Genomic DNA, 68,828 nt, shown 5'->3' on the forward strand with positions numbered 1-68,828 from the left:
GCCCGTGGCCGCTTCGGGCAGCGGGAGTGCCGCATCCACGGTCTGCAGGGTCACCCCTTGCTGCTTCCCCAGGCGCAGAGCAGGTTGTGTCTGCACCACGGGCCTGGCTGCCTCCTTGTCCTTATCATGGCCACGGCTTCTAGCTGTGAAAGGCTCAAACAAACACCCCTTCCTTCGGGGGAAGGTCCTCTGTGTGCAGAAGGGTTTGGCTCTTTGGGAGAAGAGGGTGGAGTCAAGGAAAGGTGTCCTGGAGAACTGGGTCCCTCTGGAAGGAGCCATGTAGCCTGGCGGAGGTCGTGCAAGGCATCTTCAGGGTCTCAAAGAGCGTGTTTGGTCTTGCTCTTGCGTCGCTACAGGCACGTGGGGAGGGTTATTCGAGTATTGGGTGTGAAACGCGTCCGTCTCCTGTGTGCGCACAGGCCACGCAGCTGCTCGTATGGCTGGGCCCAAGCACATGCAGTGACTGGGGCTGTGCGTGTGAGCGCGTGCGTGAGTGCACGTGCGTGTGCACAATTGCCAAGAGCATCCTCAGCTCCTGACGTGGGCCAGGGTCAGGCAGGGTGGAAGGGGTGACGTTTTGAGCTAGATCTGGGCTCTGTCAAGGGAGCAGGCATTGCTCAGTTGCTGAGTGACTGTGTCTGCCCCCACAGGATGGGGTAAAGGATGCACCGAGCTCTTCTTTCCCTCTTCTTTCATGCAGGTGCCAAAAATCCTGAACACCCTTTACACCTACATGCAGCAGAGCACCCACAGGCCCTTCCTGCTCCACGCGGTGTTTCTCCTCACCAGATTTCACCAGGAACCCACGATCAGCAGTCTCCTCCAGAAAGGTCTGCCCATGGACAGGTACGTGCACCATGCACTTCCCCTCGCTGCAGTCAAACGGAGACCCCAGCACTTGCTTGCGCTGGGGGGATCCTGTTAAGCAGCAGGTCCTTTCTTTTTCTGCCTGAACAGTTTTGAGCGTTGCAAGGCTGTGTGCTTGTGTCTCTGCCGTGAGTGGGGCGTTGTAAGCCCCATTGCAGATGAGGCGGTTGGAGGTCACTGCAGGCCTGCAGGGATACGGTCTCAGGGGTGAACGTCTGTTCCCTTGCAGGGACACGGTGGAGCTGTGGAGGAGCCTGGGGAGAAGCACCCTTGGGATTCAGGTCCTGAGGTGCTTAGTGGAGAAACTAAACAGAGCAGGAAACAACGTCCTGGGGACTGACTCCTCTGCTTGTGAGCGGTGCAACTGTCAGACCGCTCTGGAGGTTCTGATGGTACGTTCAACAGCAGACACGTTTCTGCAGCTTTGCCTCTGCTTTGAAACTCGTACTTGGGCACAAGGAAGTCAGGTGCCCTTTGGGGAAGCTCGTGGAGACTCCCAGGGTACTGTGCTGGGCCGGCCTCAAGGAGAGTGGGGAGCCAGGACAGTTTTGTGCTCATGAGCCACGAGGCTGTTGCAGAAGTGACAACTGCAAGCAGTAACCCCCCTGCCCCAGGCAGGCTGGTGGTTAAAGGCCTTTCCTGAAGAGGTGTGTCTTGGTCACGTTTCTCTGCAGATCACCCATGCCATCTCCCAGGTGGTGCTTGCCCTGAGGAGCACAGAAGAGCTCAAGCAACTGCTTCCCCACATCCTTCCCAGCCTCCTGAGGTGGGCCAGTGAAATGCTGAGCAAGGAGAGGCTGCTTTGCCCTGTGAGCAGCTGGAGAAGGATGTTCCTTGAGGGTCAGGTCCTTGAGGAGAAGCCCTGCAGGTAAGGAGGTGAAGGGGCAGATGGAGGAGCTGGCTTCAGTTCCCCTTGCCAAGGCGTGTGCCTTTGTGGGGCTGAGGGAGTGCTTCGCCTGCCCCGCTTCCTAGGTGTGGAAACCAGTCGTCGTGGTTGGTTTTCCTTCTGTTCCTTCACGGAGAACCTCCGGCTCCCAGGCGGGATTTGGTTTGGTGTGGTTTCTTTGGGTTTGCTTATCTTGTGTTTTGTTTCTTCTGCCAGGATCTTCCTTTCCGCTACAGAGTTGGTGCTAGGCAAATGCATGGCGCAGAAATGGATGCAGCTGCTCGTGAATAAGTCAGTGTGGGCTTGCCTGGAAGACCCCCTGCATCACTCTGAGGGGGTGTATCTCCTGAGCAGGTAGGAGCCCCAGGGAGGCACCTGGCCACCTCCTGCGGGGCTGTGCCCAGGGAAATGGCTGCCGGGAGCCTTCCAGCATGCCTGGGAAGTCGTCCTGAGCTAAAGAATAGTGTCAGCATCAGCGTAAGTGAATTCTGGAGACCCAGCCTGAGGCCTTCCTGGGTAACTGTGTGTCCCTCACTTGCGTCCCCTGTGCAGCGTCCTGCTCCGCGCTGGGCTCATCTCCCCCTGTCTGGTGAGGAACCTCTTGCCGTGGTTGGACTTCTACTCAGTTAGGCTGCGCATGCAAGCTACAGCTTGCCTTGCTGAGGTAAGTCAGGGAGTGGGGAAGGAAGTGTTCAGAGGGGTTTTACTGCAATACTGCTGCTTGGGTTGTCCGGCTCACTAGCCTCACTAGTGTGAGTGGCAGAGGAGCGAGCTTCTGCCATGCAAACGAACATCTCTCTTCAAACCCAGCTGGAAGAGGCAGAGCGTGATCTGAGAGCCATGAGAGAAATGGCAGAAAGAAGTTAACAGCTGGAGCAAGAACGTGAGGAGACAAAGTTAGCACTCTGGAAGGAAGAAGAGGAAGGCGAGTGTTTGCAGAGGGCTCAGACGTATGCAAGGAACCGAAGATGATGTCCTGTCTTCTTAGATCTGCTGGTTAAATCTTTTCTTAATGTGCTCGCTGCATAGTCTCACTCTCTACCCTGCGTGTACATGAACTGAAAGGCCTCTGTGCCAGCTACTGGGGGGCTGGCGTGGGTGGACTGGGTGCCAGCTACTGGAGTCAGCCAGGGGGTGTAGGCACCCCTGGCATGTGGTGCCAGCTCCTGGCGTGGGGTCCCAGTGCAGCTACTGGACCGAGTGGGGGTCTCGGCCAGCAGGCAGCGGGGTGGGAACGGTGTGTGTCCTGAAAGCCACCCACTTGGGGGGAGCAGCATGATTGAGGCGAGTGAGAGGCTCTGCGAGTCTGCATCTTCCCCAAACCTGGTGTGCACGAGATGTGCACGTGCACTCACCAGCAAACTTCAGGCTGGACCAGCTGGTGACCAGAGGGGCCTCGGGTCTGGGCTGGGGTCTCAGGCGGGCGCAGGGTCCGTGCCGGCACCTGGGGAGACACGCAAGCGTGGGGCGCCTGTGGAACAAACGTGTGAGTGCTGCCTGTTTGCAGGGAGCACCGAGATGGACCAGCCAGCGAGTGGGGGACCCGTGGGGTGGGTCAGAGGGCTGGGATCCGGGCAGGGGTACGTGGGGGGACGGAGAGGGCTCAGGGGATCCATGAACACGCGTGTGCTTGTGAACGTAGAAAGAGTCGTGGGTGTGCCTGCACCGGTGACCTCCTGTCTCTGCCAGCCCAAGAGGAGGAGTGGACGTGGCTGTCTCTGTGCTTCATCCGAGTCCTGCACATGGGTGCTGTTGATGCAGCACCTCATCTGCGGCAGCCTGCGCGACTGGCAGTGCCGGTGTCCTCCGCGTGTGTGTCTGTCTGTGTGCACCTCTGGGATGCGTGCTCAGCTTCGCTACTAGTTACACCTGCAAGTGTAAAAGTGGCAGCTGCATTCCTCAGCCTGGGCAGACTCCAGATCCCCAGGCACCAGGCTGGGCTCCAGCAGCCAGGCAGGACCGTAGTGGGTGGCACTGGTCTGTACTGGGCTCCAGCAGCATGGCAGGAGGGGTCCTGGTCTGGAGCGGCTGGAATTGGTGGCACCGGAGCACGACGGCTTCCAAGCAAGCAGTCGTCTTCCTTGGTTTTGGCTCAGAAACTGGCTGCAGATATGGGTTGTTTTGCTACAGGGTTCATGAGCCCAGCTTTGCCTCATCCCTCCCCTTCTTCGGCTTCCCTGGCCGTGGTTCCCCCTCCTTCTGCCAGGCTGGAGAGCGAAGAGGGTGGTTGCTCAAGAGGCACACCTGCCTGACCCACCATCGCCACCTTTATTCCGCGGGCCCCAGGCGCATCTGAGCACAGCTCTGGAAAGCAAAGGCATAAGGAATGACACATGTTGGGGGTCAGCTGAGCTTTAGAAGCCATGACTCTGCCTGATGGTGCAGCAGGACACACTACATGCCAAGAATGTGCAGCAAAATGGCTCCTGTGAAGTACAACGGCAAAAACCCAACTGAGGAGGGACATTGCTTCAATCTGTCAGCCCTCTGCTGCCATGTGCTCTGCAACCCCTGCTGCTCAGGTGGCTTCCAAGCCAACCAGCTCACCTGGGCTGTTTGCGGCCATCGGGCGCCTTTGCTGTCAGGCGGGTCTCGGTGCCGCTCTGCAATCAGCTGTCACCTCCCTCCACGGCGCTCTCCTGCACACGGTAGGACTCCCTCCACTTGGTCACCTTATGGACAAAGATCAAAAGGGAGGGATGGGGTTTGCTTTGCCCCCATGCCCAAGGCGCCGCCAGAGAGACCCACCACCCCCAAGTCAGCTGTGTCATGTGGACACCACGTACGAGCTGTAGGTGTGGGTCAGGATGGCTGTGGGGAGCGGGCAAGACATTCTGCGGTGCCCCCGGCACTAGCAGAAGGCAGAGCTGGGGCTTCGCTGGGAAAAACCAGGCAGGGGTGACCCTGACACCCTGCACGTGTTCCCAGCCCTTGGATCGATCTGACAGCTTCTCCTTCTGCCCATTGGTGCCACAGGATCCAGAAAGCAGCCCTGCCAGCCCTGGTGTAGTCCTGAGCCACCTCTCAATAGCTGAGTCTTTAACCAGCAGGCCTAAAAAGAGGGAATAACTGTCCAGAATTAAGCTGTGCTCAAGGCTTTGCAGCCAGTATGGCTTTTTGAGCAGCCTGGTGGTGCTGCTCCTGGGGAGTGCGCAAGAAAAGGGCGGCTGCCTGTACCTGCAGGCAGGTGGTGGACTGTGCGCAGCAGGAGCGAGCGAGCGATGGGTCGTGCGGCTGTTGAATGGGTCTGGCCTTTAAACGTGTCCAACCTGGTATGCCTGGCTCCTTTTTCCTTGCAGGTTCTATTTAGAGCTCAGGTAGTATTTTTTTTTAACACCACAATCAATCGGCAATGTTAGGCTGCAGGATTAGGCCCAGGGCAGGGCTTTTGTAGGCAGCACATTTCTTGAGGCTCCCGGTAACGCACTTTCTGGGGAGTGCTCAAGAAATGGGGACAACTGATAGTAACAGCTATTTTTGGTCTCTCCCGGTCGCTCTCTGTCGAGCTCCCTGACCCCCTTTTTTAATCCCTCCCTCTCTGTCTTTACTTATTTATTTTTTTCTTTCTTTCTTTCTCTGTCCAGCTCCCTGACCTGATTGTTTAGTCCCTCCCTCTCAGCCCTGTACCTGTTGCTGGTTTTGTCTTCTCCACACCCTTGTCAGCGTTTCCTAACCCCTCCCTGCCTGCGCTAGAGCCCCTGGCTATTTCTCTCCCTCTCCACGCCTCTTTCCCCCGCTCCCTGGCCTCTCTTTTTCCTATCACCCTCTGCTGCGCCCTGGCCTTATTTCCCCTGCCTGTCCCGCCGCCTGTCCCCCTCTCCTGCCCGTCTCCCCTCCTCAGCCGGCCGGGCCTCCAGCTCTCTCTTGCTGTCCCTGGGCCTGCTCCGCACCGGGGACTTTCTCCTCTCTGGCCCCAGCCCTGCTCCCCGTGCTCACCCTCCTGCGCCCCTCTCCCTCCCTCCCCACCAGCACCGGCCCTGGGCAGCCCCGGGGAGGCGGCCGTGGGGCCTGCGGGGGGGCGGCTGGCTCGGGCTGGGGGGGCGGTGCCCGCGCAGGGTCGGGCGGCGGGAAGGCGCGCCCCGGGGCATGCTGGGAGCTGTAGGCCTGGGGCAGGGGCTGCCGGGCGGCCATGTTGCCCCGGCCCCAGCCCCTGCCCCGAGGCCTGTCCCGCAGCCCCAGGCCGCCCCCGGGCCTGTCCTGGCAGCAGCCAGCTGGGCCTGGGCCCCGCTCCGGCCTCCCTGAGCTGTGCCTCGGGGCGGCCTCGTGGGGTGCGAGCTGTGAGGCACCCGTGGGTTCCCTGAGGTGGAAGGCAGTCGAGGGAGCGGGGCTGCAGCAGAGGGAGGGCGAGACAGACAGAGAGAGACATACAGAAGTGCCTGAGCTGTGCCATGTGCCTGGCAGTGCAGAGAGCAGGAACTGTGGTGAGTCCTGGGCCCCTGGGGTCATGTCACCCCTCTTCCGCATCCCAGTCCCTCCTGACAGCCCCTTCCCTTTCCCTCTGTGGGTTTTGTGGTGGGATGCGTAGGTACATATGTATTTATGTATGTGTATATATGTCTATGTCTAATATAATATACAAATATTATAATATAAAAATATTTATTAATAACTAAATAAGTCTATTATTCATAAAATAAGATGGTATTATTTCATACTAAACAGTACCCTTTTGTCTATGGGAGCCACCCCCAGCTGTGCTCATCCACCCGTGGGGTGGGCAGGGGCTGCGTTAACCCCCCCACCCTGCTTCCTGCCGAGCAAATGCCCACAGGCAGAGAGAGGAGCTGCAAAGCCAACACCCAACTTTTTTAATGAATTAAGCGAGACACAGGAATCTGGGGGCAGGCTGTGGTTGAGCAGCTGGGTGCAGGGCTCCGCATCTCCTCTGCACATGGATGATGTGGGGGACGGTGCTGGACTGGTGGCTTATGGGCAGCCGTACTTGCCGGCTATCTGCGCATCGAACTCCCTCTGCACACAAACCTGCAGCTGGCCCAGTGTCACCTGCAGGGCCGCTCCCGCTCCTCCTGGGCCAGCTTCTTCACCTGCTCCCGCTGGGGCCACTGCTCCGGTGTGACGGGCACCGACTGCTCCTGCTCCTCCAGTGGGGTGGGCGCAGAAAGCCAGAAACACAAACAATACAAGCCTCACCACCTGCCGACTGATGCTGCCCATCTCTGAGCCGCTATTGCTGCCTCTCTCCCCCGGCCAGCTCCTCCCAGTTAACACTCTGGGCATGATGTTAGGTGAAAAGGAATATCCCTTTGGCCAGTTTGAATCTGCTCTCTTGGCTGTGCCCCCTCCCCTCCCGGCTTCCCGTGCACCCGGCAACAACTAAAGCATCAGTGTGTTATCAACGTTGTTTTCATACTGAGCCCAAAGCACAGCACTGTGCCAGCTGCAGTGAAGAAAATTAACTCTACCCCAGATAAAACCATTACAGCGGAGCTGGCGAGGAGGCCCCGAGCGCAGCCCACGCCTCTCCCTGCTGCCCCTGGCAGCCCTGCGGCACCGAGCCGTTTCCCTTAAGCTGCCCCGCTGTCCCCTTCCACTCTCCTCCATTTGCAGGATGCTGGAGAGAACCCCCAGCCACCCCAGGGTGGCCTGGGAGGAGGTGGGGGCTCCCCAGGAGAGCAACTTTTTCCGTCCACCAATATCCCCAGGTCCTTTGTCTCAGGGCTTCTCTCCATCCGTTCATGTCTCAGTTTTTATTGATAGTGGGGATACTGGGGATTGCCCTGATCCAGGTGCAGGACCTTGCACTTGGCCTTGTTGAACTTTGTGAGGTTCACGTGGGCCCCCTCCCCAAGCCAGTCTGGGCTTACGCATGCCCAGACCCCAGCAGACCCCAGAGCAGGGCTCCCTGTGAAGCCTTGCATGGGATACAGCCAGGGCTGGTAAGGGGCCATGTGCTGGCAGGAGTGCCAAGGCAGGAGGGCTGTGGGATGATGGGGAATCAAGGTCTGTCATGGGGACCGTGCCGGGGGAGTTTTCCCCACCCATCAGTCACAGGCATCACTCTGGGCACCCAAGAGACACCTGTGGAAGGATTTGCCAGGTGGACAGCTGTGGTAGGTTGACCTTGGATGGCCACCAGGTGCCCACCAAGCTGCTCTATCACTCCCCCTCCTCAGCACGTGATGAAAGGGTCAAGGCTACCAAGATGATCAGGGGCTGGAGCATCTCCCTTATGAGGAAAGGCTGAGAGACCGGGGTTTGTTCAGCCTGGAGAAGAGAAGGCTGAGGGGGGATCTCATCAATGCTTATGAATATCTGAAGGGTGGGTGTCAAGAGGATGGGGTTGGACTCTTTTCAGTGGTGCCCAACGACAGGACAAGGGGCCACGGGCACAAGCTGGAACACGGGAGGTTCCACCTGAACATGAGGACAAACCCCTGCCCTGTGTGGGTGCCAGAGCAGGGGCCCAGGCTGCCCAGAGAGGCTGTGGAGCCCCTTCCCTGGAGACATTCACACCCCGCCTGGACGCGGTCCTGTGCCCCCTGCTCTGGGAGTGCCTGCTCGAGCAGGGGGTGGGACGGGATGATCGCCAGAGGTCCCTTCCAGCCCCCGCCATTCTGGGATTCTGTGGGCTGAGCTAAGGACAGGGAGATCAGTCAGCAATTACCTTCATGGGCAAAGCAGACTCGTCATGGAGAAATGAATTTATTGACTTTGACAATCAAATCAAAGTAGGATAATGAGACATAAGAAGAAACATAAAAACATCTTAGCCCCAACCCTCCCTTCTACCCAAACTCAACTTCACTCACAATTTCCCCACCTCCTACCCCTGAGCAGCGCAGGGGTACAGGGAATGGGGGTTGCAGCCAATTCATCACATGGCCTCTCTGCCGCTCCTTCCTCCTCACTCTCTTCCCCCGCTCCAGCACGGGGTCTCTCCCATGGGCGACAGTCCTCCATGAACTTCTCCAACTTGGGCCCTTCCCACAGACTGCCGTTCTTCACGTACTGCTCTAGCATGGGTCCCTTCCACGGGGTGCAGTCCTTCAGGAACAGACTGCTCCAGCGTGGGTCCTCGACGGGGTCACATGTCCTTCCAGAAAAGTTACTTCAGTGTGGGCTGCTCTCCATGGGTCCACAGGTGCTGCCAGAGCCTGCTCCAGCGTGGGCTTTCCATGGGATCACAGCCCCTTTTGGGTGCATCCACCTGCTCCAGCGTGGGGTCCTCCAGGGGCTGCAGGTGTATACCTGCGCCACCGTTACCTCCACGGCGGGGGGACAGCCGGCCTCACCATGGTCTTCACCGCAGGCTGCAGAGCCTAGGGCAACTCCTCCCCCTCCTTCTTCACTAATATTGGTGTCTGCTGAGTTGTTTCTCTCACATAGCCTCAATCCTCTCTCCCAGCTGCTGTTGCACAGCAGTTTCTACCCCTTCTATGTATGTTATCCCAGAGGCACTACCACCATTGCTGATGGGCTCAGTCTTGGGCAGCGACAGATCCATCTTGGAGCTGGCTGCTATTGGCTCTGCTGGACAAGGGCCCAGCTTCTGTCATCTCCTCACAGAAGCCACCCGTGTAGCCCCCACTGCTACCAAAACCTTGCCACGCTGGAGCTGGTGAGCAAAAGCCATGCACGCAAGTAAAACAAAGCCAGGAATCCATTCATTGCTTTCCATCACGCGGTAGGTGTTCAGCCATCTCCAGGAAAGCAGGGCTCCATCATGCGTAACGGTGACTTGGGAAGACAAACGCCACCGCTCTGAACATCCCCCCCTTCCTCCTTCTTCCCCCAGCTTTATAGACTGAGCATGATGTCATACGGTGTGGAATATCTCTTGGGTCAGTATGGGTCAGCTGTCCCAGCTTTGCCCCCTCCCAACCCCTTGTGCGCCCCAAGCCCACTCGCAGAAAAGGTCTTGACTCTGGGTAAGCCCTGCTCAGCAATACGAAAACATCCCTCGGTTATCAACACAGTTTTCAGCACAAATCCAAACTATGCCCTATCCTAGCTACTATGAGGATAGGGCATACTTATTATTAACTCTATTAACTCTACCCCAGCCAAAACCAGCACACCACGGTGCCCCGTTGCTGACGCTGGGAGCGCTCCTGCTCCGCCTGACAGCAGCAGCCAGTCAGGCACCGTCGGTACAGTCAGGGCAACAGGTTTCTTGTCCTGCTGCAGGCTGCACGGAGCGGGTACAGGGCTGCTGGACTGGGACCGCCAGACATCCCTGGCTCATTCTCAGCTGCACCTCCTAGTCCCTCTTTTCCCCTTTTATCCTGATGCTCTACTTGACAATCTTTTGGCTGGCATGTTTCCCCTCTGTGGTCTCACCAATTTCACCCCAGGCCAACTAGTCTGCCAACTAGTCTGCCACCTCCAACAGTCTCCCACTCTCTAAAGCGGTGAGTTGCACCTCGAGCCAGGGTTGCTGAAGACAGTGGTGAATGAAAGCTTCTGTAATCAGCGAGACAGCAGACACCATCAAAACATGTCCATCCTCGCCACTGCCCACCTTAGAAATCTCGAGACATCTCTAAAGGCACAAATAAGGAGCAGCTTAGAAGCTGTCCAGGTCAGTTGGCGTTGGTTTGGATCCCGGAGAGATCCATGTGTTCGGAGCAGGCTTTTCAGAATGACTCCTCAAGTCCTCTGTCTCTTAGGCTGCAGGTGAGGGCATTGATTAAAGATGTTTAGGCAGTGCAGAAGACAGAGATTATCTCTTCTGGGTTTCCTATTCTGACAGCATCTGGTAAGCGATCCACACTGTAAGAGTCCCATCGACAGCTGCAGCCCCAAACACCGATCGGAGCAGAGGAGCCGATGTAAACATCTTTTGCTTCCTGGTGCTGAGAGAGATTTTCGGAGTCGAGGAAAGGATGTAGTTGTGAGATGCCAGGAAGTGGAGAGCCGTGAAGGGGGCACGACACAGAGGGGGAGAAGCAGGGGTCTCTCAGGGAAGTCCATGCCGGGGTGTGTGAATGCAGGGCCCTGGGACGAGCCGGAGGGCACAGGAAGGTTCTGAGGGGACGTAAGGTCAGACTGGGGACCAGGGGGCACCCTGAGAGAACCCACAGGCCAATGCTGAGCTGGATCCCGACGCCCTGCTGTCGGCGCCCCGCCCCTCCCGGCCCGGGCAGCGGGTCACAATGGGGCCCTTTGTCACCCCCCTCTGACACCCCACGGCACCATATATAGCCAGCGTGGCTGCGGCCCTGCAGTGTCTGACAAGACAGCGACGGGACAGGGCAGGAGCGCGGAGCTGGCGAGGAGACCCCGAGCGCAGCCCACGCCTTTCCCTGCTGCCCCTGGCAGCCCTGCGGCACCGAGCCGTTTCCCTTAAGCTGCCCCGCTGTCCCCTTCCACTCTCCTCCATTTGCAGGATGCTGGAGAGATCCCCCAGCCGCCTCAGGGTGGCCTGGGAGGAGGTGGGGGCTCCCCAGGAGAGCAGCTCTGCATCAGAGCCCTACGAGGTGTGCATGGTCCAGTCGCTGCACAGCGGTGAGTGAGGGGCCCCCCCGGACTGGCAGGGTCGGGGCCAGCGAGCACAACCAGCTCGATGCTGGGATCCCGCTTCCTTGGCACGTTGGCAGCAGGGGTCCCATGGGCAGGGGGCACATGGTGCCTGAGTGCCAGGGCTGCTCGGGGCTGGGATCTGGCCCCAGTGCAGCCCCCCTCCTCAGCCGTGCCAAGCTTCAAGCCTGTTTCCCCCATTGGCAAGCTCATTGGCAAAGATGCTGTGTCCTACTGACTCCTCGGTGTTTCTCCTCCACGTAGGCGAGACACTGCCAGAGGATAATCCCGAGGATCCAGAGCTCCAACTGGGATGGGATTCTGAGAGCACCTGGTTGCTTTCATCGCTCGACAGCAGCGACATGAGCACGGTAATGAGCTCCCCCCTTGCTTGGACTCTTGCCCGTGCCATTGGCAGGAGGTTTGTGTGAGCAAAGGGAACCAGAATCAGTGGGGCTGGCACACTGCTGACCCCCGGCATGGACTATCCGAGGGCAGCACTGCAGCCCTCCTGGCCACCAGTGAGCCCTGGTTCTCTGCAGGGCCAACACACGGCAGCCATGACCCCAGCCCTCCTCCGTCACCCTGGGGCCCCTCAGCTCTCATCCTTTCCCCTGCAGAGAATGCAATCCCTGCTTCCAGCTGTCCTGCGCCACTGCTGCCAGCACTGCCGGGCATCTCTTGCCAGAGCTGCTCGCGGTGCTCAGCCAAGCAAGACCATCCAGGCGCTCGGCGTGACGTGTCTTCCCTCCCTTCCTTCCTCCCTCCCATAGTTGTTTGGAGAATACCTCCAGCCTTCTCAGAAGACAGAGGTTCTCCTCGTGGCCATTGAGGCCTTGACAGCAGACGACAGCTATGACAGGGAGCTGGGCAGCGAAGTCCTGGACACGGCTGTGAGAGACCCTGCCTCCTGGCTGACGGATGTAAGTGCCCTGTGGCTGGCCTGCCCTGCCCATGAGCCCTGTCAGGCCTTGCTCTTCCCTTCTTCCCTAACCCAGCTCTCTCGCGCACCTGAAGCCCCTTCAAGGCAGCAGAGAGGGATGGGGAAGGCAGCAGTTTCACTGGCAGCTTGCAAAATGGCTGCACTCCACTGGTAGCACCACCCTGACCTGTGTCCCCACCAGGTGCCAAAGATCATGAGGTACATCCACAAAAACGTGGAGTGCATCCGCAGGGAGCCAGCCCGGCACAGCCTGCACTCACTCCTTCTCCTGCTGACCAAGTGGTGCCCCAGGGATGTGGTCAGGAGCCTGCTGATGATCTCTCCAACATGTGACAGGTACTGGCCCCGACAGCCTGGAGGGCTTGTTCCCTGTGGGGAGAGGGGCCCAGAGACCCTCTGGCTGCCAGACCCAGGGAAAACGGCAGGACATCCGCAAGGAGCAGGGCCCTCCATCCCACCACCCTTCCCAGCCCCAGTGGGTCAGCCAGGCCCGCAGCAGCCAAAGCTGGCCAAGCCAGAGCCCCGCCACCACGCTCCTCCCTGCCCCACGGGGAACACCACCTCAGCCCCCTCCTGCGGGCACGGGCAGGGCCCCGGGCACCCCACGCGAGGGGGGTGGGCAGAGCCAGGGCTGCAGCGCAGCCTGGGGCTGGAGAGGCTGGCCCGGGCACGGTGCAGTGGCTGAGGCAGCCTTGCTGACCGAGCACTCTGGGTCTGCAGCGCTGCCCTGGCCATGTGGGAGGTGATGGCCTCCGTGCCTTGGGCTTTGTGGAATGTCTTGACGGAGCTGCTCAGCGTGCTCCAGGACCAGCGGCTGCGCAAGGTGTTCAGCTGTGCTGCAGAGGACGCCTTCTTCTGCCCCTTGGCTGTGAGTGGCTTCAAGTCTGGGGAGAGGAGACACTTGCCGCCGCCCGCGTGTCCTGCCTGGGTGGAGGCGGAGGGAGCCCCGTGGGCTCTGCTCGTCTCTCACTGCTGCCTTCGTTCTAGCTGCTGGTCCGCGCTGACATCGAAACAGGGGAGTTTGCTGCCCTGTACAAAGCCCAGAGGTACCTGAGGCATGCAAGCCTGGCGATGCTCCCGCTGGCGCTCAGGGGCCTCATCACGCTCTCGGAGACTCCGGAGACGGTGAGCAGGGTATAGTCGAGCAGAGCCATGTTGGCAGCGGGTAACGCGGTGGCCTGGCCTTGGCTGGGAGTCACAACGTGGGGTGAGGGCTACAGAGTCACCCTCCCTGCTATGGAGGGGGCTGGTGGGTGCCTGGGGAGCCGTCCTGGCACAGAGGGTTACCAATCCACCTGCCCCTTCTGGATGGTCGGAAACGGGGGTGGCTGAGCAGGTGACACTGCTCTCCTGCCCTCGCTGCCCTTCCTCGGGCTCTCCCCACATCCCCATCAGTGGCCACTGCCTGCCAGGAGGCTGCTGCAGCGACTCCTGTGCCACCTGCTGGGAAGCCGGATGGGAGCCTGGTGCTCACCGACCGCTGCATGCATGCCAGGGTGGTCTTTCGCTGCTTCAGAATAAGGAAACTGTGTCCTTCATACAGGCAAGAAAAATACAGGTCCTGCTGCCAGACGTGATGGAGACCCTGCAGGATGCCAACACTCACGTCAGGGTGAAGGCCCTGGTGTTCGTCAGGAACATGATGGGTCACATGAAGAGGGAGGAGGCCAGCCTGATGGCTCCGCAGCTGGTGGAGAAGCTCCAGCCCCTCTTTGATGATGTAAGGCTGCCGCGGGAGCCTGAGCCCTACAGAGGGGCACTCTGCAAAGAGTGCTGCCCCTCAGCCCAGCCCCGTGGGCAGCACTTGGCCAGGGCTCCCCTCCCCTCTTCACTCCTGTTGCCTGCCCTTTCAGGGCTCTGGGGCCATTGAGCCGCTGCTGCAGATCTGGCCCACAGCCCCTGTGTTCAGGATCCGGCCTCAGAGCGTCTCCCCTCACATCAGCCACGCTGACGCCCTTGCTCACCACGGGCAAGGAGCGGCTGTTGCTGAAGTCCCCCGTCCTCCTCCCTACCAGGAGTGCAGCCAGGTGCGTGAGCTCTCCATCAGCCTCTTCAAGGACGTGATGAAGAGTGTGGTGGGGAGAAACAAGAAGATGATGAAGAAGAAAGTGCAGAGGGTCCTGCTCCCGCTCTTCTTCCATATGAGCGACCAGATCAGGAGCGTGGCCAAGGTGCAGTGACCAGCAACCAGTGTTGAGGGGAGGGGTGTGCTGACACCACGGGGGTGGCCTGGGCATAAGGGGCAAGGGCTGCTCGATGTCAGAGTCTGGGAAAGCGTGTCACCTCAGGGTCCCACTGCTCCCCTCCTTCCCTGCCCTGCTCCCACCACTGCCTTCCTCCTGCCCCCCTGCTGCCTGCTGCAGAGGTGGATGGGGAGCTGGGGTCCCCCCACACCCGCTCTCCCCATTCAGCCCTCCTCCAGCACAGCCTGCAGACCCAGTACGAGCTGGGCCAGAGAACCTGGCACAGGCATTTCCCCGACCTGCCCTGCCTGCTCCAGCAAGGCTCAGTAGCAGCCCATGGCCACCAAACACACGAGTCCCTACAGGCTTCCCAGCTGTCCCTGCAGGTGTGGGAGGCCTGGGCTTTGAGCCCCAACCCCTGTCCCCCAGGGCTGCGCCCAAGAGACCCCCAGCTGTTTGGGCCAGGGCACGTCCCAGCTCCCTGAGAGCAGGAGCGCTGCAGAAACAAAGCCCTGCTCACGTAGGTGCCCTCACCTAGGGCTGGTGAACTTGGCCTCTGCAGAGAGGTGCAGCACTCCCAAGGGGTGGGGAGAGCCAGCTTGTTCCCCAGCCTGGGGCAGGGAGAGCAGTGGGAAGGAAGATGCAGCCAGAAGGGGCCTGGCACTGCATCGCGGGATCAAAGCTCTGCCTGTCCGGAGCCTGGGCGTGAAGGAGCTGGGGCAGCCCCAGCTGGGCAGCCAAGCGTCCTGCTGGAGGATGCCCATGGGAGGTGCTGCTGGCTCCGTCCTGCCCCAGGGGCTCTGGGACTCCAGCCCTCGCTGCCTACAGCCGTAGGCCCACTCCTCCCTTGCCCTTCAGTCTGCCCCATCCCTGGCAGGAGCTCGGCAGCTCTTGAGGATCTCTGTTCTGCTGGCCGGCAGCGTGAGATACCTGAGGCCGTGCCCGCCCCGTGTCCCTGCCCTCAGCACTGAACCCGGTTCAGTCTCTGTCCCCCACTGCCTCTTCCCGTAAGGGGCTGGGAAGGGCTCGGAGCCTGGCCAAGTGGAGGAGGATGCCAGGTCTCGTCCCTGAGCTGTGGTGCCATCTCCCAGCCTCTGCTTCTCTGCAGGCCTCTAGGGACACCCTCCTCACCTGTGCAGAGTTCCTGGCGTGGAGGAAGCTCAGCGACCTGGCCAAGACATATCAGAGAGACCTGATTGGAAAGTGCTTGGTGAGGACAAGCCCCAAGCCCCAGGGCCGGGCTGGATGAGGGCCGCCCCTCGTACCCCTGGGGAGGGCTATGCAGCTGTGCCTCATCTCCCCTGCTCCAGCCCGGAGCCCACAGCCTGCAGCTGCATTTGCCTTCCCTGCCCTCAAGCTCAGAGGCCCCAAGGGCTCCTCTCCAGGCCCCTCTCCCCTCCCTGCCTCCAGGGTGCCAAACAAGACCCAGGCCCGTGCAAGCCCTGGCAGTGGGACAGAGCATTCTCATCAACCCCTACTGCCCTGTGCCTGTGGCACTCTCGGAACCTCAGTCCCACAGGGCTGCTGGCTGAGAGGGAAGGAGGGCACTGGGAGGAGGGACTGGTCTAGATTGCTGGGGAGGGTCTGTATCAGCCCCGTGCCCTTCTGCTCTCTCCAGCTGGAGCACAACAGGCACAGGGTAGAAGAATATGTGCGTCAGAGCCTGCTGTACCTGAATGACCCTCAGGCCACCTTGCGAGAGGCAGCCGTGAGGTTCATCGGTGAGCCACAGCCCCCGGGGACCCTCTTCTGGCAGCCTGTCCCCTGTCCCCTCCACTGCACCGGCAGCAAGGGGCAGCCCCGTGGCTGCCAGAGCCCCGGCTGCCCTGTGCAGGGCCCACCACGCACGTGGGCTGCTGGGAGCCTTGCTCAGTCCCACCACCCTCGGGTAGCGTCCTTCCCTGGGGCCGGCGCTGCTGAGGGGGAGGAGGGTGTGTGGCTGAGCTGGCAGGGCCGGGGCCGTGCTGCTGGGAGCGTGCTGGGGAGCAGAGGTCTGACAGGAGCTCTGTGCCTAGGGCTTGCTGCACGGCGCCTGAGGAACTGGAGCAAAGACAGCCTGTATGAGATCTGCAACGGTGAGTAGGGGCAGTGCTGTGCTGGCACGGGCTGGAGGGCAGGGCACAGAGCCTGGGCAGGGTGCTGCCGTGCCTGGCCCTGCTCCAGGGAAATGCTTCAGGGGCAGAGGAGCATGCCTGGGGCACATGGGGCATTCCTGAGAGCAGCTTGCAGCTGTTCTGTTTGTCTCACCTGCTCCTCCTGGCCAGGGAAATAGAGATGGGTGGGGCTGGCATGGTCTGGAGGGGGGTCCTGGGAGTCTCTGCAGGCAGTGGGTGTTCACATCTGCTCTGCTCCCTTCTCTTGCAGCCCTCCTGCCCTTGGGGGGAGATCCTGAACAGTCGGTCAGGTCCCTGGCAGCTCAGACAATCTTTGTCCTGACAAAAGAGATGCCAGCATCAGGGTGGAGCCTGCGGTCACTGTGCTGCTGGCTCTGCTGAGCCCCGGAGACATTAAACTCTATGGAAAATGGCTGTAGTCGTCTTTTTTGTTGTTGGTTTTTTTGTTTTTTGTTTTTTTAATCTAGTAAAGCTGGAACAAGAAGCCCAGTCCCATGGTGTCCTTGCCATGGGGAGCACCCTGAGCGTGCCGAGCAGACAGTGTCATTCCTGGCCTCTGCCGCTGCCCGCAGGACGGCACACCCAGACCCAGGGTGTCCTTGCAACAAAGCCCCAGCTGCCCCGCTGCACCACAGCACCCGGAGGGGAGGAGGAGAGAGGCTTTAGCCCAACCTGCCCCTGCTGAGACATCTCAGGGCACAAAGCACAGGAAAAGGCACCCAGCTGTGCCAAGCTGGCGAGTCATCACGTGTCCCGGCAAAGTCCCCTCTTGTGCTGGGGAGCTGTGCTGCTTTTGGCTGGGATAGAGTTAAATCACAACAGTCCTTTCTCCACCCCTTCTTCCATACCATTACTGCCAGGCTCAGGTCCCGCACTACCCAATACAACCTCGTGAACCACCACCCCCGTTCCCATCCTTTGACCAAACACACAGATAGCATTCCCTCAGTCTACGGACCAGCGCTGTGAAACGCCCATGAAATGTCCACACAACGTCCATTGAGTTCGTTGGGTCCGCGACTGTGGGCTCCATCTGTTGTGGTGGTCCCTCAGGGCAGGAGAGGTGGTCTGTTGCCAGGAGTTATTGGGCACCAAGGCCAGCTCCGGTCAGAACCAAGAGGTTGCCCTCGTTTTCAGGCTCCGGAGCGCCATTTGCAACACCGAGCCCATCCTTGCAGTGCCCAAAGCCACCTCTGTGGGGCTGAAACCCTCATTTTCAGGGTCACAACCTGTCTGTTACGACCCAGAGCCTTTCCTCAGGGCCCACAGTTTCACCCGGAGGGTCTAAACCCTGAGGGCGGAGCCAGTCGCCCACAACACCCACCCAGAGGGGAGTCAGCTGGCCCAGGACAGCCAATCGCCTTTGAGGAGGCGGGGCCAGGCAAGTGATTGACGTGTGACCAGCCACGAGGTCCCTTCCAGCCTGAAGGGTGCTGTCCTCCCTCCCTCTCCCTGCTGCCGGCGTTGGGGTGAGCAGTAAGGGTCACCCCGACCACGGAAGTGATTCACATCAGGGCAGGGCTGCTGGACAGGTACCCTGAAAGAGCCCTGATCTCATCCTTTGCTCACCTCGGGCTTCCATTTTTCTTTTCCACCCCACCTCAACTTCTAGTCTTTTACCACCCCTAGCCTCTCCAAAAAGAACCGCCCACCCTGTTCACCCTGTCCACACTGGCCGTGTTTTTCTTTTCTTTTACCCTCCTTTGGGGTTTCTGAGATGGTTGCTGTGGTATTTTCTACCTCGGGCAGCGATTCCTGTAAAAGTGTGCCCCATTTCAGAGAAGAGTGTACCCCGTGACTGAGAAGAGCCAGGGGCTGCTGATGGATGAGGAACCAACAGGAAAACACCTGGGCAATGCCTTAAAGGAATTTGGGTGTGGTCCTCTGAAAAGGTGGCATGGCCAATAACCCAACTGGGTTACAGGGTCCCTACTACAAATGAGACACAGCAACTCATCTCGAATACGATCATCACCAGAGAAGGAGGAGGAGGACAAGGAGGAGGAAGAAGAGGAGAAAGACGACTCCTCTGGTAAAAAGAGGGACCTTTCCTTCTTTTCTCTCGCATAAGCTTCCCTGGAGCAGGGTGTGGGGGAAGGAAAAAGACACTAGTTAAAGATGGGTCAAGGAAAACTTTCCCAAGCTTTGGATTTTATCAGAGGAAGAGAACAGATGGAATTCTTCTCGCTCCACATTAGCCTTTAGTTTAAACTACTTTTCTACAGCCACAACACTAGAAGAGGGAGGGGCAACAATTCACCTTCTGCAGAACTCTCCCATTCGTTTGATCAACCCAGAAATTAGCTCAGACTAGAAAAAATAGGTTTTCTGACAGCTAGAAATCAATTGAAATGAATCCCACCTCTCCTTTGCCAGCGGGTAAATGTAAATTGCGGGCTCAGGACCAAGTTAGTCTCCAAGTAGCTACATTTTAGAAATGGAAGTAGTCTACGTTACAGCTTCTACAGAAGGAGATCCGTGACAGAGAAACAGAAGTGCTACCTAGTGCATTTTAAAACAGCCACGCTTGTCAGCACACAGTAGTATTTTCTTAGCTTATAGCAACAGGAAAACTTCAGGCTGTTCCACACATGGCATTTGGATAAAAGTCAGAGGGGGAGGAAATCTCAGTCCAACAGCCAGCTGTTAAAATGTTGCAAGGAGCCTTTGCAATATCAAACAGAACCAAAACCAGCTTTCAAAGAGAATGACTCCGCTGTAACCACCGCTGAAATGTTTTGTAGAAATACAGGTTCTTAGCACACCACACGATTAACCAGCTCCCAGGGGCATGAACAGGAGGACCCCCCTACTGTAATATTAGAAAGTATCCCACATTTTAAGGTGAAGGTACAATGGCAATGCTTCCTCCCCCGTAACTGCAGGTGCTGGCCAGGTCGGTTGCGTTGCCACTCAGACATTTCCCCAAGGTTCCTCTCGTTCACTTTTTGGTCAGTCCCATTGATTCCATACTTACGCATTAAGAGCTGGCATTGCATATTTTCCACTGCTTGTCAGCATAGCACCCTTGTGTTGGGACCTTTCACCCCCACCATGAAACTCCACGGAATTCCTGTGCTCTTTCCGTTCTGGGAACAGGCTCAAAATTTTTGTCCTGTTAAGGACAGAAACGCACATACATCTCATCTTAAGACCCACACTTAAAATGACATTTCCACGATTACTTTAAGCAGAAAAAGCCTGTCATCTTCTCCTTTTCAACTAACTCTCCTTTTCTCCTCTCAGCGCACTCAAGCTCACAAGGAGAGGCATTCATGTCCAAAAAGGAATCTGAACCAATCGGGGACAGAATTACGGATGTCAGATTTAGACCTACATACAAAAGGCTTTCAATTTTAGGTTGATTGTAGCCCATTCCATGGGAATCAGCAGCTGTATTCTTCACAGGCACAGACCCTGAGCTCATGAATCTCTAGGTTAAGTTATCCGAACAGCTTATCAAGTGATCAGCTCCAATGAGCCAGGGTTAGAGTAATGCCTCACACCATTCGAGTGAAGGAAAAGCAGCTATACCAAACATCAAGACGAAAAGTAAACACACCACATAGTAATTTTGATACTGCAAGGGCCGTTTTAAAATGTGTAGTTACACGCAGTATTCGACCCAAGTGGCAAATCACGATCTAGGCCATTACCAGTCCAGTATTTCCTTCTGTTATTTACATTTTAGTAGCAGAACGACAGTGTTTTCAAACCTGACGAAAAATGCTGCCCCTTTTCCAAATGTAAATTCAAAGTCGTGCTATACTAAAGAAAGGCTTCACCTTTGGGAAACTAAAGCAGCATCCAACCCCGAGGTCACCCAGATCCAAAAATGGGGGATTTGACCCACAAAGGCACTGGGCTCTAACCCTGTGCCAAAATTTGTACACTGGGTTTTAGGGATTTTCATTTGCAGGCAAACTAGTCAACTGCTTCATCAGAGAAAGTGGAAAGAGCAAATGCAGAAATTCAGAACACCACTTTGTGTAGCAACGATAATATTTACCTTCACGGCAGTCCACTGAAGACATTTCTGTACTGAGAGGGGCCCAAACAACATCACTTCCATTATATGGTTTCAGGAACAAACACTCAAGTATTTACGGACATGAAAAGGAGTCATTGAGCTGCACAGAACTGTCCTCAAAACATAGGGCGTCTGCTGGGTTTGGTATTTGTTCGAACCCGCAGATCAAAAGGAAGAAACTGTACCGAGTTCAGTAACAATGCTTTCTCAGTGGGTTTTGGTAACAATTTAAAAAACCATTAGGCAAAGCAAAAGTATTTAAAAACAGAAGCTAAGTGATACAAGGTGAAAATGGTAAAAAGCACACTCCAAACCATTCTTATTGCAAAGAACAGAAGCACACAACAAGCTACACAAACATGCACATTACTGGCTGTAGACAGGCAGATGTAGAGCATGGCACCATGTTCGGTTGAGCAAACCTTGAACCTACATCATCTAAAAGCGATCTGTACAACACACAGCCTTTCAGGAAATATCCTTGCATATTCAGGATGAAATACAACGCATGACTGGGCACCAATACCAATAGTCACATTAGAACTGCGCAAATGATGGCATTACTAGTTTTTACTATGCCGAATCAAACATATTGTCTTTACAACACAGTCTATGGTTTTCTTGAAAACATATTAAGTTAATGTTTGGAAAATTGTCACAAGGCTCCATTGTTCAGAATTAAGTCCAGTGTGCAGAAAAACCTGTGAGACTGTGTTTTTACGTACTGCTTTTGATGTTCCACTCACTGGCTCGGTTTGACTTCTAGAAGAATAAAGAAAGGTGATCAGAACTTCAAGCAGAGCACTTGTACCCAACATCAAGCAGTGCAAACAAGTTATAAAGCCTGAACATCAAAACATGATGTTCTGATAGCCTAGGGAACGTGGAAATTCATTCGTACACATAAACTCTTCTCTCTTGGTAGAGTCAGTGCAACTAAAAAAGCCCCCCAAAATCCCTTTTCTACTTTGTCACAAGTTACCCTCCCACATACAGGACCCAGAACACAACAGTGCAAGAGGAAACCCTCAGGTGTTTTGTCTCTGCTGCAGAAGGATCAAAACTATGAAGCCTGCACTACAGTTTTGTGTTCTTAAATAATCAACCATCAAAACACGAAGGCACCTTTAGCCAGACTGTATAGCCCCAGTGTTACAGATCGGTACCAGATACGGTACTTCAATTTCTAAGGAAGAACGGTGATAGTCTAGACACTTCAAAGTCTATTTAAGTGGAAAAAAAAATCAGTGATCTGACAAACAAATAACAACAATGTCAGCAGCATCGTCTTTAGAACAGTGTTTCTTTGTGGAAGCCCAAGCCCTGTGTTCAGAAAGCTACCATACTTAGCCATCAAAGTGCCAAAATACTAAATCTGTTACATATGCTATATTGCCTGAAAATAGGAGTGGAAATGTCACCTGAAAGGAGTTCCTAGGATTCGGTGCGATTCGGGAGCCCTCGGACAAAACCCAGAAAGGTCTTAATTGCCAGATTTTGCTTTAAGATAACCTGGAAAATGCTACAGTGCTGTAGGAAATGGTTATTACATTTGAAATCTTGCTGAGATTTCACACACTCATTGATCTGTAGCTGCATGCTACTCATCACAAATCAGACATGCAACCACTGATAGCGTTAACAAACAATTCATACCTCATCCAAAGTGTCCCATGAGCAGAGGGCAATTCAAAGGCTGCTGTGGAATTTATGTGCAAAGAGAAGGGCTCGTGCTGCCTGCCACTGCTGGAACACCAGCAGGCTCGCAATTACAGCCACGCACCTCCTGAAGGTGAGGAAGGACAAGGACGTACTTTAGATCACCACGCAAGGGTTTCTTCAACCAGTTACCTTGAAGAACACACCACAAGGGCAGTAACACGTTTGTGAAGGTCTCTCCACCACTACAGCCTCCATTCCTCACTCCCACACCTGAACCACCCTGACAGCAGTTTCTGCAATGTTTCCAGCTGAAGGAATAGAAAGCTCATCTGTCTCGTTCATTTTCCATGTTAGAACAGCAGTGCCATTCTTTCCGTGTCCCTGCATACAGGTACTAGTTTGATCTTTGATGACAGCAGCCTCTCTCCTCTCATTTCAGGGCAGCATTACAATACCAGGAGACGGTGCCGCCCAACCAGAAACGGAGGGTGCATCGCCCAGACAGCACTACGCATACGTAGCTCAATTAACCCCCAAAACAAGGAACACAGAATACAGAATAAAAACCCGGAGCACAGATACCAGCTTAGGGTAGAAATGATATCTTAGAAAGAGAACTGGTAGCATTTGCTAACGTGCTAAGGTGCTTACTGAGTTTCAGGTTTGAAATGATTAACTATTCCTTCATCGTACTCACACAGAAGGCAATACACCTGAGGATATTGTTCGTTTGCTCTCGCCTGAAACGGACTTTGTCTTTAGGAAACTTGTTGGAGTCTCTTGTGAATGAAACTTCTTGTCTGCATGGCTCACCAGCTGGCAACCCTTGGTCTTTCCTCTATAGCTAGTATGCAAAAACCCCAGATCTGGGGTGGAAGAACACCTGCTGTTTCCTGCCCCCTCTCCCCCAAAGGCAAGAAATAGTCAAACACTGACAATCAGACTCTTCTGGGGTGGGAGCAAATTATAAGTTTACACTACAGTGCGTATCTGTCTTTAGTCTAAAAGCAAACACATATAATAAGGAATCTCTCCATGTGCAGGAAACAGGATGTACAACTCGGCTCCCAGAACAATCAACCCCAAGAACAAACCCTACAGAAACATCTTAGAAATTACCATTGTCGGAGTTTGAACCCCATGTCCCAGCAGGGCTAAAAATGCCCGTCTACTTGGGGGCAGATCCATTAAAATCGACCTCATGACAACATTCACACTGGGGGACCCCGAATGTGGTCTTGCACGTGGTTCTTAGACCGTTCAAGCGTTCAGGTCCAATGCGATTTGACCAGTCACTACTTAACACGCACGCGCGCCGCTCTTTCTCAAAGCAACTCTAATTCTGTGGTGTCGTCATCCGTCTGCTTCTTTCTTGATCTAGACGTCACCAGAGTCAGGCTTGCTGCAGTTCCTCACCTCTGATGGCAGGTGAGGGGAGGGTTTCACAGAGGAGTCACACAGGCTGGGATGCTGGCGTGATCTGGGTAGTAATGCTATACTTTGCGTCCCAGCCTCTCAGCATCCCTGGCAGAACCATCCCACAGCGTTTCATCACGCCTGCTCCCTGCCAGGGGCTTTCTTGGCTCGGGGCAGGTCCCTCTTTCCCTGCCCTCTGGCACCCAGACCCAATTCACAGCTCGGCACTGCACGCCCTGCTCCCGGCGCCCCCAGGCCACCCGTCCTGCTGCTCGCTGCTCTAAGGATGCTCTGCTTGAAAGGACTAAAACCCTGACAATCCCTGACTCGGACCTTATTGTAAGCATCCTTGTTCGCTTGTGGTTTCCTCTCCTGCAAAGGTAGTTTTAGGCATTTGAAGAATGCAACTTAGTGCCTGATAGGATTAAAAAGATCTTGAATAAGCTCATAAATTCATTGATAACATAGACTCGGGACATCAGTGCCGAGATAAGCACTCCAGGAACTAGTTTAAATCAGCCCCTTGTGATAGTCCACGGCCAAAGGACCGGTGAGCTAATTCAATGACTATATATGGGCAAAGGAAACCCAAAGTTCAACCAGCGGACAGGTGAGGAAGACCATCGGAGACCACTGGAGGACCCCCAAAGACCACTAAAGAAGACAACTATGCACGCAGATTGAACTTTTACGTATGTTAATGAATCCTCGGGAACCCTACGACTATGTATGACTTTATAGCATGCCCTTCCCACGCTTTCTCAGGAGCGGGTGAAGAAGCCACTGGCCACCATGGCCTTAAGGGGTGGAAGCCCGGCTGCCTGTGCAAGCCCAGCCGACCCGCCAGCAGGTGAGCCGGCGCTGGATTAGCCCTTGGCGGGGGGGGATGTCCATATTCCCCATGGCCAGAAAGAAAGAGTGCGAAAGGGGCGCTGCAAGAGGGGACGGGGCACCTGAAGCCTCCAGCCCTCGTTTCCAAGCCCGACGTTAGCTCAGAGCCGGCCGGAGCCAGGCTGGAGCCAGGCCGGGAGCGCGGCACCTGCCCTCCCCGCTGCCTTCCCTCTGCCCCGGAGGTGGGCTGCACAGGGAACGCTGCTCCAGGACAGCGGGGAGAAGGAGGTAGAGACAGCTGAACAGGGGATTTTCACATTTGTGAAGAATCAAGCAGAAACAGTTGCAAAGGGCAGCATCAATTTACGGGAATTTTCACCTGATGAAGCCAAGTAGTAGAAGTGAGAGTTACACATGTGAGAAACTGAACTAAGGTATTGTTTATTAAGACTTATGTTAAAGCTCAATGTAAAGCATGCGAAGAATACCTCCCAGGCGTGTTTATGCAAGATAACCATCAGATGTCCAAACTTATCGACAGAGATAAGACAAGCAACCCCATATCACCAGGAAGCAGGAAACGACCCCCTAACAACAACTGAAGCATGCGAAGAATACCTCCCAGGCGTGTTTATGCAAGATAACCATCAGATGTCCAAACTTATCGACAGAGATAAGACAAGCAACCCCATATATCACCAGGAAGCAGGAAACGACCCCCTAACAACAACTGAAGCATGCGAAAAAGTACCTCCACTATCTCATTGAACATGGAAGTAAAGATGTATAAAGAGAGACTGTTTGAACTGCTCAGTACGGCAGTTGGCGGAGCGCAGACTCCCCTGCCGTCCAGCGCTGTATTTGCTCATATTCTACTTGCTACAATTAATAAAATTCTAATTGGATTATGATCCATTGTGGTCTCGATTTATGACAATTTGGTGCCGTGACTCGGATAAGGAACGGTGAGCTTCTGTCCTCCGGGGAGGCGCCCCGCGGCAATCCGCGGCCCCGCGACCGACAGCTTACCTCAACCTTACCGACGAACCTAAATTCTAGAATGATGAGCAAAGGAGAAACCGGTAAAATCCCATAAAAATTCTGTGCACGGGAGTCCGGACGAAGACGCAGGGCGCGTAAGTATATGGCGAATTTGTTCGCGGGTTTACCGTTCGGGCGGGATTGGGTTTCCTGGAATATAACGAGTGAGAGGTTCGCTATATTGAACCAGGCGAGTGCGGACCCTTAAGTACTGCGTTTCCCATCTCCCGCGAGGGACTGGGCCAGGAACAAGGGGAACGAGTGAGTGCGCGCTTGTGGATATTCCAGAAGATGGGGGCGAAGGGCAGCAAGCCTTCGACTCCCATGGGAAAGGTACCCACTGTACCTAAGAATACCCCTCTGGCATATATCCTAGACAATTGGAGATATTTCCCTGGAACCCTAGGGAAAGATAAACAAAAAATGATAAAATATTGTACTAGGATATGGGGAGGGAAGAAGATTTCTAAAGATGACGTTTGGCCAGTCTATGGGTCAGAAGAGGATTGGGTCAGACAACAATTAAACCTCTGGGTTAACAATAAAAAACCCCTTAGCCCAGAAGAGAGTCAGTATGCGGAAGTGTGGCTAGAAAGACCGAGAGCTAGACTTTATCCGCTGAATGAAGTAAAAACTGAACAAAAGAAAAAGAAGGAAGAGTTAGACGAAACCCTTCTAAGCCCCCCTCCCTATATTTCTCCTCCTGCTCCCGCAGCCCCTTCAGAGATCCCCAGAGCACCCACTCCCCCACCAGAATCGGAACAAGGGTCTCCCCCTCCTCCTAGACGCGTAACTAGGAGTCAAAAAGGGGCAGCTCAGATGTATCCTTTAAGGGAAATGCCCATGGGGGGACCCCAACCTGTGATTGGATATATTTTTGTGCCCCTAAGTTCGGCTGACCTACGAGATTTTAAAAGAACCGAGATGGGAAACCTAATTGAAGACCCACTCGGAGTGGCAGAAAGATTAGATCAATTTTTGGGACCAAATCTTTATACTTGGGATGAGATGCAATCTATCCTTGGTCAATTATTTACTACCGAGGAAAGAGATATGATCAGGCGAGCAGGAATGAGACTGTGGGATGCTCAGCATGCCCAGGGACCCCAAGCAGATATTAAATGGCCACTCCAAAGACCTAATTGGGATAATCAGGATCCGGTGCATAGAACTCATATGCAGGACCTGAGAACTATAGTAATTCAAGGGATTAGAGAAGCAGTACCCCGTGGCCAGAATATCAATAAAGCATTTAATGAAATACAAAAGAAAGATGAGAGCCCTACTGAGTGGCTGGAACGACTGAGGAAAGCCCTTCAGCTGTATTCTGGGGTAAATCCAGACAACCCTTTAGGGCAAGCGCTCCTCAAAACTCAGTTTGTGGCAAAATCATGGGAAGATATCAGAAAGAAGATTGAAAAGTTAGAGGACTGGCAGAATAGAGGGTTGGATGAATTATTGAGGGAAGCTCAGAAAGTCTACGTAAGGCGGGAAGAAGAGAGCAGCAAGCGACAAGTAAAAATGATGGTAGCAGCAGTCAGAGAGGATCGCAAAGGGCGGACTGGTGAACACAGATCTGCTGGAACGAAACAAGGGAACGTGGTAGTAAAGAAGGAACAGAGATGTTGTTTTTACTGTGGAAAGAAGGGACATATAAAGACGAATTGCAGAGAAAGGATCAGGGATGAGGAAATATTAAAAACGGAATAGGAGAGTCAGGGGCTCTATATCTTAGGGGACCGGAGTCATCATGAGCCCTTGATAAAATTAAAAATAGGTCCCCATAAACAAGAGTTCACCTTTTTAGTAGACACTGGGGCTGAGAAATCGACTATTAGGCAAATACCTGAGGGATGTAAAGTTTCCCCTGAAAAGGTACAAGTAATTGGGGCAAAAGGAGAACCCTTTAAAGTAAGCAAAATCAAAAATGTGGTATTCGAAACTGAAAATAAATTTGGAATGGGTGAACTCTTGCTCGTCCCTGAAGCAGAATTTAATCTGTTAGGACGAGATTTAATTGTTGAATTGCAATTAGAAATTAAAGTAAAAAATCAAGAGCTAACGGTGTCTGCTTATCCTTTGACCGTAGATGATCAAAAACAAATTAACCCCGATGTCTGGTACTCTCCGGATACAATAAGTAAACTGGAAATCCCACCGATTAAAATTCAAATTTCCGAACCCCACATACCTGTGAGGATAAGGCAATATCCCATATCCCTAGAAGGACGGAGAGGATTGAAACCAGAAATTGATCGATTATTAGCACAAGGAATCTTAGAGCCTTGTATGTCACCCTTTAACACTCCCATTTTGCCTGTAAGGAAGCCAAATGGGAAATATCGGCTCGTACATGATTTAAGGGAAATAAACAAAAGAACTATCACCCGGTTCCCTGTAGTAGCAAATCCATACACACTGCTAAGCAAGCTAGGACCCCATAACTCCTGGTATAGTGTGGTTGATTTAAAGGATGCCTTTTGGGCCTGTCCACTGGCAGAAGAATGCCGTGATTATTTTGCCTTTGAATGGGAAGACATAGAGACAGGCCGCAGACAGCAATTGAGATGGACCGTGCTCCCCCAAGGGTTCACTGAGTCCCCTAACCTGTTTGGACAGGCCCTGGAAGAGATCTTAAAAGAATACCAGGTACAAACGGGAAATGTGCTGTTACAGTATGTAGATGATCTACTCATAGCAGGGAATAATAAGAAGGATGTAAGAAAAGAAACCATTCGACTTCTAAACTTTCTTGCACAACAGGGACTACGGGTATCACAAGAAAAGTTACAATTTGTGGAGGAAAAAGTGAAATATTTGGGGCATTATTTGTTTAACGGCAAGAAGATATTGGATCCGGAGCGCATTAAGGGAATTCTGGAATTACCTATGCCTGTCACTAAGAGGCAAATTCGACAAGCATTAGGGCTATTTGGGTATTGTAGACAATGGATAGAGAATTACAGCTTTAAAGTTAAATTCTTGTATGAACAACTGTCTAAAGACAAAATACCCAAGTGGACCCCTCAGGATCAAGATCAGTTTATCAGCCTCAAAAGGGAGTTAAGTCAAGCACCGGTTTTAAGCCTCCCAGATCTAAAGCGGCCATTCCATTTATTCGTTAACATACATGAAGGAACAGCATTCGGAGTATTAACTCAGGAATGGGCGGGACAAAAGAAACCAGTAGCATACTTATCAAAGCTGTTGGATCCTGTGAGCAGGGGTTGGCCAAGTTGTTTACAAATCGTTGTTGCTGCTGCCTTATTACTTGAAGAAACGAATCGTATTACCTTCAATGGGGAAGTTGTCCTATATGCGCCTCATAACATAAGGGGGGTGCTTCAACAAAAAGTAGAAAAATGGCTTACAGATAGCCGACTACTAAAGTATGAGGGAATACTCATAGAATCTCCAAAACTGTCCCTAAGGACTGTCGGAGCGGTTAACCCTGCAGAATTTTTATACCCAGGGGAAAGTACTGAGTTAATACACGATTGTCTTCAAACGATTGAACAACAAACACGAATTCGACCAGATCTAGAAGAAGAGGAATTACAACATGGAGAAATAATTTTTATAGATGGGTCATCTCGAATAGTGGAAGGTAAACGATTGTCAGGGTATGCCATCATTAAGTTGGATAAAGGAGAATTTAGGACAATAGAATCGGGCCCCCTGAGTGCCAGCTGGTCGGCTCAAGCCTGTGAGCTGTACGCATTGTGGAAAGCCTTAGTGTCACTGAAGGGAAAGGATGGAACTATATATACAGACTCACGCTATGCGTTCGGAGTAGTACATACCTTTGGGAAAATATGGGAGGAGAGAGGATTTGTTAACTCACAGGGAAAAGAACTGATACACCCAGAATTAATTCGGCGAGTTCTGGGGGCATTGAAAATACCAAATAAAATAGCAGTTGTACATATAAAGGGACACCAGCGAGGCACGAGTTATCAAGTTAGAGGAAATAATGCAGCTGATACAGAAGCAAAACGAGTAGCAGGCAATTATAGTACGATTTTGACTATGCAGCAAGTACCTGTTAGTAATAATTTGAGTTTTGAGTCTGCAGAAAAGGAAAAACTAGAACAAATGGGAGCTAAGGAACAAGATGGTAAGTACATATTGCCAGATGGGAGAGAAGTCTTGCCGAAGGGCATAGCACTCGAAATCTTTTCAAAAATACACAGTAAAACACACTGGGGAACCCAGGCGTTAGTTGATCATTTCAATCAACAGTTTGCCTGTATAAGCGTATATAACATAGCAAAGGCAGTCACTGCAGCCTGCGAGATCTGTCAAAAGGTTAATCGAAACAACATGAGACGAAAACCTCTTGGAGGACGTTCCCCAGCATACAGACCTTTCTCACACATACAAGTGGATTTTACTGAACTACCCAGGGTAGGGCGTTACAAATATTTATTAGTGATGGTGGATCATTTAACACATTATGTTGAGGCTTTTCCTACCTCTAAAGCAACTGCTAACCAAGTTACTAAGGTATTACTTGAACATATTATATCTCGATATGGAGTACCCGATGTAATCGATTCAGACAGAGGAACACACTTTGTGTCAAAAATTGTTAGAAATCTAACAGGAAGTTTAGGTATTAAGTGGGAATATCATACGCCATGGCATCCACAAAGTTCGGGAAAAGTTGAAAGGATGAACGGAGAAATCAAAACTATTTTGACTAAATTAATGATAGAAACCAAATTATCATGGGTTAAGTGCCTACCCATGGCACTATTAATTCTCAGAACCAGGCCCCGAGCAGATGTAGGGATATCAGCGTTTGAACTGGTGTATGGAATGCCCTATAGAATCGAAAGTCCACAAACAAATGTTTTAATTCGAGATCATGTGATTAATGAATATGTTTCACAATTAGCAGAACATCGTAACAAGCTTTGGGAACATGGACTAATTGTGCAACGACCCCCATTGGACTTAAAAATTCACAATTTTAAACCTGGGGACTGGATATTGGTTAAAACGTGGAAAGAAGAAACCCTAAAACCCAATTGGGAGGGACCTTATCTTGTTTTGCTTACAACAGAAACAGCTGTCCGGACTGCTGAGCGTGGATGGACTCATGCCAGTCGCATTAAAGGCCCAGTGACGAGACCCCACTGGAAAGTAATCAGTACTCCAGGTGACACCAAGATAACTCTGAAAAGATAACGTAATGATAAGAACTTTAGTTGATTATTTTGCCGCATTACCTTTTGGTATAAAGTGTATATTGCTGTTTATATTTGCTATAATTATCTTTTTTTTAATCTATTATATATGGAAGCGTACGAAGTGTGTTGAAGGAAATTGCTAAACTTATGTAGTAACACAATATTGAATATAGAGGAAAAGCTAATAAGCATTTTAGATACACAAATTAGATGCAATCATTTGAACTGCGATTGTTATCCATTTGCTCGTTGCAAGTGTAAGGTATGCCAGGATAAATGGTGGACACACTGTGAATATGGATACCCTCCGATAGGAGTTTGCACACAGTGTTGGAAAATCCAAAGAACTCTCACTGAGTGGAAATTAAAAAAAAAAAAATTAGAGTCGGAACAAGAAATTATTCGAGGATCCCATGAATGGTGGAAAGTTTTGCCAAAGGAATAAACCCTTAGTATTATTGTTACCATTCCAACGAATCAATCCCCTTTGTGGTTGAAATTTTGGCTACAAAGTGCAGAAGGGAAGTACTAGCTGTGTCTTGCTTAGTCTCATTAGTTAAAGCTGCAAAGTGGGAGGCCTATATAAACAGGCAGAAAGCCTGAAACAGCTGTTCTCCTGAAGATTTCCCTTGCTGCCAAGAAGATGGTACACCCCGTGGCTCGAAGCAACCGAGTCGACGGGCGAGGCAGAGGAGGAACAAACTGTGGAGAAAAGAACCAGAACAATGAGGCGCAAGAGCAGCTATGGTCGAACTTCCCCAAGACTGGTAAAAGTGTACTTAAATTGGAAAAATTGACAGACACCCTTTTTCCTGGTATATCGTTAGTTTTATTATCGATAATAGCCCAAACAAATGGAAAAGGAAACCCTCATGAACCCATGAATTGGACAATAATAAACATACAATATCCAAATAAGCCAATCCAAGCACAAATTATGGAGGGGGGAACAGTTAGTTTCAATATAAGTTTGCGTTACTTAATCGATGGAGAAATGGATAAGAATTGCAAGCCAATTTATATATGCCCGGCATCGAACCCTGGTAAATCATACTGTAATCGTCCAGACCATTATTATTGTGCATACTGGGGATGCGAAACATGGGCCTCTGAATGGTCTGCATCTGGAGATCAAAATCTAGAAATCAAATGGTCACCACAAATATGTCAAAAGAGAAATTGGAGCTACACAGATAGTTACTATAATGGTACATGTAATCATAAAGATATTGGATGTACAGGCATTAATATAACCATAAAAGATCCTAGTCAGGACTTCTGGCTTGTAGGAAAATTTTGGGGAATTAGATATTACGAACAAGGCGTAGATAGAGGGGGTATTTTTCAAATTATGAAGAAACCGATGCCCCACGATCCTTTGCCAATAGGACCAAATCTGGTCCTGAATCCGCTCACTTCCTCTGAAGAAAAGATGGCCCCCGTAATTGTCATAACCCCTTCCTCAGGCTCTCCTTCGAAAACAACTAATGATGCTGTGACTGAATTCTCTTTATCCAGAGATCTAGAGTTGTCAGAACCCAAGGACCCCTTATGGAATCTAATGCAAGCCTCTTATCGTGCCCTTAATGAAAGCAAACCAAATTTAACTGAAGAATGCTGGTTATGTTATAATATTAGACCACCATATTTTGAGGCAGTTGGAAAACCAGGTATGATTCGATGGTCTAATGGTTTAAACCCACAAGAATGTCAATGGGATGACCAGAAGAATCATACGCAAGGAATTACTATTCAATTAGTAACGGGTCAGGGAAAATGTATAGGCACAGTGCCCGAAAAGTATCAGCCTTTGTGCAGCCGAACAGTCACTAACACCAATATAGAGAAACACAAAAATAAAAAGGACAAATGGGCTATCCCGACACCAGGAGCTAAATGGGTTTGTTCAGACATCGGAATAACGCCTTGCCTATCCTTGAACGTGTTTAATGAATCTCAGTTTTGCATACAGGTGATTATTGTTCCTCGCCTAATCTATCACACCTCTGAGGAGGTGCTACGCCACTTTGAAGGAAACCTGAATAGACAAAAACGAGAGCCAATTACGGCAGTAACCCTAGCTACACTGCTGATAGCGGGTGGAGTTGGAGCAAGTACAGGCATAGCCTCCCTGGTAAAAGGTCAGGAGTTGCAAAATTTGCAGATGGCTGTAGATGAGGATTTAGCAAAAATAGAGCAATCTATTCAAAATTTAGCCACTTCAGTAAAATCTTTATCAGAAGTGGTGCTGCAAAATAGGAGAGGATTAGACCTATTGTTCTTAAAGGAAGGAGGGTTATGCGTAGCTCTCAATGAAGAATGTTGTTCGTTTGCTGACCATACGGGAGTAGTCCAAGACACCATGTCTGAACTCCGGAAAAGGTTAGAACAACGTAAAAAAGATCGTGAAGCGGGCAAGTTATGGTATGAAAGCTGGTTTAATGTTTCACCTTGGCTAACCACTTTGGTGTCTGCTTTAGCAGGACCGCTTATTATGTTGATTCTGGGACTTATATTTGGACCTTGTATATTACGCTGTATTTTACATTTTATTAAAGAACGGTTTGACCCAGCTAAATTGCTTATTTTGACTACAAGGTCTGAAACAAAATATAAGAGTGTATCTATTAATGAAGATGACGATTGTTGTGAATGCATTATGCCACATAAGAACTATGATTGTAATTGTGAGATATTACCTTGTGAGTGTTATGATAAATGTCGGAATTGTGGAAGAAGATTTGCCTGCAGTGCCGAAAATGAAAGTAGTGTCTAATAAACAATAATAGGATAAAAAGAAAAAGGGGGGATTGTGAGAAACTGAACTAAGGTATTGTTTATTAAGACTTATGTTAAAGCTCAATGTAAAGCATGCGAAGAATACCTCCCAGGCGTGTTTATGCAAGATAACCATCAGATGTCCAAACTTATCGACAGAGATAAGACAAGCAACCCCATATATCACCAGGAAGCAGGAAACGACACCCTAACAACAACTGAAGCATGCGAAAAAGTACCTCCACTATCTCATTGAACATGGAAGTAAAGATGTATAAAGAGAGACTGTTTGAACTGCTCAGTACGGCAGTTGGCGGAGCGCAGACTCCCCTGCCGTCCAGCGCTGTATTTGCTCATATTCTACTTGCTACAATTAATAAAATTCTAATTGGATTATGATCCATTGTGGTCTCGATTTATGACACACAGAACTAGAGGGAGCGCTGCAGTCAAACAGGGAAGCAACGCAGACAGCTCTAACCGCACACTTTCACCTGGCTGCCCGAAACAAAACAGGTTTGGGATCCCGATTGCTCACCTCACCCTGGAATAGTCCCATTCCTCGCCTGAAAGCTACTGTGCGCACGGCCGAGGGCAGACACCATCCACACAAGGAGCAATCAGAGCTCGACGCTGCACTTCCACTGGTGAAGTTTCCTTGGAAAAAAATACACCGAAGAAAAAAAAGCGGCCACCCCCGACCCCCCCCCCCGCCCCCGCCATTTCTCCTCCTCCGGCCCCTCGGCCTCTGCCCCCTCCGGCCCCGCCCCAGCCCGGCTGGGACTGACAGGCCGCCTCCGGCCCCGCTGATTGGCTCAGACGCGGCCAATGGCGCGGCCGTTGCCGGGCGGGCACAGGCAGCGCGGGCCTCTCCTCGCAGCGCTGCCCTGCGCCCGCTGCCCCCCGCCCCCCGCCGCTCGTTCCGCAGCGCGCCGGGACACTGGGCCTGCGCAGAGACGGCCCTCGGGAAGGGCCGTGGCAGCGGGCGCTGTTGTCTCAGCAGCGCGGGCGGGGTGGGCAGCTCTGCGTCCCTCGGGCCGCTCGTGGGGGCTGGGCCTGCCTGGGGAGGGGGGGCAGGGGGCAGGAGCGGCGGGGAGCTGCCCTGGGTGTGCTCTGGGTCAGCAAGTCCTTCCCCAAATGCGGGTCGGTCTGTGCTCCAGCCACAGCCCCTGGGCAGGAGGAGCTGCGTGAGGAGGCCGCTGGCATCAGCCAGGCCGGCACCTGGGAGGAGAGACGGCTCTGCCCCCGTTCCCACCGCCCGTGCTGAGCCCAGCGCCCAGGGCCTTCCTCAGGCCTCGCCTTCCCCTGAGTGTGGGGAGGAGAGACGCCCTGTCCTGGCATGGCCCAGGGCATCCTCCTGTGGCCAGAAGGAAGGACGGGGCCCGCGTCGCTCTCCCCACGGGGGCTGGCCACCGGCCTTGATGTCTGTCCCCGGGGCTCCCCAGTGCTGGCAGGCCATGCAGGGCTTCAGGGCCAAGCAAATGCTGGGGCACCGGCAGCTCCTGGGGCTCAGGGCAGCTTTGGGCATCTCCAAAGCCGAGGGGCGGCTGCCCCTTTGCTTCTGCTTCTACTCTGCTTTGCATTATTTGCTACCCGCTTCATGGCCAAAAGTGTTTCTCCTCGTGGCACATGGCCTGGGCAGAAGCCACTTTCCTGTCAGTCTGGCAGGATTTCAGGGAAAGGAGGAAGTCACAGCATGCACACAGGTATGAGGACAGTGAAAAGGAGCCCTATCAGGGCTTTTGTGCTCTTTCAGATCTGAACTCTGATGTTTGTGTGCATCCCACCACCAAAGTCAGGGTTTTCTTCCTCAAAGCTGCACCGCTTTTCACCAGCCAAAGTGCGTTGGGCTGAGCTGGCCTTCAGGATTACTCAGCTCCTTTCGTTTTAATTGTGTGCTGACACTTTCCCTTTTTGCCAGCAATTTCTCTCCTTCTCCTCTCTTCCCCCCCTCCAGTTCCATCCTCTTTCAAAGGTGTCGGTCGTGGTTCAGCCCCAGTCGGCAACTAAACACCATGCAGCTGCTCGCTCACTCCCCCCACGCCCCTGTGGGACTGGGGAGAGAATCAGAAGAGCAAAAGAAAAAAAAAAACCAAAACTTGTGGGTTGAGAGAAGATCGGTTTAATAATTAGAATAAAATAATAATGATAATAATATTGGTTATGATAACAACACTAATTGACAATATAATAAAAAGGAAAAGGGAAAAAGGGAAAAAAACAGAAAGGCAAACGACACAACCGCTCACCACCAGCCGACCAACGCTGCCCGTCCCCGAGCCGCGGTTGCTGCCTCCCTCCCCCAGCCAGCTCCTCCCAGTTAACACTCTGGGCACGACGTTACATGATATGGAATATCCCTTTGGCCAGTTTGAATCCGCTCTCTTGGCTGTGCCCTCCCGGCTTCTTGTGCACCCGGCAGAGCACGGAAAGCTAGAAGAGTCCTTGGCTTAGTATAAGCACTACCCAGCAACAACTAAACCATCGGTGTGTTACCAACATTGTTCTCATACTAAGCCCAAAGCACGGCACTGTGCCAGCTGCAGTGAAGAAAATTAACTCTATCCCAGCTAAAACCATGGCAAAAGGTAATTATGATTTCACCTTCTGGACAGATCATCGAGTAGGTAGACACAGGATATAAGTATAGGCTGGTCTATACCTCCAGAGCTGTAGGCTGAGCTATTCTACCTTGACAGCCTAGATAGATATGGGCTATGGGTGGAGCTACTGTTTGCCAGTTATTATTTCTTCTGGGATCCTGAGGCAGTGGTGGTCCTCAGCCTGCAGCTCTGCAGCAGTTAAACCTACCACTGAAAGAGTTTTGATGGTGGATGCTGTTCTGTGTTTCATTTTCACTGAGCTGGAATTGTTTCTATGCAATTAGGTGATGGGGATCTCCTTGCACTGACCTTCTGTTTCTGGAGCGCGTCCTGACAGCCTTTGTCATCCAGAGCTTTCCCGTCTGTTCCCAGGAGGAGTGATGGCCACGGTGTGGAATGACTAATGTGAGTAACGGCCAGTTTGTCCTCCCGTTGCTCACAAGCTCCAAAACTGACATCTGCAGACCAACCTCTCTTGCAGGGCGCAGCAGCAGCCTAACCCACTCCCTTATTCTTTAGGCAGAGTCAGACAGCCCAGCCTGGGAAACTACGCTCAGATACCAGCTAGTTGTCTTGATTCGCCTGTGTCCTGTCTTAAGGGGTAACCCCCCCCCACACACGGCCCCACACCCAAAAATCCAAGAGATGAGCACGTACGCAGCCTTTCATAAAGACCAGAGGACTGTATGGACATTTCTTTCTGAGCCCACAGGCTTGCCTAGGAGCATGAAGGGCTTGGGTAGGTGTGCATTTCCTACTGTGGTAGAGGTGGCAGTTCTGGTCATCCTTTCATCTGGATTTGAGCTGAGAAACCACCTAGGAAGGTCAGCTTCCCCGTGCTCATCCACAGTCCAGCAAACAGCAAAAGGATATTCCGTTTGAATACGAGTCTCCTTTGTCTTTCTGTGGCACAGTTGGGTCTGATGGGTTGGAGGTCTCCGTTCTCTGCCCTATTTGGTCTGGGCTGGAGAATGGGAGCAACTATTCTTGGAGGAGACATAGGGCAGGGCACACACAGACACAGGCAGGGCCATCCTCTTTGGAGAAAACCGGGGCGAGAAAATGCAGAGGGCAAAGGCCAGGTCAGTCCCCTTGAGACCACATTGCCTTGGGTCATAGAATCATGGAAACATGGAATAGTTTGGGTTGGATGGACCTTTAAAGGTCATCTAGTCCAACCCCCCTGCCATGAGAAGGGACATGGCACAACTAGACAAGGTTGCTCAAAGCCCCGTCACACCTGACCGTGAATGTTTCCAGGGCTGGATCCCTGGAGGGGGGACGTGGATTGGGGACAGAGCTGGGAAGGGCTGTCTGGAGAAAGACTTTGTTAAAACTGCTTGAGGACCACAAGTGAATGCAAGTGATGGAGAGGAAATCCTGCCTTTCTGGGCCTGTGGGGGTCCCCAGGGTGCTGCTGTGTCCGGTCCTTGTCCCACGGTGTGTCCCCAGCACATGTCCCCATGTCACAGCAGCCCTCTGTGAGGTGCCGCATTCCGCAGCGGGGTCACAATGGCTGGGCTCTATATCTCCCTCCTGGGGCTGGTGCTGCCCCACTTTCTCATGGCTTTTGCCCGGAGAGAGCAGTGCGTCAGTCCAGAGATCCTGCTGCCATGGGGAGGATGAGAGTGCTCAGAGGTGAGGGGCTGGCGGGAGGTTGGGGGCTGATGCCTGCTGGAGGCAATGTCTGTCCCAGCCGGGTGCTGGGGGTTGCGTCCCCGTCACCTCTCATCGTGCTGCCAGGCACCTCCGAGAGGGCTCTGGCTCTGTCCTCTCCCTGCCCTCCGTGGGGCGTCTGGGGACTGACCAGAGACAACCTGGCCTGGCCGGCTCTTGCCGGGGCTGCCCAGCCCCAGTCCTCCTGGCCTCTCCTTGCAGAGCCCCATGTCCGTCCCCTGGCCAGCCCAGGGCCTCCAGCGTTTTGCTCTGTTCTGTCCCTGGGGAGCCCAGAATGGGCCCAGTCCCCCAAGGTGGTCTTCCCAGTGCCACAGTGAGGGGAAGGCTCCCTCCCCTAACCCCACTGACTGCCCTCTTGCCAGTACAGTCGGCACAGGCTGTTAGTGCCTGGGGAGATCCTCACCCCTCCCCGGTGCGAAGCCCTGCAACCAGCAAAACCATGTCTGTCTTTCCTTCCAGCTCTGTGCCCATGTGTGGCTTCCCAGTCCAGCCCTGAGCGTTCTGAGGACAGAGGCAGTGCAACGGGAACCGTCCCTGCGGCTGTCACCACCTTTGCGGCTGCCGGGACTTCTCTGCTAAAGCAGCTGCAAGACAATGAGGTGAGGCGGGGAGTTGAGGGCTCCCCTCCATGCCCCTGGCTTCGCCAGGTGCCGTGGCAGAGGGGGATCTCACCCAACAGCACCTCTGCCCTCCTGCAAGCACGTCGTCCCCCAGCACCGTTCCTGCCCCCTCAACCTGGACTAATGCGACCGCTTCACGCTCCTTTCCCCAGGAGCTTGCAGTGCTCTCCTGGGCAAGGCAAAGCCTCTGGCATAAATCCCAGCATCTCTCCAGCGCCTTTGCCCAAGTGCCCGAGGTCCCTTCTTAGCTTTGGCTGGGGAACTGTCCCAGCTCCGGGGCTCCTGCGCGTGCGAGACTGGTGCCCAGACTGGTCTATATCACCGGAATTCACCTATTCACCAGTCAAGTCATAAGGTCTCATCACTTGCAACCTAGAACTCTTAATATTGTGCACCTATGAGCAAAAAAGAGAATGTTACCTTGCTGACGGTGAGAGGGCTCATCCTTCCTCCTCCGTCACGGTGTGGGCATCCCCTGTATCACACCGGGAAGCACAAAAGCCTCGGCAGTTCAGCGGCTGTTGGATCTCCTTCAAAAGGTTTTTGAGTAAGCCCATGTTCTATACCCTCCAGCTTGGAGGTTTGGTCTGTAGCATTTCAATAAGTTAGTGGATTCTGAGGAAACTGCCGGACAAAAGATAATGGCCGCCGCAGACAGGAATCTGCAGGTGATCAGGGCTGCATCACGGCCCTTTAGCTCTTTCCGGCCACCTGCCCTGCCTACGTGGTGCTCTCGCCTTGACCTAATGGCACTGCTCCCAGCATACATCAGCCTTAATGTGAGCTGAGGTAGCCAAAATCTGGGCAGGAGTTGAGCGAACAGCCACACTCTTCCTTGCCTGGTGCTTTCCCTCTGACCTCCGCCTTCCCCACCCTCAGGAGTGACTTCCTAGGCTCCCGCATGGCCTTTTACCCTGCCGGAGTCAATCTCCCCGCCTGGCTCTCTGCTAGTGTCAGAGGCGCTGCAGAAGATCTTGCTGTTCCCTGTGGCTGTCCCGACCGATGCCTGCAGCTCGTACCTCATGCCTGTGTCCCACAGATGATTTGGGGGGCACCAGGTCTCTCTCGTGGCTCCCTGAGAAGGAGGGCAAAGCAAGTTGCATCACTCCCCTTTGCGGTCTGTCCTCAGGGTGAGCGAGTGGAGACATACCGGGAGCTGGAGAGCGTCTTGCAGGGAGGCGACGGCTGTTTGACGAGCGGTGTTGTGAACCGCCTGATAGCAGAGGCGTCCAGTGACATGCGAGCAGCCCAGGTGAGCTTGTTCTCCTTCAAGGCCACCAAAGCAGCCTGCCTCCGCCCCCGGTCTTGGGGGAAGCACAGAGTGGTGCAGAGGTGTTCCCTGGTTATTCAGACCCAGCGGAGGTGCTCAGGGAGAGGCTCTGGGGACTCGTCGTTACAGAGGATTTGGAGAGGGGATGCAGGGAGCTGTGCAGAGAAGCTGCCTCGGGGCCGTTTCTAACTGAGCGAGAGCTGGGTTCAAGCTCAAGGTTATTTCTCCTGCCTTGAGGAAGAGCCATGGGAGCCCACCAGCCGCACAGAGAGGTCCCGGTGGGGTGTGAGTCTGTGACAGTTTGTTCCTGGCATCTCCGTGGAGAGGGAGAGGGGCCAGCAGCACAGCGTTGTGCTGGGGGAGAGATGCCCTTGTCTCGCCAGGGAGCTGCTCGCCTGCTCCAGGGTACAAGAGGTGGCAGCTGCCCAGCCCTGAGGACAACTGCCCCGAGGGGTCTTCCAGAGGAGACGGGGTCATTCAGCCTGTCTGAGTGCCTCAGCCTTTTTCTCGGTAGTGTCTAACCTGTGACGCTTTTGCAGGGTGTGGCAGGTGACGTGAAGATGGCTGCTAGTGATGTCCTGGTGGCTCTGGCCCGCTCCCACTTCCACTTTGTCATGTCCGAGCTCCAGAGCCACCTGAAGGCCATGGGGAAGGTCCCTGATGAGATTGTGCTCCTCACCTTGGGCAAAATGGCCCACAGCTACGGTACGGCACCCTCAGCCTCCTGGTTTGGGTCTGTGATACGGGGAGAAGGGATCCTCGCCTTCCCTAAACGCTCTGTGTTGAACTGGGGGGCCACGGAGTTGTCGTGCCTCCTTTCTGTGTGCCAGGCCCGGCTCGCAGCTTTGCCTTACCAGCCTGATCCCAGTTCCCGAAGGGTGACAACATGCTAGAGACAAACCCGTGGGGTCTCTGCCCCACACTGTCCTCCCCATTACGCCGAAGAGCTTCCCTGCGTCCCCCTTGGGGAAGGCAGCCCTCCCCACGCCCTCTGGCACATCCTGCATGGCCCTGCAGCCCCAGCCCTGCCAGGGACAGACCCCCCAGTCTCCTGTGCCTCTCACTGACCCTCTCGGTCCCGCTGTCCCTGCCTTCTCTGCAGCCCTGCAGTGCATCCCCTTTGTGGGAATGACGCTGCTCGCCCTGCGCGCCGTGCTGAGCCGGGTGGGGAGTGGCCGGATCCTGTGCGCCGTCTGCAGTGGTGAGTGTCAGCTCCTTGGCCGGGGCCCCAGGGGTAGGGGCTGGGGTGGCCTTTGGTGCCGCCGTATGATCTCAGAGGGAACACTGTGGGTGTCAGCCCACAGCGAGGTCAGGCCTTGGTGATCCCAAACTGCTGCGAGTGTGTAGAAGGAGCAAGGGAAGGCCAGGAGTTTTCTATGGGTAGGACACAGTGGTGCTGCACGGTGGAACTCCTGGGTCCCTTCCGACGGTTTCTGTTCCCCTGCTTTCCTCTGGGATTAAAATCCCTGCTCTGAAAGGGCGTATGTGTGGGAAGGGAAGAGAAGGGGCTGCAGTGAGAAACGCTGGAGGGGAAGGGGCCTTTGGGGAGGAGAAGGTACGATGGAGAGGAGGAAACAGTGGGCTGTTTGAGTCCAGACACCTCAAGAGCACACCTTGCCCTCAGACTGAGATCTGGTCCTGGGCTGAGCCCTGCCAAACCTGCATCTGTCCTTAAAGCAGGCTTGGAGGAGAGTGCAAGGTACGGTCCTTGCAGCAGACTCTCACATGCTCCCTTCTCCTTTCTCCTGGCGCAGTTCTGGAGCAATGGTCGAAAGGAGTCAATACGTACTTTGGCAACCGGGAGCAATGCTCCTTCCCTCGCAAAGGGGCAGCGGCACGGTTCTCTGAAGCCATTTACCCGGTCTTCTGCTCTGTGGTGGAAAATTGGCTGGACTGCAGGGAGGAAGAGGTGAGAGAAGCGCTGGTTTCCACAACTGAGGCTGTGGCGGGGGATGTCCACGTCGGTGGGTCCGTCACTGCCCAGTGGGGTGCGAGCAGAGTGGGGAGGGAAGGGGGATTCGCTGTGGGGAAGCAGCCGGGTCCTGGGGCCTTTCTGCAGGGAGGGCAGCGTGGGGAAATGGCCTCTCTCCTGTGGAGTGAGCCCTTCTCCTGCAGGGCAGAAAGGAAAGGGAGACCCCTCTCTGTGGGAAGGGCCGAGTGGTGTCTAGGGGATGCTGAGCACTAGGCAGTCCTTCAGCCCTCCAAGCAGAGCCTCCGCCTTCCATCTTCAGGCCAAGCAGGCTGTCCTCGGGGCGGTGGCTGCCATGATGAGTGTCCTTCTGCGTGAGGAGCAGCACCGAGAGCATGCCTGGGAGCAGCTCCTCTGGCTCCTGCACCAATATCGGGAGGTCCGAGACACCTCCCGGGTCACCAAGGTGAGGTGCTGCGCAGGGCCTGGCGTGGCTGCTGGGGTGGGTCTATGCGAATGCCGCGAGGCGCTGAGGAGCTGTGGGGTGCCAGGGGGAGGTGGGAAGCCCTTAGAGAAGGAACAGGGAGAGCAGAGGAGGCCTGGGGCTTCCTGTGCTCTTTGGGCAAGAGAAGAGCAACCCAGAGGGGGCGAGGAGGGAGGCAAGAGTCCCTAGGGCTCATCTTCTCAGGAAGGGAGGCATCGCCACCTCCCTGGGGCTCTGCGTGCGGGAAGAGCTTTGCCCTAATGCCCAGGGCCACGTCCAGTCCCATCCAGTGAGGGGTGAGGTCTGGTGAGTGGGAAGTGCTGGGAAACTGAGTTGCCAAGACTGAGCTCTGTTCAGAGGAAAGAGACCCTCCCGATGGCACACTGAGGGGAGGACAAACAAGAAGCCCCGTGCGGGAGGGTTTGGTGTTTTCCCTGGGAGCTGGTGTTAGGGACTGCCCTTATCACAGATGTGCTGGGTTTCTCCTTTCCCAAGGTGCCTTTAGCCTCCTCTTCCTCCCCCATTCTCTTGTAGAGCCTCAGCTATGTCCTGGAGACGCTGGAGGGAGTTCAGACCCCAGTCCCACGGGGCACGGCTCTTGCCATCAGCACTGCTGCGCACCGCCAGGTAAGGGGAGCCTGCGCCCTGCCGCTGGCCTGGGGCCTGCACACCTGATTGCCATGGAGGGGAAAGACCTGCCAGCTGGCAGGCAAGGAAGGGCAGGGCAGGGCAGGGCAGGGCGTCCCTCCGCAAGGACCTTCCTGCAGGCCAGGAGCACGCCAGGATTTGTGGTGCAGGCGCCACGTTAAGGCTGCAGGAGGCCTAACCCTGGCTCTTTAGAATGGGCCTGAGGGACAGCCCAGCTCCCACAGCAATTTCCCTCTCGGCCAAGTTGCAGGAGGACTCTGGAGTGACGACACCTTTTCACGCTGCTCAGCCTCAGCTCCTGGGCAGCCTGGGCGGCTGCAACTTCTGTGCATGCCCAGGGGGGCCACTGTGGAGTGGGCTGGGTTTCAGCTGTGGGTCCCGTGCCCAGAGTGCCCAGGGAGAGGGAAGCTGAGAGCACAATTTGTTTTCAGCCCCTTTCAACACTGATGTGACTTTCTCTAAAACGGACCTTGTTCCCACAGCTCTCTGATGTGACCAAAGAGCCGGGCCCGGCCCATAAGGCAGTGCTGTCCCGCTGTGTCGTGCTGCAGGGTAAGAAGAGGAGATTGGGCGATGCCCCGCCGTGCTGTGGCAGCTCTCTCCCTGTCCTTGGCGGTCAGGGGAAGCTGCCTGCTAATGCAGAATGCGATTTCTTCCCTGCAGCACAAATGTACGCCGAGGAGACTGTCGCGTTTCTACGCTCCCAGCTGAGCGGTGGGAGTGAGGCCGGTCGCGTGGCAGCCGTGGGCCTGCTGGCAGTGCTGGTCCGCTCTGACGGTCAGTGCCATGGAGCAGGGACACAAGGCAGGGGCTGGGGCTGCTGGGCTGGGAGCAGGAATGGCCTGAAATTGGTGCTCCTGCACCCAAAAGGAGCTGCAAGGAGCAGGTCCCCCAGCCGAGCTGATGCCCCGTGACAGGGCTCGAGCTCTGCCCCGGCAGTTAGGAATGGTGGCACACCAGGGGCGGTGCTCCAAGCTCGGTAACACGGGCAGGCTGGTGGGATGGTGGGTGGGCTGGTGTGCAGAGGAGCTGCTTGTACCCACGACGTTTCTCTCATCCTCTGTGTTGCCATATTACCCTAGTTTTCAGTCCCTATAAAATAGCTGCGCCTCTAGAAACAGAGTTGCTCTGGCTACACCGCTGCCTCCTGTGAAGTCAGAGTCAGGCCCCGTTTTCTGTCCCCTTGGTGTGCTTGGAAGCTTCGAGGGATCCCTTCTGCCATCAGGGCTGTGCCTCAACGCCCCCCTCTCCACATCTCTTCCAGCACCTGCGACGAGAGAGAAGCTGCCCCAGGTGGTGGAGGCTGTGGGGTCAGTGTGCGATGACCCCAGTGCCCAGGTGAGCTGGTGTGGGTAGGGGTGGTGCCATCAGGGGAGGCAGAGAAACCCTTACCCTTGGGGCAGAGCTGGGGTGCCTGGGGAAGCGCCAGCACGTTGCCCAGGAGGTGGGTGATGGCTCCTCCCTGGGAAGAGCTGACAGAGTGGAGTGGGGAGGTCGTTGTGCTCTGTGGGGCAAACGCCCGTGCAGCCTCGTGCTAAAGCCCAGCCCTGACGGCAGGAGCAAAAGCTCCTGCCATGCGCTCGTCATGCCTCTGCGAGCCACTTCAAAGGCTGCCCCCAAGCAAAGGTGGCTTCCCTTTGGGGTTTGAACAGGAAGGTCGTAACCACCCTCTCCCCTGGGCAGGTGCGGAGGGCAGTTCTGGAGTTCATCAGGGAGCTGCTCAGCTCTGTCTGCCAGAGCTGCTGGGCATGGGATGTGGTGGGGCACATCTTCACGGAGTTCAGCCGGACCTCGGGCAGACTGGTAAGTGCAGAGCAGGACACCCAGGCCTTTGACCGGTGCATGGGCTGTGCTGAGAGCTCCTGCAGGCGTCCTTGGCCACGGAGGGCTCACGCTGCAGGGCCATCACTGCCGGCACTGCCATCAGAGCGGCCTCCAAATGGCCGTTCCTCGTGGGTGTCTGTGCTGATGTTGGTGGAGATGTCACCGGATGACGTGGGTTTGCACCCGGGCGTGCCACCTGGGACTGCGGGGCTGCCTGCACACCCCACGGGCTGAGCTGTGCCCACAGGGGCCTTCCGCAAAGCCGCCTTGCAAAGGGAAGGGCTTGCAGGGACAGGACATCCGCCGTCCTTAAATGCTCATGGACCATCACCCAAAGGCAGCCAGTGCAGACGGGTGGGCCTGGCTAGAAGAGCTTTCTGTGGTGTTGTCGAGCTCTGGCCCTCCAAAGCACACCCTGTCCATCTGAGAGCAGTCTGGGGGCCCACACCGCTTCTGGCAAGGGGACAGGCCATTTGGCCGTCCCTTCAGTGAGCATTTTCATGATGAAAGCTGGGGAGGGCCGAGCTTCCTGCTGACTTGCCAAGGATCTGCCCTCTGGCCAGAGCATCCCCTAGCCGAGAGATCCGTGTGCATCGCTTTGCTCTGAGGCTCAGAGAGGCTCTGGTTTGGGAGCAGGGATAAGGAAAGGGCTTCCGATGCTCCTCCCCATCCATTGGGCTGGACGTGCTGCAGCCAGGGCTGCCAGGAGGCTGGCGCAGGAGCCCTAGTGAGTCGTGCCTGAGCCTTGTCGGTCAGGGCCTGAGCGTAATGGGGGTTTTGCCAACTCTGTCTTGCAGGTGGCAGGAGGCCTTTTTCCCTGGGAAACCCAGGAGGATGGAGCTCTTCGAGCCCTGTGCATGGACATCCTGGGCTCGCTGGATGTCTCTCTGAGAGGGATGACACGAGTAAGCCGCCCTGTGCGCTGCTGCTGTGGCTACTTCTTGCCTTCAGGACATTTTCCCTCGTGCTCTCTCATGCCCTGAGCCTCTCCCCTCATGCGTGCTGAAGTGCACAAGGCTCGGGGAAATGCAGACCATCCTTTTTGTCCTGGAGCTGAGTGGAAATGCCAGTGTGGTGAATTGCCCCATTCTTCTCTGCAGCTCCTGTGGCCGAGGCTGCTGCAGTATGTCGTGCCAGCCCAGTACAGTGGCATGCTGGTCCCGCTCTCCCACTGCCTCCAAGCCCTAGTTGAGAGACGGGAGAGAGCAGGGTGCAAGGAAGAAGAGGAGGAGACGGATGCCACAGAGTCCCAGGAGCAAGGTAGGAGCCCCAGTGAGTGCTGCTGGGTTTGGCAGGGGGTTGGGCCAGTCCATGTCTCCCTGTGCCCCACCAGCCCTGAGCAGGAGCCCAGGAAACCAAAGGGCAGAGCCAGGCTCTGCTGCTGGGCGTGGGGGGCTCTGCCCTACATTGCCCCTTGCCCAGCACAGAGACTTGTCTCTCCTGCTCGCAGCACTCTCCTGGTGAGCCGGGGCTCGTTCCTGGCCATGCTGGAGCTGCCTTCGTCTCATGCTGGGCTGTCCTGGGGATAACCCTCAGGCCAGCGCTGTGGCAGCGCTGCTGCTCTCAGCCCTCAGCCCTGTGTGGGTCATAGGAGGTACAAGGGGCAGGGCACTGTGGGGGCTCATCAGCTCACCCAGCCTTTCTTCCTTCCCGCAGCCCAGCTGCCGGCTCCCCAGGCCCTCTTGGCTCGACTGCTGGTGAGTAGCAGGGCCCTGGAGAAAGAGCTTTTCTGGACAGGGGTGGTGGGAGAACCTGGGACAGAGATGCTCTTAATCCAGTGCTGGGAGCCCCCAAGGAGGCGGCAGCGTGCCCGCGCCTGCCCGAGCCCATCAGGGATCCCGCTCCTTCCTCGGGACTGGCAGCGCCCCGGGTGAAGCCATTGGCCGCCCGCTGCTGGCCGATCAGCGCCGAGCTCCCGAGCTCCCTCCTCCCCTCCTTCCCGGGAGAAGCTGTGGCTCTGGCAGCAGGAGCGACTCTTCTCTCCTGTCCTCGCCTAGGTGGTGGCCGCAGCTCCTTACAGGAGTGGCGAACGCGCAGTCGCTGCCTTGCGGCTGCTGCAGGCCCTCCACGGCAGGATCCACCGAGCCTTGGGGGCGGTGTGGGCAACCGAGGTCCCCCTCCTGCTGCAGTACCTGGAAGGTAAAGTGTGGGTGAGGAGGAAGAGGCTGGCGGGGAGGGAGAGGGGGGCAGGAAAATGCAGCTTGCCAGTGTGACGGAGGAGAGTTGTCCCCAGTTCCCCTGCACTTGCTCTGCTGCCTTTCTGCTTCCAGGGAGCCAGCACTGAGGCTGGGGGCATCTGTTCCCCCGGTGTCAACCGGGCCCAGGGGATGGACGGGGCCACTGATGTCCCCTTGGACAGCAGGTCTTGGTGGCACCCCCATGTCCTGCCTGACTTGGTGTTTGGGAGAGGGGCAGGACTGGCGCTCCTGGAGGGGTTCCAGCCTCTGGCTTTGGAGGACCAAGTCCCCAGGCCAGGCCAGGTTTGCAGCAGCTGTCCTTGGCACTAGCCTGGGAGCAGGGCTGAAACGGGCAGGAAGCGGTGGGTGATGAAGAAGGAAATGTGTGTGGCTGGTGCGTGCTGCGACTCAGTGGTCAGAGTTGTTCTGGGAGCTGCAGTCAAGCAGTGGGGATCAGCTGTGGTCAGTGCGTCCTTCCCCAGCTTGAATCGGTGGCTCTGACAAACGACTTTGACAAAGGCCCCTGGGAGACCCCGCCTGTATCTTTGGCCTCACAATGTAGGTGCTTGTAGGCCCTTTGTAGCCTGATGGCCTGGGACTTCTGGGAGGTCTGGCCGCAGAGGAGACCAGCGGGCTTGTCATTGGTGTGAGCTTAAGCAGCAGCAAGAGCTTTTGCTTCTTCTTGCTTTCTAGGAAGAACTGAGAGCTCCCTGGACTCTGCAGAGTGGGAGCACCGTGTGCTTAAGGTACAGCATCCTTGGCGCGGTGTCACAAGTAGAGGGGGAGAAGAGGGAGCAGGCAAAGTTGTGCGAGGAAGCTCAGGGCTGCCTGTGTGGGCAGCAGGAGGTGGGGACACCTCCTGAGCACCCTGCGCCTCCCCCCGCAGTAGGTGCCTGCCCGCTCAGAGGAGCTGCTGTCTGCACATGTGCCACGGCTGATGGCTAATGCCCTCTAACGCTGTGGCACGTGCCTTAGCACTGCCTCCTCCCCGATGTCCGCCGTGCCGGGGGGTCTCCCCTGAGGTGGTAGGAGAAGAGGGAGGCTGGTGACAAGAGGGCTGGGTGGGGTGGGGGAAGAAGCTGCTGTTTGCAGCAGCTCTCCCCCAGCAGCATCCCGGGATACGCGCCGTGGAAAGTGCCCTGGCCAAGGTCAGGGGAAGACTCGCTTCCTCTCCTGTTCACCCCAGTTCCTGCGAGCCTCACTGGAGCCCATCGAGGACAAGGCGTGGACCGTGGGCCTGAGCCAGGAGCTGAGCCAGCAGCTGGGCAGCTCTGCCCCCAGCTCCTGGGAGAAGGTGTGTCTCCTGCCCCGCGCTGGGGCTGGGCTGGCGCCGGTGCTCTGCCCACACAGGCGGTTTTTTCACTGCTCCCCCTTCACTTGCCCCCAGAAGGCACTTCCCCCCAGGTTGCCCCAGTGTCTGGCTACAGCCTGGCACCGCGGCTGGCCTTGCCCGCTCCCAGGGGTCGTCGGGTCCGTCTGGGGCCAGCCCTCTCCTGACAGGCCACGCCATGACCGCATCTTAGGCTCGGCCTCTTCTCTTTCAGCCATTCCTGCACAAGGCTCTTGGGACGGCGCTGGCAGGTTGTCAGGACCTCAGACACGTCCAAAGGCAGGTGCTGAGGTTCCTCCAGGAGACAAACCCTGTGGAGTTGTCTGAGGTCCAGGTGAGCTGATGCTCATGTCCTCCTGAGCATGCCCTGCCTGTTCTTGGGGGAGAGGGAGGGCTGCTGCTGGCCCTGCTCCAGATTTCCGTGATTTCCCTGTTGCTGCCATTTCCCCCTCGCTGCAGCGTCCTGCCTGGCCGTTGTCACTGGCCATGGCTGAGTGCCTGGGCAGGAGCTGACTCCCTGTTTCTCTGTGACTGCAGGGAATGATATCTGTTGTGGCCCATGCTGCCGAGAACCACTTCCACCTGGTTTTGGACACGGTGACCATGTTCTCTGCTGCTCTCACCAGGGACTGGTTCTATCAGACTTCCATGGGCTGGAAGGTAAAGGATCCAGGATTTTGTTTGCCTTTCCTTTTTTTGGCCTTCTTTCCACTTCTACGGCTGCAGCAGGCAAACTGCGGCAGGTGCCTTTAGATTAGCCCTCTTGTAGGTACCCGAGGTACCCGAGACCTGTGTTTCAGAGGGGCCGTCCTGGCATTGCGGCCCCTGAGGTGTCTTTGGAAAGGATGGGGTTTGGCACCTGGTGGATCAGAGCCACCCAGCTGGGGCAGCTGCAGCGGTTGCTTGCTTGCAGCCACGTTGCCCCGACTGAAGTTCAGCAGGAGCTGGTGACAAGATGGGGTGCGCGCGGTGTGACACTGTGCCTCTTCCTCAAAGCCGGGGGCTGGGAGCAGGAGCCTGGCGAGGTCTCGCTTGCTCTGATCCCCACCTCGGGGCTGTGGGGAAGCCTTTCTGGGCAGGGCAGGGCAGGGCAGGGCAGGGCAGGGCAGGGCAGGGCCGGACAGGGCCCTGCAGAGAGCGCGGTGTAGCCTGGCCTGGGAAGGCAAAGAGGCTGGGCTCATCTGTACCGCTGACCTGCACAGGCTGGGTGTCTCTGAGCAGGACCGTGACAGGCTATGTCAGATACCTTTCCACAGAAAGGTTCCAGACAGTTCCCGGACCTCTCAAATCAGTGGTGAAACAGCCAGCAGTGTGTGGGATGCTGGCTGCACTTCCTGCCCATCGCCACGCAAGAAGCCAAGCTGCGGGACGGAAACAGCTCCCGGCCCTGGAGCTCGCAGCTCAGTGAGCAGCTCGGGGAGCTGCTGGGAGGTGCCCAGGGAAACAAAGAGCTGGTGAAGGTGTGGGGCAGGCCCTGCTGCAGGAGCCGCAGGAGTCCTGGGGCTAATGTCTCAGGTCATCTCTGTCAACACAGGTACGGCAGCAGCACACTATGGAGCGAGCTCAGGCCACTTGCGCTGTTCTCATGCGCACCTACAGCGGCATCGCACGGCATGCCCCCAAGGAGCAGCTGCTCAGCCGCGTGGATAAAGGAATCATGGGCAACATCCTGCGGCTCTCCACAGCCAAACAGAGGGTAGGAGTGCGGGGCACACAGGGCAGGGATGTGTGGGAGCCCCAGCTCCAGCCCCTTGGGCCTGGGGTGTACCGAGACGGACAGTCTCTTTCTAAAGATCTCCCAAGGAAGGGTTTGTCCTCAACGTCCACATCCAACCTCGCCATGGGTTTCCCCTGCCCATGCTCTTCTTCCACCTCCCAGCTCTGGAAAGAGTTCAAGGGGTGCTTTGCTCTCTTTGGCCTCAGGCATCGCAGCTCAAGCTCGCCCTGGTGCAGAGCATCACCGAGGTCAGCTGTGCCATCCAGGCTGTGGGCGACTGCGGCAGCTTTGAGCTCTCCTTAAAGCAGGAGGCGACGCGGACCCTGCTGGTGAGTGCCCATAGCTGGGGCAGTTGCACGGGGCAGTTTTGGGCTGCGCCATCGGACTGGTTTCCCCAGAGGCACGACGGTCTCTCGGCTTCATGCCAGCTCCTGGAGCTGTGTCCCGAGCTGGTGGGGCCCTTGAGTGCTGGTGCTGGGTGGCTGTGGCTGGAGAGCAGGGTCCCTCCTGCGGTGCCTTTGGGGGTCCGTGGGGCAGTGTCTGCCCAGGCCTGGTGGCAGAGCCTGTCCCCAGGGGAGGTGGGAGGGCTGTCCCACGTCCCTGCCCTCTGCCAACTCTGTGCTTGTGTTCCTGGGACTTGCAGGACTGGATAAAGCGGGAGCCCTGCGACTCCCTGGTGTATGGAGTGTTTCAGGCCCTGGAGGAGTTGAGGTGAGGCCTGTTCCCAGGCTCTGGGGACTCCCAGTGTGCCCCATCCCAGCTGGCTGGGGCAGCCCCAGTGGCCTTGAGCATGGGGCCGGCAGCTGCGGGGGCTGTGGAGTGGGAGGGTGTTCAGCATTCAGGTGTCTCCCAAAGGAAGGGAGCCCCAGGGGTTCCTTCACCAGGGGCGGGGGTTTGCCGGCTGCCTGGGAGGAGGCAGGAGTTGCTGGAGCTGAAGGCAGTGCTCGCTGCCATGGGCTGGGGCTGTTGGGTATGGGGCCCTTGATTAGGAAGAACCCAGTTGTGGTTTAAGCCTCTCTGGAGAGGGCTAATAAATCCCCTGTCTGTCTTCTCTTCCATTTTCCTCCGTCCAGCAAGCTGCGGCCACCTCTGAGTAGGGAGGAAAGTCGCAAGCTGCTGTCAGTGTGCTGCCAGAGCGTCTTGTCCTGTCCTTCCAAGGCGCGGATGAACAGGGGAAGGAAGACAGTGAGGGCAGCTGTGAACATGCAGGTACCCACCGGCCAGTGCCTGCCCACCTCTGGCCCAGGCTCCCTCCACAGTGCGCCCTGGCAGCCCCCAGGATGCAGAACCTCAGCTCTGCTCTGCTGCTTTCAGCTTCTGCACAGGAGAGGCTTGGAAGATCTGGGCCATCTCATGGGAACCCTTCTGGAGGCAGAGGAGACCTCTGCCTGCTTTGACGACATGGTCCACGTGAGTAGCCATGGGGCAACAGGGAAAGTGTTGTGGGGCAGAGAATCGAGGCCTTAGAGGGTGATAGGAGGTGGATACCTTTCCTACGGGAAAGTGGGGCTTTGGCTCCTCGCTCTGAGGCTGTGTGTCTGCTGGGGCCAGGGTCTGAGCTGGGGGACAGCCTCAGGACCGGCAGAGAAGTGGGCCCTGCCGGAGGGAACGCCAAGAGCCAGCCCAGAGGTGGGTGAGAGCAGCCTGGGGGAAGGCTGGAGCTGGGAGACGCTGGCAAGGAAGCAACACCTGGCTCAGGGCGGAGGCGGCTGGAGAGAGCGAGGTGGTGGAGGCTGCAGTGGCAGTGCTTGGTGGGGCCAGGGGCCACGCCGGGAAGGGGCCAGAGAAGGAGGGAGAGGGGGAGGGATCTCAGGGAGAGGAAGATGCCTGTTGTGAGAGAGATGCACCCTGCCTCAGGTCCTGAAGGGCTGGCTCACCTCGGCCAAAGAATGGGAGCGGGAGAGAGCCCTGCACGTTTGCGCCCACGTGCTGGGAGCTTGCAAGGAGCGATTTGAGCTCATGGTGAGTAGGGACCGCTCTGCGTGCCCTGGTGCCCCCTTCCCACGGTGATTCCTGGCCCCGGAAGGGAGCCCTGCCCAAGCAGATACTGGTTTTTGGGGCTCCTGGGATTATGGGACAGCCCTTCTGCCTGGCCCTCTGCCTGGTCACTAGCGGCTCAGGGAGCAGGATGGGCGGTAGAGGCAAGCAGATGCTGGGGCTCCCTGCGACCCTTTTCCTGCTGATCTCCCCTGCAGGCAGGACGTCCTTGCAAGCAGTTGGGCTCCCTGGTGGGACTGCTGGGGACTCTGACCAGCGACTGCCTGGCCACGTCCCACCAGAGGGCATGGCTCTGCCTTGGCTACCTTCTCCAAATGCAAGGTGAGGAGAGCAGGCGATTCCCAGCCTTGCTCAGCCTGATCCTCCCTCCCTTCCTAGCCTGGTGCCACCAGGGTCCCGTGGGGCCAGGCCCCACCGCTGGGAGGGAAGGGGGAGGCAACATGCTCGGCTGGTTTTGTGCCCCCACCCTGTTAGCCCTCTGCCTCCCCGGCCATCTCAGGAAGGACCCCTGGGAGAGGGTTGCTGAGTCCCACCTCCCCCAGGCATGCGTGAGGGTGGGTGCTCAGGGCCATCCCCCGCTGCTGCCTGAGAGCGGGTCGTTGTCACCAATGCTGGGGACTGTCCCCCTCCACGTCTGTCCACATTCCAGGAGAGACAAGAGGGTGGTCAGACAACTCCCTCGGATGAGATCCCTGACATTTCAGAGGGTGCCTTTGCCCTCGCTCCCTGCCCTGAGCCTGGACGGACAGGCAGCTAGCCAGGAAGTCTCCAGGCTCATCCCTGACAGGGAGGAGATCTCTTGCCGAGCGCAAGAGAGGGAATCAATTTGCTGCCCAGAGCACACTGGGCAGGGAGGAGGGATCTGAGCTGCAGGCCTCGAGCTCCAAAGGACTGTGTTTGCATCCTTTCCTCTTCAGGCAGCAGGGTCTGCCTGTGCTGAGGAAGACACGGGGAGGTTTCCTGCCTCCCAGAGATGACGGTGGCCTGTGTGGCAATAGGGAATGCAGCTGCTGGGAGCAGAGGCTGCTGAAACCGTGAAGCCTCAGCAAAGAGTTCAAGGAGAAAGAGGCTTTTTCCAGCCCGGGATTTGTCAGGCATTCTTCTGGTTTGGGAAATCCTGCGGCACGGAGTTGAGGAGGGCCCCGGCTTTCCCTGTGGCCTTCACTGCCACCACTTGGGTTCTCCTTTATTGGTACCTGGGGCCAGAGGTTGGGCTTCTGTAGACGTGACTCCTCTTTTCTCCTGCTGTTTGTTCCAGCCAAGACCATGAAGGTGGTGCCTGAGGCAGATGAGATCAGGCGCCTTTGCGAGGAGCTGAACAGCCCAGACACCAACACTCTGGTGCAGGCCTCTACCAAAATAGCAAAGGTAACAAAACAGCAGGGTGGGGGCCCAGCTCCTGGGCTCCTGCACATATCCCTGCTCCCCTCCAGAGTCTCTTGCTGTTGCCAGAGTGAGCTGTCCAGGACGGCTTTGAGACAAGACTCTCCTTTAGGCCTGCTGGAGCAGATGCCACGATGTGTGTGTTTGTGCGCACGTGTGTGTCTGTGTGTGTGAGTGCTCGTGTCAGAACACAAATTTGGTATATGAGCAAACAACGTGGGGGGAAGACGCTTCCAAGTCGGTTAGCCACATCAGGTGTAAACGGCGCTGTATGGGCAGCAGGAGAGTCAAGTGATTGCCCCCTCCACGACTGCCGAAACTAACAGTCCCATCAAGTTTCCTCTCCTCTCCGCATTGCTGGAGCAGAGCTGTGACACAGTCTCTCCCATTCCCGACTTCTCTCCAGGCTGTTTGCAGATGCATCCCCCCAGCACAGGCTACAGACTTTCTGACTGCTGTCCTGGACAGCTTGCTGCATGTCCCACCCACATGTGCAAGAGAAGTGTGGGAGTGGGTGTTCGTCTTCCTGGTGGAATGCAGAATGGAAATACTCCAGGAGGTAAAGGAGACCTTTTTTTCCCACTTGACTTTGTCTCTTCTCCTGTCGGCTGTCGCACTACACCCTGTGCAGTTGGCATGGGCTGAAGAAACACCCCCGTGTCTATGGCGAACCGAGGGGCTACCGATGGTCTAAGTCGCACATTAGCACCTGCTGCTGGCGTCTGCTCCGTGACAAGGATACGGGCACTTCTTGTCCAAAGTCTCCCGTTGGCCCAGGTCCTTCCCATGTGTGAGGCACTGGGGGGCAGCAACCTTGCCGTTCCTCCCGTTCCTCCAGGGTCACTGTCAGTCCTGCCAGCCCTGGGATCCACTCCACCCTGCTGTTTCTCCACTGGACCCCAATTCCCTCGACTCCGAGCTTTGCTGGGCACGCTAGGTTTTCCACAGGTTGGGCACTTGTCATTCCTCGCACTGCTTTCCCCGACTGCGGTGTTCCCCAGCCCGCCAGGTGCCCTTCCTTTAGCCACCAGTTGCTGCCCGTCAGTGGCCTGGGAGCCGCTGGCCTCGGGCTGTGCCTGCCCTTTCAAGGCTCCCGCTCTCCTCCTCCGCTCCTGCTCCGCTGCGCTCCGCTTGGGCTCTAGGGTCACCAGCAGCTCGCTCAGCCCAGGCTAACTCAGTGGGTCAGTCACAGTGACAGCCACGATGGGAGGCAGCCCACAGGAGCGCGCCCAGCTGAGCTAAAGCTCACCCAGCTGTTAGGCGGCTGCTGTTACGGCCAGGGCAGGGCGTCCCTGTGCCGTCCCTGTGGAGCCCGTGGCCGCTTCGGGCAGCGGGAGTGCCGCATCCACGGTCTGCAGGGTCACCCCTTGCTGCTTCCCCAGGCGCAGAGCAGGTTGTGTCTGCACCACGGGCCTGGCTGCCTCCTTGTCCTTATCATGGCCACGGCTTCTAGCTGTGAAAGGCTCAAACAAACACCCCTTCCTTCGGGGGAAGGTCCTCTGTGTGCAGAAGGGTTTGGCTCTTTGGGAGAAGAGGGTGGAGTCAAGGAAAGGTGTCCTGGAGAACTGGGTCCCTCTGGAAGGAGCCATGTAGCCTGGCGGAGGTCGTGCAAGGCATCTTCAGGGTCTCAAAGAGCGTGTTTGGTCTTGCTCTTGCGTCGCTACAGGCACGTGGGGAGGGTTATTCGAGTATTGGGTGTGAAACGCGTCCGTCTCCTGTGTGCGCACAGGCCACGCAGCTGCTCGTATGGCTGGGCCCAAGCACATGCAGTGACTGGGGCTGTGCGTGTGAGCGCGTGCGTGAGTGCACGTGCGTGTGCACAATTGCCAAGAGCATCCTCAGCTCCTGACGTGGGCCAGGGTCAGGCAGGGTGGAAGGGGTGACGTTTTGAGCTAGATCTGGGCTCTGTCAAGGGAGCAGGCATTGCTCAGTTGCTGAGTGACTGTGTCTGCCCCCACAGGATGGGGTAAAGGATGCACCGAGCTCTTCTTTCCCTCTTCTTTCATGCAGGTGCCAAAAATCCTGAACACCCTTTACACCTACATGCAGCAGAGCACCCACAGGCCCTTCCTGCTCCACGCGGTGTTTCTCCTCACCAGATTTCACCAGGAACCCACGATCAGCAGTCTCCTCCAGAAAGGTCTGCCCATGGACAGGTACGTGCACCATGCACTTCCCCTCGCTGCAGTCAAACGGAGACCCCAGCACTTGCTTGCGCTGGGGGGATCCTGTTAAGCAGCAGGTCCTTTCTTTTTCTGCCTGAACAGTTTTGAGCGTTGCAAGGCTGTGTGCTTGTGTCTCTGCCGTGAGTGGGGCGTTGTAAGCCCCATTGCAGATGAGGCGGTTGGAGGTCACTGCAGGCCTGCAGGGATACGGTCTCAGGGGTGAACGTCTGTTCCCTTGCAGGGACACGGTGGAGCTGTGGAGGAGCCTGGGGAGAAGCACCCTTGGGATTCAGGTCCTGAGGTGCTTAGTGGAGAAACTAAACAGAGCAGGAAACAACGTCCTGGGGACTGACTCCTCTGCTTGTGAGCGGTGCAACTGTCAGACCGCTCTGGAGGTTCTGATGGTACGTTCAACAGCAGACACGTTTCTGCAGCTTTGCCTCTGCTTTGAAACTCGTACTTGGGCACAAGGAAGTCAGGTGCCCTTTGGGGAAGCTCGTGGAGACTCCCAGGGTACTGTGCTGGGCCGGCCTCAAGGAGAGTGGGGAGCCAGGACAGTTTTGTGCTCATGAGCCACGAGGCTGTTGCAGAAGTGACAACTGCAAGCAGTAACCCCCCTGCCCCAGGCAGGCTGGTGGTTAAAGGCCTTTCCTGAAGAGGTGTGTCTTGGTCACGTTTCTCTGCAGATCACCCATGCCATCTCCCAGGTGGTGCTTGCCCTGAGGAGCACAGAAGAGCTCAAGCAACTGCTTCCCCACATCCTTCCCAGCCTCCTGAGGTGGGCCAGTGAAATGCTGAGCAAGGAGAGGCTGCTTTGCCCTGTGAGCAGCTGGAGAAGGATGTTCCTTGAGGGTCAGGTCCTTGAGGAGAAGCCCTGCAGGTAAGGAGGTGAAGGGGCAGATGGAGGAGCTGGCTTCAGTTCCCCTTGCCAAGGCGTGTGCCTTTGTGGGGCTGAGGGAGTGCTTCGCCTGCCCCGCTTCCTAGGTGTGGAAACCAGTCGTCGTGGTTGGTTTTCCTTCTGTTCCTTCACGGAGAACCTCCGGCTCCCAGGCGGGATTTGGTTTGGTGTGGTTTCTTTGGGTTTGCTTATCTTGTGTTTTGTTTCTTCTGCCAGGATCTTCCTTTCCGCTACAGAGTTGGTGCTAGGCAAATGCATGGCGCAGAAATGGATGCAGCTGCTCGTGAATAAGTCAGTGTGGGCTTGCCTGGAAGACCCCCTGCATCACTCTGAGGGGGTGTATCTCCTGAGCAGGTAGGAGCCCCAGGGAGGCACCTGGCCGCCTCCTGCGGGGCTGTGCCCAGGGAAATGGCTGCCGGGAGCCTTCCAGCATGCCTGGGAAGTCGTCCTGAGCTAAAGAATAGTGTCAGCATCAGCGCAAGTGAATTCTGGAGACCCAGCCTGAGGCCTTCCTGGGTAACTGTGTGTCCCTCGCTTGCGTCCCCTGTGCAGCGTCCTGCTCCGCGCTGGGCTCATCTCCCCCTGTCTGGTGAGGAACCTCTTGCCGTGGCTGGACTTCTACTCAGTTAGGCTGCGCATGCAAGCTACAGCTTGCCTTGCTGAGGTAAGTCAGGGAGTGGGGAAGGAAGTGTTCAGAGGGGTTTTACTGCAATACTGCTGCTTGGGTTGTCCGGCTCACTAGCCTCACTAGTGTGAGTGGCAGAGGAGCGAGCTTCTGCCATGCAAACGAACATCTCTCTTCAAACCCAGCTGGAAGAGGCAGAGCGTGATCTGAGAGCCATGAGAGAAATGGCAGAAAGAAGTTAACAGCTGGAGCAAGAACGTGAGGAGACAAAGTTAGCACTCTGGAAGGAAGAAGAGGAAGGCGAGTGTTTGCAGAGGGCTCAGACGTATGCAAGGAACCGAAGATGATGTCCTGTCTTCTTAGATCTGCTGGTTAAATCTTTTCTTAATGTGCTCGCTGCATAGTCTCACTCTCTACCCTGCGTGTACATGAACTGAAAGGCCTCTGTGCCAGCTACTGGGGGGCTGGCGTGGGTGGACTGGGTGCCAGCTACTGGAGTCAGCCAGGGGGTGTAGGCACCCCTGGCTTGTGGTGCCAGCTCCTGGCGTGGGGTCCCAGTGCAGCTACTGGACCGAGTGGGGGTCTCGGCCAGCAGGCAGCGGGGTGGGAACGGTGTGTGTCCTGAAAGCCACCCACTTGGGGGGAGCAGCATGATTGAGGCGAGTGAGAGGCTCTGCGAGTCTGCATCTTCCCCAAACCTGGTGTGCACGAGATGTGCACGTGCACTCACCAGCAAACTTCAGGCTGGACCAGCTGGTGACCAGAGGGGCCTCGGGTCTGGGCTGGGGTCTCAGGCGGGCGCAGGGTCCGTGCCGGCACCTGGGGAGACACGCAAGCGTGGGGCGCCTGTGGAACAAACGTGTGAGTGCTGCCTGTTTGCAGGGAGCACCGAGATGGACCAGCCAGCGAGTGGGGGACCCGTGGGGTGGGTCAGAGGGCCGGGATCCGGGCAGGGGTACGTGGGGGGACGGAGAGGGCTCAGGGGATCCATGAACACGCGTGTGCTTGTGAACGTAGAAAGAGTCGTGGGTGTGCCTGCACCGGTGACCTCCTGTCTCTGCCAGCCCAAGAGGAGGAGTGGACGTGGCTGTCTCTGTGCTTCATCCGAGTCCTGCACATGGGTGCTGTTGATGCAGCACCTCATCTGCGGCAGCCTGCGCGACTGGCAGTGCCGGTGTCCTCCGCGTGTGTGTCTGTCTGTGTGCACCTCTGGGATGCGTGCTCAGCTTCGCTACTAGTTACACCTGCAAGTGTAAAAGTGGCAGCTGCATTCCTCAGCCTGGGCAGACTCCAGATCCCCAGGCACCAGGCTGGGCTCCAGCAGCCAGGCAGGACCGTAGTGGGTGGCACTGGTCTGTACTGGGCTCCAGCAGCATGGCAGGAGGCGTCCTGGTCTGGAGCGGCTGGAATTGGTGGCACCGGAGCACGACGGCTTCCAAGCAAGCAGTCGTCTTCCTTGGTTTTGGCTCAGAAACTGGCTGCAGATATGGGTTGTTTTGCTACAGGGTTCATGAGCCCAGCTTTGCCTCATCCCTCCCCTTCTTCAGCTTCCCTGGCCGTGGTTCCCCCTCCTTCTGCCAGGCTGGAGAGCGAAGAGGGTGGTTGCTCAAGAGGCACCCCTGCCTGACCCACCATCGCCACCTTTATTCCGCGGGCCCCAGGCGCATCTGAGCACAGCTCTGGAAAGCAAAGGCATAAGGAATGACACATGTTGGGGGTCAGCTGAGCTTTAGAAGCCATGACTCTGCCTGATGGTGCAGCAGGACACACTACATGCCAAGAATGTGCAGCAAAATGGCTCCTGTGAAGTACAACGGCAAAAACCCAACTGAGGAGGGACATTGCTTCAATCTGTCAGCCCTCTGATGCCATGTGCTCTGCAACCCCTGCTGCTCAGGTGGCTTCCAAGCCAACCAGCTCACCTGGGCTGTTTGCGGCCATCGGGCGCCTTTGCTGTCAGGCGGGTCTCGGTGCCGCTCTGCAATCAGCTGTCACCTCCCTCCACGGCGCTCTCCTGCACACGGTAGGACTCCCTCCACTTGGTCACCTTATGGACAAAGATCAAAAGGGAGGGATGGGGTTTGCTTTGCCCCCATGCCCAAGGCGCCGCCAGAGAGACCCACCACCCCCAAGTCAGCTGTGTCATGTGGACACCACGTACGAGCTGTAGGTGTGGGTCAGGATGGCTGTGGGGAGCGGGCAAGACATTCTGCGGTGCCCCCGGCACTAGCAGAAGGCAGAGCTGGGGCTTCGCTGGGAAAAACCAGGCAGGGGTGACCCTGACACCCTGCACGTGTTCCCAGCCCTTGGATCGATCTGACAGCTTCTCCTTCTGCCCATTGGTGCCACAGGATCCAGAAAGCAGCCCTGCCAGCCCTGGTGTAGTCCTGAGCCACCTCTCAATAGCTGAGTCTTTAACCAGCAGGCCTAAAAAGAGGGAAAACTGTCCAGAATTAAGCTGTGCTCAAGGCTTTGCAGCCAGTATGGCTTTTTGAGCAGCCTGGTGGTGCTGCTCCTGGGGAGTGCGCAAGAAAAGGGCGGCTGCCTGTACCTGCAGGCAGGTGGTGGACTGTGCGCAGCAGGAGCGAGCGAGCGATGGGTCGTGCGGCTGTTGAATGGGTCTGGCCTTTAAACGTGTCCAACCTGGTATGCCTGGCTCCTTTTTCCTTGCAGGTTCTATTTAGAGCTCAGGTAGTATTTTTTTTTAACACCACAATCAATCGGCAATGTTAGGCTGCAGGATTAGGCCCAGGGCAGGGCTTTTGTAGGCAGCACATTTCTTGAGGCTCCCGGTAACGCACTTTCTGGGGAGTGCTCAAGAAATGGGGACAACTGATAGTAACAGCTATTTTTGGTCTCTCCCGGTCGCTCTCTGTCGAGCTCCCTGACCCCCTTTTTTAATCCCTCCCTCTCTGTCTTTACTTATTTATTTTTTTCTTTCTTTCTTTCTCTGTCCAGCTCCCTGACCTGATTGTTTAGTCCCTCCCTCTCAGCCCTGTACCTGTTGCTGGTTTTGTCTTCTCCACACCCTTGTCAGCGTTTCCTAACCCCTCCCTGCCTGCGCTAGAGCCCCTGGCTATTTCTCTCCCTCTCCACGCCTCTTTCCCCCGCTCCCTGGCCTCTCTTTTTCCTATCACCCTCTGCTGCGCCCTGGCCTTATTTCCCCTGCCTGTCCCGCCGCCTGTCCCCCTCTCCTGCCCGTCTCCCCTCCTCAGCCGGCCGGGCCTCCAGCTCTCTCTTGCTGTCCCTGGGCCTGCTCCGCACCGGGGACTTTCTCCTCTCTGGCCCCAGCCCTGCTCCCCGTGCTCACCCTCCTGCGCCCCTCTCCCTCCCTCCCCACCAGGACCGGCCCTGGGCAGCCCCGGGGAGGCGGCCGTGGGGCCTGCGGGGGGGCGGCTGGCTCGGGCTGGGGGGGCGGTGCCCGCGCAGGGTCGGGCGGCGGGAAGGCGCGCCCCGGGGCATGCTGGGAGCTGTAGGCCTGGGGCAGGGGCTGCCGGGCGGCCATGTTGCCCCGGCCCCAGCCCCTGCCCCGAGGCCTGTCCCGCAGCCCCAGGCCGCCCCCGGGCCTGTCCTGGCAGCAGCCAGCTGGGCCTGGGCCCCGCTCCGGCCTCCCTGAGCTGTGCCTCGGGGCGGCCTCGTGGGGTGCGAGCTGTGAGGCACCCGTGGGTTCCCTGAGGTGGAAGGCAGTCGAGGGAGCGGGGCTGCAGCAGAGGGAGGGCGAGACAGACAGAGAGAGACATACAGAAGTGCCTGAGCTGTGCCATGTGCCTGGCAGTGCAGAGAGCAGGAACTGTGGTGAGTCCTGGGCCCCTGGGGTCATGTCACCCCTCTTCCGCATCCCAGTCCCTCCTGACAGCCCCTTCCCTTTCCCTCTGTGGGTTTTGTGGTGGGATGCGTAGGTACATATGTATTTATGTATGTGTATATATGTCTATGTCTAATATAATATACAAATATTATAATATAAAAATATTTATTAATAACTAAATAAGTCTATTATTCATAAAATAAGATGGTATTATTTCATACTAAACAGTACCCTTTTGTCTATGGGAGCCACCCCCAGCTGTGCTCATCCACCCGTGGGGTGGGCAGGGGCTGCGTTAACCCCCCCACCCTGCTTCCTGCCGAGCAAATGCCCACAGGCAGAGAGAGGAGCTGCAAAGCCAACACCCAACTTTTTTAATGAATTAAGCGAGACACAGGAATCTGGGGGCAGGCTGTGGTTGAGCAGCTGGGTGCAGGGCTCCGCATCTCCTCTGCACATGGATGATGTGGGGGACGGTGCTGGACTGGTGGGTTATGGGCAGCCGTACTTGCCGGCTATCTGCGCATCGAACTCCCTCTGCACACAAACCTGCAGCTGGCCCAGTGTCACCTGCAGGGCCGCTCCCGCTCCTCCTGGGCCAGCTTCTTCACCTGCTCCCGCTGGGGCCACTGCTCGGGTGTGACGGGCACTGACTGCTCCTGCTCCTCCAGTGGGGTGGGCGCAGAAAGCCAGAAACACAAACGATACAAGCCTCACCACCTGCCGACTGATGCTGCCCGTCTCTGAGCCGCTATTGCTGCCTCTCTCCCCCGGCCAGCTCCTCCCAGTTAACACTCTGGGCATGATGTTAGGTGAAAAGGAATATCCCTTTGGCCAGTTTGAATCTGCTCTCTTGGCTGTGCCCCCTCCCTTCCCGGCTTCCCGTGCACCCGGCAACAACTAAAGCATCAGTGTGTTATCAACGTTGTTTTCATACTGAGCCCAAAGCACAGCACTGTGCCAGCTGCAGTGAAGAAAATTAACTCTACCCCAGATAAAACCATTACAGCGGAGCTGGCGAGGAGGCCCCGAGCGCAGCCCACGCCTCTCCCTGCTGCCCCTGGCAGCCCTGCGGCACCGAGCCGTTTCCCTTAAGCTGCCCCGCTGTCCCCTTCCACTCTCCTCCATTTGCAGGATGCTGGAGAGAACCCCCAGCCACCCCAGGGTGGCCTGGGAGGAGGTGGGGGCTCCCCAGGAGAGCAACTTTTTCCGTCCACCAATATCCCCAGGTCCTTTGTCTCAGGGCTTCTCTCCATCCGTTCATGTCTCAGTTTTTATTGATAGTGGGGATACTGGGGATTGCCCTGATCCAGGTGCAGGACCTTGCACTTGGCCTTGTTGAACTTTGTGAGGTTCACGTGGGCCCCCTCCCCAAGCCAGTCTGGGCTTACGCATGCCCAGACCCCAGCAGACCCCAGAGCAGGGCTCCCTGTGAAGCCTTGCATGGGATACAGCCAGGGCTGGTAAGGGGCCATGTGCTGGCAGGGGTGCCAAGGCAGGAGGGCTGTGGGATGATGGGGAATCAAGGTCTGTCATGGGGACCGTGCCGGGGGAGTTTTCCCCACCCATCAGTCACAGGCATCACTCTGGGCACCCAAGAGACACCTGTGGAAGGATTTGCCAGGTGGACAGCTGTAGTAGGTTGACCTTGGATGGCCACCAGGTGCCCACCAAGCTGCTCTATCACTCCCCCTCCTCAGCACGTGATGAAAGGGTCAAGGCTACCAAGATGATCAGGGGCTGGAGCATCTCCCTTATGAGGAAAGGCTGAGAGACCGGGGTTTGTTCAGCCTGGAGAAGGCTGAGGGGGGATCTCATCAATGCTTATGAATATCTGAAGGGTGGGTGTCAAGAGGATGGGGTTGGACTCTTTTCAGTGGTGCCCAACGACAGGACAAGGGGCAACGGGCACAAGCTGGAACACGGGAGGTTCCACCTGAACATGAGGACAAACCCCTGCCCTGTGTGGGTGCCAGAGCAGGGGCACAGGCTGCCCAGAGAGGCTGTGGAGTCCCTTCCCTGGAGACATTCACACCCCGCCTGGACGCGGTCCTGTGCCCCCTGCTCTGGGAGTGCCTGGGGTGGGACGGGATGATCGCCAGAGGTCCCTTCCAGCCCCCGCCATTCTGGGATTCTGTGGGCTGAGCTAAGGACAGGGAGATCAGTCAGCAATTACCTTCATGGGCAAAGCAGACTCGTCATGGAGAAATGAATTTATTGACTTTGACAATCAAATCAAAGTAGGATAATGAGACATAAGAAGAAACATAAAAACATCTTAGCCCCAACCCTCCCTTCTACCCAAACTCAACTTCACTCACAATTTCCCCACCTCCTACCCCTGAGCAGCGCAGGGGTACAGGGAATGGGGGTTGCAGCCAATTCATCACATGGCCTCTCTGCCGCTCCTTCCTCCTCACTCTCTTCCCCCGCTCCAGCACGGGGTCTCTCCCATGGGCGACAGTCCTCCATGAACTTCTCCAACTTGGGCCCTTCCCACAGACTGCCGTTCTTCACGTACTGCTCTAGCATGGGTCCCTTCCACGGGGTGCAGTCCTTCAGGAACAGACTGCTCCAGCGTGGGTCCTCGACGGGGTCACATGTCCTTCCAGAAAAGTTACTTCAGTGTGGGCTGCTCTCCATGGGTCCACAGGTGCTGCCAGAGCCTGCTCCAGCGTGGGCTTTCCATGGGATCACAGCCCCTTTTGGGTGCATCCACCTGCTCCAGCGTGGGGTCCTCCAGGGGCTGCAGGTGTATACCTGCGCCACCGTTACCTCCACGGCGGGGGGACAGCCGGCCTCACCATGGTCTTCACCGCAGGCTGCAGAGCCTAGGGCAACTCCTCCCCCTCCTTCTTCACTAATATTGGCGTCTGCTGAGTTGTTTCTCTCACATAGCCTCAATCCTCTCTCCCAGCTGCTGTTGCACAGCAGTTTCTACCCCTTCTATGTATGTTATCCCAGAGGCACTACCACCATTGCTGATGGGCTCAGTCTTGGGCAGCGACAGATCCATCTTGGAGCTGGCTGCTATTGGCTCTGCTGGACAAGGGCCCAGCTTCTGTCATCTCCTCACAGGAGCCACCCGTGTAGCCCCCACTGCTACCAAAACCTTGCCACGCTGGAGCTGGTGAGCAAAAGCCATGCACGCAAGTAAAACAAAGCCAGGAATCCATTCATTGCTTTCCATCGCGCGGTAGGTGTTCAGCCATCTCCAGGAAAGCAGGGCTCCATCATGCGTAACGGTGACTTGGGAAGACAAACGCCACCGCTCTGAACATCCCCCCCTTCCTCCTTCTTCCCCCAGCTTTATAGACTGAGCATGACGTCATACGGTGTGGAATATCTCTTGGGTCAGTATGGGTCAGCTGTCCCAGCTTTGCCCCCTCCCAACCCCTTGTGCGCCCCAAGCCCACTCGCAGAAAAGGTCTTGACTCTGGGTAAGCCCTGCTCAGCAATACGAAAACATCCCTCGGTTATCAACACAGTTTTCGGCACAAATCCAAACTATGCCCTATCCTAGCTACTATGAGGATAGGGCATACTTATTATTAACTCTATTAACTCTACCCCAGCCAAAACCAGCACACCACGGTGCCCCGTTGCTGACGCTGGGAGCGCTCCTGCTCCGCCTGACAGCAGCAGCCAGTCAGGCACCGTCGGTACAGTCAGGGCAACAGGTTTCTTGTCCTGCTGCAGGCTGCACGGAGCGGGTACGGGGCTGCTGGACTGGGACCGCCAGACATCCCTGGCTCATTCTCAGCTGCACCTCCTAGTCCCTCTTTTCCCCTTTTATCCTGATGCTCTACTTGACAATCTTTTGGCTGGCATGTTTCCCCTCTGTGGTCTCACCAATTTCACCCCAGGCCAACTAGTCTGCCAACTAGTCTGCCACCTCCAACAGTCTCCCACTCTCTAAAGCGGTGAGTTGCACCTCGAGCCAGGGTTGCTGAAGACAGTGGTGAATGAAAGCTTCTGTAATCAGCGAGACAGCAGACACCATCAAAACATGTCCATCCTCGCCACTGCCCACCTTAGAAATCTCGAGACATCTCTAAAGGCACAAATAAGGAGCAGCTTAGAAGCTGTCCAGGTCAGTTGGCGTTGGTTTGGATCCCGGAGAGATCCATGTGTTCGGAGCAGGCTTTTCAGAATGACTCCTCAAGTCCTCTGTCTCTTAGGCTGCAGGTGAGGGCATTGATTAAAGATGTTTAGGCAGTGCAGAAGACAGAGATTATCTCTTCTGGGTTTCCTATTCTGACAGCATCTGGTAAGCGATCCACACTGTAAGAGTCCCATCGACAGCTGCAGCCCCAAACACCGATCGGAGCAGAGGAGCCGATGTAAACATCTTTTGCTTCCTGGTGCTGAGAGAGATTTTCGGAGTCGAGGAAAGGATGTAGTTGTGAGATGCCAGGAAGTGGAGAACCGTGAAGGGGGCACGACACAGAGGGGGAGAAGCAGGGGTCTCTCAGGGAAGTCCATGCCGGGGTGTGTGAATGCAGGGCCCTGGGACGAGCCGGAGGGCACAGGAAGGTTCTGAGGGGACGTAAGGTCAGACTGGGGACCAGGGGGCACCCTGAGAGAACCCACAGGCCAATGCCGAGCTGGATCCCGACGCCCTGCTGTCGGCGCCCCGCCCCTCCCGGCCCGGGCAGCGGGTCACAATGGGGCCCTTTGTCACCCCCCTCTGACACCCCACGGCACCATATATAGCCAGCGTGGCTGCGGCCCTGCAGTGTCTGACAAGACAGCGACGGGACAGGGCAGGAGCGCGGAGCTGGCGAGGAGACCCCGAGCGCAGCCCACGCCTTTCCCTGCTGCCCCTGGCAGCCCTGCGGCACCGAGCCGTTTCCCTTAAGCTGCCCCGCTGTCCCCTTCCACTCTCCTCCATTTGCAGGATGCTGGAGAGTTCCCCCAGCCGCCTCAGGGTGGCCTGGGAGGAGGTGGGGGCTCCCCAGGAGAGCAGCTCTGCATCAGAGCCCTACGAGGTGTGCATGGTCCAGTCGCTGCACAGCGGTGAGTGAGGGGCCCCCCCGGACTGGCAGGGTCGGGGCCAGCGAGCACAACCAGCTCGATGCTGGGATCCCGCTTCCTTGGCACGTTGGCAGCAGGGGTCCCATGGGCAGGGGGCACATGGTGCCTGAGTGCCAGGGCTGCTCAGGGCTGGGATCTGGCCCCAGTGCAGCCCCCCTCCTCAGCCGTGCCAAGCTTCAAGCCTGTTTCCCCCATTGGCAAGCTCATTGGCAAAGATGCTGTGTCCTACTGACTCCTCGGTGTTTCTCCTCCACGTAGGCGAGACACTGCCAGAGGATAATCCCGAGGATCCAGAGCTCCAACTGGGATGGGATTCTGAGAGCACCTGGTTGCTTTCATCGCTCGACAGCAGCGACATGAGCACGGTAATGAGCTCCCCCCTTGCTTGGACTCTTGCCCGTGCCATTGGCAGGAGGTTTGTGTGAGCAAAGGGAACCAGAATCAGTGGGGCTGGCACACTGCTGACCCCCGGCATGGACTATCCGAGGGCAGCACTGCAGCCCTCCTGGCCACCAGTGAGCCCTGGTTCTCTGCAGGGCCAACACACGGCAGCCATGACCCCAGCCCTCCTCCGTCACCCTGGGGCCCCTCAGCTCTCATCCTTTCCCCTGCAGAGAATGCAATCCCTGCTTCCAGCTGTCCTGCGCCACTGCTGCCAGCACTGCCGGGCATCTCTTGCCAGAGCTGCTCGCGGTGCTCAGCCAAGCAAGACCATCCAGGTGCTCGGCGTGACGTGTCTTCCCTCCCTTCCTTCCTCCCTCCCATAGTTGTTTGGAGAATACCTCCAGCCTTCTCAGAAGACAGAGGTTCTCCTCGTGGCCATTGAGGCCTTGACAGCAGACGACAGCTATGACAGGGAGCTGGGCAGCGAAGTCCTGGACACGGCTGTGAGAGACCCTGCCTCCTGGCTGACGGATGTAAGTGCCCTGTGGCTGGCCTGCCCTGCCCATGAGCCCTGTCAGGCCTTGCTCTTCCCTTCTTCCCTAACCCAGCTCTCTCGCGCACCTGAAGCCCCTTCAAGGCAGCAGAGAGGGATGGGGAAGGCAGCAGTTTCACTGGCAGCTTGCAAAATGGCTGCACTCCACTGGTAGCACCACCCTGACCTGTGTCCCCACCAGGTGCCAAAGATCATGAGGTACATCCACAAAAACGTGGAGTGCATCCGCAGGGAGCCAGCCCGGCACAGCCTGCACTCACTCCTTCTCCTGCTGACCAAGTGGTGCCCCAGGGATGTGGTCAGGAGCCTGCTGATGATCTCTCCAACATGTGACAGGTACTGGCCCCGACAGCCTGGAGGGCTTGTTCCCTGCGGGGAGAGGGGCCCAGAGACCCTCTGGCTGCCAGACCCAGGGAAAACGGCAGGACATCCGCAAGGAGCAGGGCCCTCCATCCCACCACCCTTCCCAGCCCCAGTGGGTCAGCCAGGCCCGCAGCAGCCAAAGCTGGCCAAGCCAGAGCCCCGCCACCACGCTCCTCCCTGCCCCACGGGGAACACCACCTCAGCCCCCTCCTGCGGGCACGGGCAGGGCCCCCGGGCACCCCACGCGAGGGGGGTGGGCAGAGCCAGGGCTGCAGCGCAGCCTGGGGCTGGAGAGGCTGGCCCGGGCACGGTGCAGTGGCTGAGGCAGCCTTGCTGACCGAGCACTCTGGGTCTGCAGCGCTGCCCTGGCCATGTGGGAGGTGATGGCCTCCGTGCCTTGGGCTTTGTGGAATGTCTTGACGGAGCTGCTCAGCGTGCTCCAGGACCAGCGGCTGCGCAAGGTGTTCAGCTGTGCTGCAGAGGACGCCTTCTTCTGCCCCTTGGCTGTGAGTGGCTTCAAGTCTGGGGAGAGGAGACACTTGCCGCCGCCCGCGTGTCCTGCCTGGGTGGAGGCGGAGGGAGCCCCGTGGGCTCTGCTCGTCTCTCACTGCTGCCTTCGTTCTAGCTGCTGGTCCGCGCTGACATCGAAACAGGGGAGTTTGCTGCCCTGTACAAAGCCCAGAGGTACCTGAGGCATGCAAGCCTGGCGATGCTCCCACTGGCGCTCAGGGGCCTCATCACACTCTCGGAGACTCCGGAGACGGTGAGCAGGGTATAGTCGAGCAGAGCCATGTTGGCAGCGGGTAACGCGGTGGCCTGGCCTTGGCTGGGAGTCACAACGTGGGGTGAGGGCTACAGAGTCACCCTCCCTGCTATGGAGGGGGCTGGTGGGTGCCTGGGGAGCCGTCCTGGCACAGAGGGTTACCAATCCACCTGCCCCTTCTGGATGGTCGGGAACGGGGGTGGCTGAGCAGGTGACACTGCTCTCCTGCCCTCGCTGCCCTTCCTCGGGCTCTCCCCACATCCCCATCAGTGGCCACTGCCTGCCAGGAGGCTGCTGCAGTGACTCCTGTGCCACCTGCTGGGAAGCCGGACGGGAGCCTGATGCTCACCGACCGCTGCATGCATGCCAGGGTGGTCTTTCGCTGCTTCAGAATAAGGAAACTGTGTCCTTCATACAGGCAAGAAAAATACAGGTCCTGCTGCCAGACGTGATGGAGACCCTGCAGGATGCCAACACTCACGTCAGGGTGAAGGCCCTGGTGTTCGTCAGGAACATGATGGGTCACATGAAGAGGGAGGAGGCCAGCCTGATGGCTCCGCAGCTGGTGGAGAAGCTCCAGCCCCTCTTTGATGATGTAAGGCTGCCGCGGGAGCCTGAGCCCTACAGAGGGGCACTCTGCAAAGAGTGCTGCCCCTCAGCCCAGCCCCGTGGGCAGCACTTGGCCAGGGCTCCCCTCCCCTCTTCACTCCTGTTGCCTGCCCTTTCAGGGCTCTGGGGCCATTGAGCCGCTGCTGCAGATCTGGCCCACAGCCCCTGTGTTCAGGATCCGGCCTCAGAGCGTCTCCCCTCACATCAGCCACGCTGACGCCCTTGCTCACCACGGGCAAGGAGCGGCTGTTGCTGAAGTCCCCCGTCCTCCTCCCTACCAGGAGTGCAGCCAGGTGCGTGAGCTCTCCATCAGCCTCTTCAAGGACGTGATGAAGAGTGTGGTGGGGAGAAACAAGAAGATGATGAAGAAGAAAGTGCAGAGGGTCCTGCTCCCGCTCTTCTTCCATATGAGCGACCAGATCAGGAGCGTGGCCAAGGTGCAGTGACCAGCAACCAGTGTTGAGGGGAGGGGTGTGCTGACACCACGGGGGTGGCCTGGGCATAAGGGGCAAGGGCTGCTCGATGTCAGAGTCTGGGAAAGCGTGTCACCTCAGGGT

General features: G+C 56.4%; 1 protein-coding gene and 2 long non-coding RNA genes across 4 annotated transcripts; 2 read left to right on the plus strand and 1 right to left on the minus strand.

Annotated features, from left to right (window-relative positions):
* Positions 1–14,890: 14,890 nt before the first annotated feature.
* LOC142048357 (uncharacterized) lies at positions 14,891–34,127 on the minus strand. Of its 2 annotated transcripts, XR_012657456.1 has the most exons (4): positions 33,965–34,127; positions 19,451–19,588; positions 16,607–16,791; positions 14,891–15,527 (listed from the first exon to the last, which is right to left on the minus strand). It is a non-coding gene; the product is annotated as an uncharacterized LOC142048357 (long non-coding RNA). The 2 variants fall into 2 exon arrangements; XR_012657455.1 differs by lacking the exon at positions 14,891–15,527 and having other exon boundaries at positions 15,894–16,791.
* Positions 25,393–30,717, plus strand: LOC142048329 (uncharacterized). Its single transcript, XR_012657450.1, has 2 exons — positions 25,393–25,548; positions 30,522–30,717. It is a non-coding gene; the product is annotated as an uncharacterized LOC142048329 (long non-coding RNA).
* Positions 34,128–37,541: 3,414 nt separating the features above from the next.
* LOC142048170 (maestro heat-like repeat-containing protein family member 2B) lies at positions 37,542–48,729 on the plus strand. Its single transcript, XM_075074812.1, has 20 exons — positions 37,542–37,619; positions 38,192–38,305; positions 39,456–39,578; positions 40,136–40,301; positions 40,699–40,797; positions 41,351–41,505; positions 41,828–41,971; positions 42,524–42,616; positions 43,120–43,189; positions 43,301–43,414; positions 43,902–43,975; positions 44,321–44,440; positions 45,259–45,366; positions 45,562–45,721; positions 46,118–46,158; positions 46,459–46,600; positions 47,332–47,384; positions 47,825–47,932; positions 48,183–48,302; positions 48,506–48,729. The coding sequence occupies exons 1-20, from the start codon at positions 37,542–37,544 to the stop codon at positions 48,719–48,721; spliced, it is 2,298 nt and encodes a 765-aa protein (XP_074930913.1). The 3' UTR covers positions 48,722–48,729.
* Positions 48,730–68,828: the final 20,099 nt, after the last annotated feature.

The sequence above is a fragment of the Phalacrocorax aristotelis genome, chromosome 25 (assembly GCF_949628215.1).
Source record: "Phalacrocorax aristotelis chromosome 25, bGulAri2.1, whole genome shotgun sequence".
In the NCBI taxonomy this organism is placed as follows: Eukaryota; Metazoa; Chordata; class Aves; order Suliformes; family Phalacrocoracidae; genus Phalacrocorax; species Phalacrocorax aristotelis.

Coding starts and splice junctions, on each gene's coding strand:
- LOC142048170 (XM_075074812.1), top strand. CDS start 37,542: ATGGCTGGGCTCTATATCTCCCTCCTGGGGCTGGTGCTGCCCCACTTT. Junction 42,617..43,119: donor GCACTGCTGCGCACCGCCAG/GTAAGGGGAGCC, acceptor TTGTTCCCACAG/CTCTCTGATGTGACCAAAGA. Junction 48,303..48,505: donor TGGAGTTGTCTGAGGTCCAG/GTGAGCTGATGC, acceptor CTGTGACTGCAG/GGAATGATATCTGTTGTGGC.